We start from the raw sequence: 72,089 nt of genomic DNA on the forward strand, positions 1-72,089 counted from the left end.
TATAATAAAAAATTGTTATGCCACATACTGTCAGTGTGTTATTTTTTATCTAATTTTTAGAAATTAAAACATGAAAGACCAAAGTCAAAAATAAAAGAAAATTTAAAGATCAAAGTGAGAAAATAGTCAAATATAAAAAAGAAAAAATATAATTTACCCACATAAAACACATGTCGTATAAAGTATCAAATGTAATTTTATAAATTAAGTTATTGTAATTGATTTTTTAACTTTTTACGAAAAAGATATAGGGTTTGTTTGGGATGTGGGTTGGCTTTTTAATTTTTTGAACATTTTAGCTTGGGACTAAAAGCCTCATTTGGAATGAGCTTTTTGACTTTTTTTACTTTTGTGAGAGAAAAATTATAATGATTATGGGTTGGATGTGATATTTTGTCTTATTGAGTTAAAAAATTTATTTTATTTTTTGTGGCTATTTTAGCCAAAAAGCGTGGGGCTTTTTCTTCCCAAACGAGCTCATAAGAAAAAGTAAAAGTAAAAGAAAAAAAAAATTTATAATAATTTTTTGACTTTTTAACTAAAATAAGTTGTTCCCAAACTTGCCTTAAATATGCTCAGGTGGTATAACAAAACACATATATTAGGGGTGTAAATTTGGCCCGGGCCAGCCCATGTTGGGCGTTACAAGCTCTCGTCAAAATTCGGGTCACGGGTCAGAAAATTTGGCCCAGACCTAGGGGTATTCGGGCCTTGGGCAGACCGATGGGTCGGGCCTCGTTCTGGGCTGGTGGGCCAGGGCCAAGGCTTGGGCTTGAACAAATTTTTTTATTTTTTTATTTTTCTACCAAAATTTTATTATTTTCCACTAAAAAAAATACTAGGCCTTGGCCTGGGCCTTGAGTGGGTCTTAAACGGGCCGATAGGTTGGGTCCACAAGCTAGGCCGGGCTTCAAAATGATAGTGAATGCCTTGGCCCATGGTCTCAGGTTAGGCTCGGGCCCAGGTCCAAACAAGCCTAAATGGGTCAAGCTCACCTCAGGCCGTAGGCTATTTTTACACTCCTACACATAATAGTCAACTCTTTTTTTTTTAATGGAAAATGTTAAGGCCCCTAAAAGTTTTACTAGAATTTTTAGGAAAATGAGTGAGAGCACTAATTAGTGTTGCCACTAATGATGTAGCAGTGGACTCCACCATGAATGATTTGATGTTTTGACCTTGGTGTTGTATTTTTTTTCTTTTTTTATTGAGTGTCATGTCATTAGTGATATTTTAAAGCTCCAAAATTAGTGGTCTCTATCATTGTTGAAATTTTTATCAAATATCTCATATCTATCTATCGATATCTATATATTATATAAGGAAAATGAGATTTTTAGTGTGGAGCTTTGTGAAAGTTTCAATATCTCATACTAATTTTCTTGATTTTCCTAATTTTAAACAATTAAGAAAATCTCCATTGGCTAACTTTTATTTAACCATATAAAAATAAAATTTTAATTAGTCCATGATTTATTTGATAATCCCACATTGATAGAAGAAGAAAAAAATGAGTTGTTTTACTTATATCAAGTAAATCTTATACTCTCATTTAATATTGTAGTGTTGTGCATCATTCAATATAGTTTAAATTTTTAGCGAGGAGCATTGTGAGAGTTTTAATATCTTATACTAATTTTCTTGATTTTTTTTTTAATTTTAAACAATTAAAAAAATCTCCATTGACAAACTTCCATTTAACCATATAAAAATAAAATTTTAATTAGTTCATGATTTATTTGATAATCCCACATCGATAGAAAAAGAAAAAAGTAAGTTGTTTTACTCATATAAAGTGAATCTCATACTCCCCATTTAATGTTGTAGTGTTGTGCATCATTCAATATAGTTTAAATTTTAAAACAATATTCAAAAGTTTTGATTAATTAATTTTTGTATAAGTTGGTGGTCTTTTGACCTAGCCGAATAGGCTGAATCATTTTTTATTTGACTGATTCGTCAGTTTAACTGCAATTTTAGTAGTTTTATCAAAATATATTGATTAGATTTATTTAATTCGAAATAAACCAAAGATTGATTTAATTGAAGATTGAACAATTGAGATTGTTTGATTAGAAATAAACTTCTTGCCCCAAATAATTGTTAATTTTTATTTTATAATGTCACATCAAAAAAAGAAGAAAAAAATTGAGTTGTTTCACTTATATAAAATGAACTTTAATATTATAGTGTGGTGCATGATTCAATTCAATACAGTTTAAATTTTAAAATTAAAATAACATTTAAAAGTTTTAATTAATAAATTTTTGTATAAGTTAGTTGGTCATTTGACCTAATCGATTAGGTTGAACCATTTTCGGTTTAACTGATTCTCTAGTTTAACTGTGATTTCTCATATTGATTTTATTAATTTTAAACAATTAAAAAAATTCCATTCATTAACTTTCATTTAACCATATAAAAATAAAATTCTAATTAGTTTATGATTTATTTTATAATCATACATCAGGAGAAGAAAGAAAAAAATAAGTTTTTTCACTTATATAAAGTAAATCTTATATTCCCATTTAATATTGTAGTGTTGTGCATAATTTAAATTTAAAAATAAAAACTCTAATTTATCTATGATATGATTTATTTTATAATCCCACATCGGGAGAAGAAGGAAAAAGTGAGTTGTTTCACTTATACAAAGTGAATCTTATACTCCCATTTAATATTGTAGTGTTGTGCGTGTTTCAGTTTAAAACAATTTAAATTTTAAAATAAAATTTGAAAGTTTTAATTAATTAATTTTTTTGTAAGTTAGTTGGCCTTTTGACTTAGCTGATTAGGCTGAATCATTTTTGGTTTGATTGATTTGCTGGTTTAATTGCAATTTTAACAGTTTTATCAAAATATATTGGTTAGATTTGTTTGATTATAAATAAACTAAAAATTGACCTGATTGAAGATCGAACTACTGATTGCTTGATTAGAAATAAATTTCTCGCCCAAACAATTTTTAATTTTTATTTTACAATCTCACATCGAGAAAAGAAGGAAAAAATGAGTTGTTTTACTTATATAAAATGAACATTATGCTCATATTTGATATTGTAGTATTGTGCATATTTCAGTTAAAAACAATTTAAATTTTAAAATTAAAATAACATTTTAAAATGTTAATTAATTAATTTTTGTATAAGTTGGTTGGTCTTTTGACCTAATCGATTAGACTAAACCATTTTCGGTTTGACTGATTCGCTGGTTTAATTACGATCTTAGTGATTTTATCAAAATATATTGGTTTGATTTATTTGATTCAAAATAAACTAAAGATTGATAGAATTAAAGGTTAAATGACTGATACTGTATTCGAAATAAACTTTCCCCGAATAATTTTTAATTTTTATTTTACACATTGGAAAAAGAAGGAAAAATGAGTTGTTTCAATTATATAAAGTAAACATATGCTCTTATTTAATATTGTAGTGTTGTGCATGTTTTAGTAAAAACAGTTTAAATTTTAAAATAAATTAATTAATTTTTGTGTAAGCTAGTTAGTCTTTTGACCGATTTTATCAATATATATTTTTTTATTTCTAAAAGGTATGTTTAAGTTTTATGAGCAACTTTAATATAGAATAAACTAAAACTAAAAAATTTATAAAATGAAATTTATTTTTATTTTATCATAAATATAATTTTTTTTATCTTTACCAATTAAATTATGACATCTATTTCTTATTATGAACTTAAAATATACAATTAATAATATAACAACTGCAATATATATTCTAACAAAATGGTTAAAATTTGATTCATTCTAAATTATTTTTCTATAATTTTTAAATAAATTTTAGGGAAAATTATCAAGAAATCTCATTTGGGAGAGTTTTGGATTGAGAGATCCTTTTTTTGTTTAATACTCTAAGCAGTCCTATTTTTATGGTAATGTTTACAGCCAAATCCAGTTCATTGTTCGGGGTGTGGATTTTGTTACTTTTTTACCCCTGAGTTGTATGTAACGTGTTTGGTAAGGATGTGGGTGAATCCCGTTGATTACGTGACTATTTGAATTAATCTTAGGGTGTGGTTTCAGTATGTGACGCTGTGGAGATAGGCTTCGATTGCTTGTGTACAGGAAACGTGTTCGTCTTTTTTTTTGTTATGTGGTTGTGTTGTTTTTGTAGTGTGGAGTTGTGGCGTGTGGGTGCATTTTTTTATAGGGGGAATACATTAACTAATGGCAGCCTTGATCGATTATTTTAGAGTATATTGTCATCTCACTAATTTGATTTCACAGTCGGTCATATTCACGAGGTTAATGGTTTGTTTGTTTCAATTGCAGCAATGGGGAGACAACCTGATGTTGTTGTGTGTGTATGGTGGTAATAACATTGTCGTGATGCTTGATGCGGCGTTCACATTCAGTCATTTGGCTAGTCACGTGTGCGACTGATTCAGGGATTTGTCTCCAGAATCCATTTCCATGTTCTTCAAGATAGTCGGGTACAATAAATTCAACATGAAAAATGAGATGGACTTCCAAAATATATGTTATGTCTTGCCAGGTCTTTTGGGGTCGACCATGTTGATGTTGTGCTGGAGTTGCGGGGGGAATCATCGGGGGGCATACGTCGGAAAGGTGTTGCTAAGAATTCATATGGCGAACGCATAAATGGGCGGGGAAGTGGTTTTACGAATGATGTTGACAAAGATGAAGACTTGTTACCCAATTTTTGTCTGCACGTCCAGAAGGTGTTGTTGTCGGAATTATGGGCCTCTGGCATTAGTAATATGGGGCAATGTTTCGAAGGTGGGGTGAGTGAATTTCGTAAGGTTCTCAGCAAGTACGCTATTGAATGCGAGTTCCAATTCAAGTTAAAAAAAATAACTCGGTTAGAATTACGGCGGTATGTATGTTTAACGAGTCTAGAGGGTGTTCTTGGTCTGTCCATGCTAGGGTGATGAATGTAAATGGGTTCTTTTATTTGAAGAAATGGAACAGCGAACAGATATGTGGGATTGTTGTGCAAACTGCAAAAAACCCGAGGATGGGATCTGAATTGGTTGCTGATGTCATGGCGGAACGCGTATGTGATAAGCCATTGACTGGCCTAACGGATGTCAAATATCATTTTCACAAGGATTATGGACTGCAAGTTAGTTATCGTGTAGCTTGGTTAGGAGTTGAGAAGGCTAAAGGGGACCTATTCGGTGATCGTTCCGCCTCGTTCGACCAGTTGCGATGGTATAGTAACGCCATTATGGAATACAATCCCGAAAGTTATGTTAATCTTGAGTTCGATGAAAATAACACACGTCATTTCAATAGGCTGTTCGTATCATTCAAAGCTTGCATTGATGAGTTCAGTCATTGTCGCCAATTATTATTTTTGGATGGTGATTCTTGAAAGGGAGATACAAGGGTAATTTGCTTGTAGCCACGACACAAGATGGGAACAAAGGTTATGTTACTTCACCATTTAAATTATATTTTGTAGTGTTTTCATTTTGTTATCCTTGGTATAATTTGTTATAGGGGTGTGTGTGTTTGAGTTGCTTGTGGTGAGAACATTGGGTTGATGATGTGGTCATGTTGTTTCTGCAGGTTTATTTTCGGTGGCTTTCGTAATTGTCGACGCTGAGAATGCAACCAACTGGAATAGTTCTTACAAAATCTTGCTAACATCGTTGATGGGGGCCAATCGATTACATTTATTTCAGATCGTCATGCAGGCCTTTTGGAATCCATATCGTCCATTTTCCCCACATCACACCATGCATTTTGTATGCAGCATTTGCAAAGAAATTTGAAAGGAAGGATGAAGTACGTCAACCATCCATATCGTATTGGCCTCGTTACCAAATTCTACGAATGCGCTTATGCACCAACGGTGGCCGACTTTAACCAAAAATTAAAACAATTTATACAATCTAGTCGTCATTTTGTGGTAAATTTCTTGAAGGATTCAGACCCACGCCATTGGGCGAATGCACATTTCAGGTATTCATTTGTCATTCCTTAATCATATTGGCTAGCTGGGTTTGTATGTAAAACTTATACATCTAACCACGTTCCAATTCTAACATCTTGACACATTTCTTCAGGGGAAAATGATATGGCGAAATGTCTTCCAACACCACAGAGTCATTCAGTGATTGGATACAGGAAGCTCGCCATCTACCGATCACCAGGTTGGTTGACGCAATCAGGATACAGATTATGAATCAGATGTCTGACCACAGGGTGGTGTCTAGCACATGGTCTGGTGTAATTTGTCCAAAAATGGAATATAAATTGGATAAAGCATATAAGAAGGAAAGACCATGGACTGTTAGCCAGGCAAACCATGATGTTTACAAGGTTCACTTGCATCCATCCGTTTTAGTAAACGTTGGGAGGCGTACGTGTTTATATTTCTAATGGCAGATAAATGGTCCCCCTTGTGAACACGCAATAGTCGCTATCCGCAACAGCGGCTATCCGCAACAGCGGCTATCCGCAACAGCGACACGGACTTGAACAAGTACCAGTCAGCATACTCGTCCACAATATACCTAATCCCAACAGTTGAAAAACTAGAAATCAAACCCGACAATCATATCATACTTCTTCTATCCGTTCGGCGTCCACCTGGTAGGCCAAAGAAGAAAATGATACCATCAAAATGGGAAGAAGTGTGGCAAATACAATGTGTTTGGGAAATCATAGCAGGAAGACTTGTATAGAACCACTTTAGTTCCACACTCTTCTTCTTTTTGGGGTTATCTCGTGCTCCCAACCAACATCACATTACCCACGTTACCATATGCAAACATTCGAATTTATTGTTATTTTTTATGGACGTCGTATTGCTTACCTCGTTTCATATTCTAATAACAATGTGGGCGGTTGTGACCGTTTTGGAAATCATAGCAAGAATACTTGCATAAAACCAATCCAGTGCGGAACTATTCTTTTTTGTAGTTGTCTCGTTACTCCCAACCAAGTTCACATTGCCCCCATAACAACTTAGACACATTTGGTTTTACGATCATTTTTCCCAAACATCATATTGCTTCGCTCGGTTTATTTTTTCATAACGGTGCCTTGTGCTAGATTCCATCCTAAATGGATCCTAGTTTCAGTTCACACCTTATAACTCTGTTTTTCCTTATGAATAGTGCTAATGTTTGATGTATCCTAGCATAATAATTTATTGCATCATTCGACAATAACAATAGTTGATCGTCACAGAGTCTTAACCCGGATGCACCACATGTCCCATTTAAAAATATGTACCCACCGTCCACATTGCTCAAATTATTCGCGTAATAACTTCGCAAGTTGTAAAGGACCTTTCTTTGTAACATGTGTAAGTTTCTGAATAATTTTGTATATTCAATTGTGTTTCTTTACAAGGAGGTCACTAGTTTATATAACCCTAAACCTATGACTGAAAAAGAAAAATATAACCAAATAGTTACACCACAATCTTTCCTAATTCTATACACAATACAATCTTTCCTAATTCTATACACAATATATTCTCACACCCCCGTTCAAACTCAAGGTGTTTTAGTAGAAAACACTGAGAGTTTGCTAAGAAGAAACTGAAACTAAAACCGAGCGGTAGTGTGAGTCTTGGTGAAGAAGTTTGCAAATTGCAAAGCCGAAGAGACAAAATGAAGCGAGATAAAGTCAGACTGCAGATGTTGTCGAACAAAGTGACAATCAATCTCAATGTGTTTCGTCCATTCAGGGAAGACAGTATTGTTGGCAATCTGAATAGCACTGCGGTTGTCACAATAGAGGGAGGTCGGAGAAAACTGAGGGACACCTAAATCAGATAAAAGACAACGAAGCCAAACAATCTTAGCAGTAGAATGAGCCATAGCACGGTACTCAGCTTCGGCAGTAGAGTAAGCAACAACAATTTGTTTCTTGGCTTTCCAAAAGATTAAGGAATCGCCAAAAAACATACTGAAACCAGATGTGGACTTGCGATAAGTAACATCACTAGCCCAATCAGAATCAGCATAGGCCACCAAATCCAGAGAGGAAGTAGAGGACAATAGTAAACCTTAAAAGATAGTACTGTGCGAAGAATCCGAACCAATGTAGCCCAATGTGGGGAGCGAGGAGCAGAAACAAACTGGCTAACCACATGAACAACATAGACAAGATCAGGACGAGTAACCGTCAGATAAACTAAGCAATCCACAAGCTCGCAATATAAAGTGGGATCATCCAGAGGGACACCATCAGTAGAGTTGAGCTTCACATTAAGCTCAGTAGGTATATTAGACACCTTAGTATCAGTAAGACTAGCATGGTGAATGACCTCATTAACATACTTGGCCTGAGATAAAAAATAGTCCTTTGAAGAAGAGGCAACCTCAATACCAAGAAAATACTGCAATGGCCCCAGATCTTTCATTTCAAAGGTGCGGAAGAGATGTTGCTTGACCTCAGAGATAGCAGAAGAGTCAGAGCCAGTAATGATCATATCATCTACATAGAGTAGGAGAGCAACAAAACCAGCCGAGGTATATCTCAAAAACAAAGTAGAGTCTGAAGCAAATGAAACCCAAGCTCGGTAACGGCAGTCTAAAAGCGATCATACCAAGCACGAGGAGACTGCTTCAAACGATACAAAGCACGTCGAATATGACAAACCTGCCCAGAGGAGTGGAGAAGACTAGGGGGAGGACGCATGTAGACCTCCTCAGTGAGATGACTGTTAAGAAAAACATTTTTAACGTCCATCTGATAGAGTGGCCAATGTCAAACAATAGCAACATAAATCAAGGTGCGGACAGTAGTCATCTTGGCAACAGAGGCAAATGTCTCCTCATAATCAATACCATACTCTTGTGAAAAACCCTTGGCAACCAAGCGAGCTTTGTAGAGCTCGAGAGAACCATCAGAATGAGTCTTGACTTTATAGACCCATTTGCAACCAACCAGATTCTTGCCAGTTTGCAAAGGAACCAACTCCCAAGGGTTAGTCTTCTGTAAGGCAAACAACTTATCCTATATAGCTTGAACCTAATTAGGATACTGACAGGCCTCTGTGTAGTAAGACTGTGGTTCTAAAAAAGAATGAATAACAGACAAAAAGGTACAATAAGAAACAGAAAAACATGTATTAGACCAACTCAACTTGTTTGGAGGATGACACTCAAGAGTAGGATATCGGTGTACAGTAGGATCATAGTCGTCAGAAATAGAAGGAGTAACAACAGAAGTAGAGACAACTAGTGGTGGAGGAGCCTGGCGACGAGAATAGACCAACAACAGAGGAGAGGAAGAAGCCGAAGGAGGAGAAGGAGCCATAGGTGACGCAAACGGAGAAGTAGGAATAGACTCAAGAGGAACAGTGGAGATGTACTCATCAGACGGGACCTCAGAAGGAAAATGGGTCAATGTGAACCAAATCTTCTTTGGAAATTGGAGCAGTGAGAGGGGGAAGCTGAAAGTAAGACAGACGTTCGAGAAAGGCAACATGACGGGAGACATAAAGGCGATGAGAGACAGGATCGTAACAGCGGTAGCCTTTCTAAGTAAGACTGTAACCCAAAAAGACATAGAGGATAGATCGGGCACCAAGTTTGGTCCTATTTTTGCGGAGAATAAGGACAAAACAGGCAGACCCAAACACAAGAAGAAAATAGTAGTTAGGAATTTGGGAGAACAAAGCCTCATAAGAAGACCGACCAGAAAGAAGAGGAATATGGATGCGGTTGAGAAGAAAAGCAGCAGTAAGAACTGCCCTTTCCCCAAGAATGGAGCTAGAATTGAGGCAGAGAGAAAAAAAGACCTAGCTTTCTCAAGGAGATAACGGTGTTTACGTTCGGCTCGACCATTTTGGACAGGTGTATCTGTACATGAAGTTTGGTGAATGGTACCCAAATCGGCCAAATACTCACAGAACTCATTTTTAAAATATTCCCCACCCAAGTCAGACCGTAAAACTTTAATTGTAGACCCAAACTGAGTAGTAATCATTGACTGAAAGGTACGGTATATCTGATAGAAATCGGACTTATGAGTCATAAGATAAACCCAAGTGTAACGGGTGCAATCCTCAACAAATGACACCTAGTATGTAGAACCCCCTTTGTGAGAATAAGAGAAGGGCTCCATACATCAGTATGAACTAAAAAAAATGGTGTAGCAGATATAGAAGTATTGTTACGAAAAGGTAAGGCTGTCATTTTGACAAGTTTACACCCCCAACACTCGGTAAGTTGACTAGAAGAAACTTTACCCAATATACCTGATTGAGCTAAAGACCGTAAGCGGTCAGCAGGCAGATGCCCTAATCTGGAATGCCACAAATACAAAGGACTTGACAAAGAATCTAACTGAAAAGAAGAAAAGGCAGTCAGAGAGGTAGTCATAGGCAGATGCAAGCTCTCCACCACATAGAAGTCTCCAACTCTATGGCCAGTCCCAATCTACTACTTGGACATCCGATCCTGCACAGAATAAATAGAAGAAGAAAAGATAACATCAAAACCAGAGGCATCAAGTTGACTAATAAATAATAAACTGACAGATAACTAAGGAACATATAAGACAGATGGAATAGAGACTGCAGACATAGCAGATGGTAGGACAAACCCAACAGATATAACTAACATGCTAGGAGAGGGAGGGAGAGTACAATTCTGAAGTACAGAGAGATGAGGAGTCATATGATGAGAGGCACCAGAGTCAAAAAGCCAGACAGACAAAGAGATACCTGAAGAAGACCCAAGCAAACCTGAATGAAAAGAGGAAACAATGGAGGCAGATGGAGATGGTTGGAAGGTAAATAGTATATACTGAAGCTGGCTAATCTGAGCACTCAAGGAAGCCAAGTCAGGATCAGGAGCCGGAACAGATGTAGTAAAATCGGTGGAAGGCTGAATAGACAGACATCAATTCTTGGGACAATGGTACTTCCAATGACCCATTTGAGTAGACACATTCATCCGAAGCTAGAGACATTATAATAACTAGAAAATTGAGGGGTTCAAATGTACCCAAAATTTTGTAGGATTTTTTTTTTTTTTTTGAATTAATGGGTTAAACTTATAATATTCAGAAGGTGTTGGGGTCAAACAGTAATAAACCTAAAATAAGTTTTTAAGTTTACTCACCCAAACCAAACATTAATCCAAACCAAACAAACCACGAGTAGAGAGAGAAGAGTCAGAGAAGATCACCAACCGGAGAACCACGAGCAGAGAGAACAAGAGTCGAAGAAGACTAAAGAAGCTTCAAAGCTCACGGTGTCATGACTCCAGAACCAGAGAGAGACAATCAGAGCACGATTGCGACGCCGGAGAGTGAGAAGGGTCGCGACCACGGCTGTGAGTTCAGAAGGAGGGTCGATTGATGGCCATGAACCAGAGACTGAATTGACCACGATTGCAATGTCAGAGGAAGGTACGATCGATGGCCACGAACCGGAGACTAAACCAAAATGGTTGATTCGAACTCGGATAAGGACTAGGGTTTTGAATGTGGCTCTGATACCATATAAGTTTCTGAATAATTCGGTATATTCAATTGTGTTTCTTTACAAGGAGGTCACCAGTTTATATAACCCTAAACCTATGACTGAAAAAGGAAAAAACGAAAAAGGAAAGACAGCCAAATAGTTACACCACAATCTTTCCTAATTCTATACACAATACAATCTTCCCTAATTCTAGGCATAATATATTCTCACAACATGATGTGCATCATTGGACACCTCAGTCGGCCCTCATCCAAAGCACACACACAAAAACTTTGATACACACATTACAGGGAAAAAAACAGCACACTAAAACAATGTGTGTCCTCAGGGTATCGAAATATGTACAAGTTTTTTACGTGGATCATGTCTCGATTGGCCCATGGCACCCACAACGAGCCATTACGGGTCAAAGGAATCTTTGTAACACAAAAACCCGTCGACACTCATACATACACGCTTAATTAGTCTGGTTTACGTAAAGAGATAACACACCCACATTAAGCAAGGAACCAACCACACACCACCCTCTATCGATAAAACTCTTCCCATCATACCAACAAATGACTCACACATGCACACCTGTCAGCTTTATCTACATTTAATGACGATCCAACGTTTTACATTTAGCCAAAAAATAAAACACGATTATAACAACAAGTGACCAAACACACATCACAACTACACGTTACGCATGTGCAGCCAACCATAGATTAAGAATGCACGTGCATCGATCGACCATGAAAATACGGATGTAACATTGTTCGTACACCACTGCTTCCCATACAGCACTAACCACGCCACTAGCTGCATGTGCAAACACACAAACATGTAAACAACTACAACACTACCAACACAAACATGGTTTCATTTATACGCTCAACATTGTCAAGACATGCTAACAAAATAAGCTGCAAACATCTTTTGCCAGACAACCACACCATCCACCGTCATAGAAGTATTAATAGAGTCAGATTAAGGGCAACAAATTCACCGTACACGACAAAATAATTAACGTCCCACATTGCATCCAAATTATTACTTACCCAAAATCTAAACCCGGGGGGGGGGGGGGAACTTGTCCACATACAAATCTAAATAATCCAACATCAACCACTGCTGTCGCTGCACCTCACTTTACCCCTCGTATTGGGTCATCTATGAACGCGCTAACCATTGCAACAAGTGCACTGATGTAGTTTGTGTCTTTCATTGTCCGTTCGATGTCAATGTGGTGGACATATTGGCGTATTACGTAACACAATGATTGTGCAGTCGAGACTGCAAGTAATAACCATGAGAGGACAGATGATTAACAAAGCAACAAAGCATGCCAATTAATAATTTACAAGCAAGAGGATAACAATTAGTAAATAACCCACAATACGTTTATTAAAGGGGGAACAAAAAAAAACCTTTCTGGGCGCTGTTGTGGGCAATCCATGACTGACTCTATAATACCAACTACGTCTTGCGTACTAACCACGTCGTCATGCGTAGTCGCCTCGATGGTCCGCATCACGTAGCTCAACACTTGCTCTTTCTGCCATATGCACAAAACACAGAACAATAAACTAAACCCGTATTCAAACCGGCAGCGCCATTAATCGACTACATCAACACAATAACCAAAAATATCGCAACGACCCACCAAGCAACACAACAAACCCAACTCTCCCGACACCCACCCATCCAGCAGCACACTAACCAAACGTATCACAACCATTATACCCTACCAACAAAATTAAAAACCATCAACCTGAGCAACCACCTTATACCCACATTCAAATTAACAACACCTACCTAGACAGAAGCCAAAAAAAGAAACCACCACATCCCCACATATGACCTACACAACAACAACCCCACACACAACACCATAGTAACCCACAGACATCACCAACCATAAAGGTTTGTCACAAACCATTGCCAAAAAGTACGAATACACATACCATATTACTTTATTCATTTACAAAAAAAACAAAACATACCAAAAACATCGCCTCCTTGAAATGCGCATCTTCGTTGCTATTTCAGGGCCTCATTGAATTGTAATGTTTCCAAACCCCACTTTCGGTATCGTACACAAGAAGTGTCTAGTGTGACTTAGACCACATTAGGAAATGAATGTATCGCACAACACTAGTTGCGCGCATATGCGTCTCGATGTACTTATCTCTCGACGTATTCCTTGTGTGTTTCATCATGTCCTGCAAAAAATAAGAATAAAAATAAAAAATAATTAAACAAATCCTATATTGAACAACTAATATGTCTGGACACCAACTCACGCCCACACTAACCAAACAAATGCTGTTGAAGAAGTACGATTTTTCAGGAGATTCTAAACCTGCAGACAACACATCTTGTTCACTCAATAATAGCTCCGCACATGCGTCAATAACCTGTTGTAGACACCCCAATTTTGACCGGCCTTAAGACTTGGGCGCTTTCTTTTGATTACCCGATGATGACAATTAGAATGTGTTTTTCACAGAATCCTCAGTAAGAGAGATAGAATTTGAACTTTAATCCCAACTTTCACTATTATGGCCAAATTATTTTAAAATACTGAATATTTCATTAGTTTAGTATTTTTGTAATTTTGCATAATTTTATGTGTTTGTTTATATTTTTGGTATTTTTATATAAATTGGTATAAATTATATATTTTATATATATAAAAGAAAATAATAAAAAAATTTATATTATTATATTATATGTTTAGTATTTTGGTACAAATTATATATTTTATATATATTATAAAATAAAATAAATAATAAAAAATCGTTTGATGTCGGTCAGCCCTCGGCTGCCGACATCAAACATCAGGCATATATATATATATATATATATTATATTATATGCATATAGATGAGGCATATATTACTATATTAGTATTATATTATATTTTGCTTATATAAGAGGGAGAGGCTCAGCACAAGGAAAAAAAATTTGATTCAAGAGAGAGTTAGAAAGAGTTAGAGAGAAAAGAGAGAAAACATTAAACATTTCCATCTTGAGTCAAAATACTTCCAAGCTTACATAACTACTGAAATTTCTCATTTTCATGCACCAAAAACACTCCAAAAATTCTGATATAGCCAAAGATCAATTGCCTTGATCATAAGGAAGAATGTTTAGTGATTGAAAGTGAGAAAAACAAGAGAGTTAGCCACTTCCCATACCATAAACTCTATAATTTCGAATTGAGGATTTGAGAACACACTTCCTACACTTGAGGATGATCAAGAGGGAGTTTGTGAACTAAGGAGTTCATCATTTCCTTGGAAAGGTGAATTTCACAAACCTTTCATTTTCTTGCATTTCTTACTTATTTTGCTCTTTGCTTTGATTTATTGTTATATACTGTTGTAATATAATTGAAAGTGGTGAATTGATGTCCCATATATGTTATTTTTAGCATGAGAAAGGGACCTTTCATGCTAAATGGTTTAATCTCTTCAGAGGTTCATTACCAGGGCATTACATCTCTCTTATGCAAAGAACAACTCCTTGTTTGATGCTTCTTTCCATTTAGAGGACTTAAACTCTCCATTGGGCTTAATGAATTAAAAAACGGATTGCAATTTAAAATTGAGGCTAAAATGGTACAAGATAATAATTTGGTTGTGTTTAATCGGACGTTAATTGAACACAGTGAAACTTGAGGCAGTTTATACTCATTAGTGATGAAATTATTCAAGTTTCCAAGGTCCCTCCATTTCCAAGTTTCCAAGGTCCCGAACTCGCATCGACATCATATGCATTACGTCCCTCCATTTCTGCGTTGTCATGACGTCTAGCAAGCTCATCCTCAAGACCGGATATGGTACTCTTCAACTCATCAACAACCTTTGACAATCGTGCTATCTCTTCCTCTTTTACTTTAATGCACCCATTGAATCCAACAAACAAGTTCGAGGCTTACACCTCAAGTGCCTTCGTCAACTTCCCAACTTGCTCCTCCCACTTGGCGATCACAAAGTCTTTGTTTTTGCTCTCGACTTCCAGCCTGGCGATTAATTTGTACACATTCTCAATGCTGAGGGGGGGCCTGCTAGATTACAATCTTCCTTACTTGCATGGCACGCATCTATGTTCCCGTTATCAACAGCCAACTCCAAATCAAGCACATTGTAATCCCCAAACAGTTGTGCTCTTTCAAACGACGACACTTGCAACTTGTCGCCCCGTACCTGCGTAAACATCTGCATCACGATCAAACAAACCACTACCATATAATCAAGGTTTCCAACACATACCACCCACATTACTGCACTCAACTTAAATAAAACAATCAACCACAAATTACTACAAAACCAATCCAGTACAACTTACCTCAAATTTATCCACGTCTGCCAAGGAAACGTTTTACATTCTACCCAAAAGGCTACTCACATTTCACTTCATAAATCTAGGGAAAACACTGTTACGTTCTAGTTTGACAACCGTTGTGTGTTCACACAGCCAGTATTATACAGATTATAGCCACACATGGTCATTTAAAATACAAAACAACTGTTCATTAATAAAACTGCCCCAAATGTAAATAAACGATTATAACAAGGCACTTACCAAAAACACGACCACACAACCAGTCACCTTGTCAGGGGCACGATAAAACTCTTTAATTGATCCCATCAAAGCATCTGTATCGCAAAAGTCCAATTGTACGACTTCATGGTATCCAATTTGTCTATTACTTGAATGAAATTCCAACTCACAGATTCTCCCGATGTTGAGAAAAATAACTTCACACAGACGTATAACGTAATTTCGCAGCATCCTCCGCGTCTTGCTCACCGTTACCGCGGACCGCATCCACAAATAGTGACTTCACTAGGGTTGAACTAATACAAGTAACATTTCCACACCTACATTGCACAAAGTCAGAAGCTGGTCGAGGCCCTGACGATAACACCAATGGTTGCCCACCACATTACAACCCAAAAACAAGTCTTACATCACTATCCCTCAACTTCAATTCCCCATCCCCAATGTTGAACACATCATTATTCGGGGTCGTACGTCTGGAAAATCTTATAGACCAACGCATCGGACTTCCGGAACTCATGTTCGTTTAGGTTATTGCCAAGAATTGCTTCAAACAACAACCAAAATGGCATTTTCATTAAGTGGGTCTCGTGAGTTGATGTCAAACCAGATATGGATACAATCTTCACAATTCCCGCAATGTTTGACCGATAATTCAACCTCATCTTCATATCCTTGATGGGTGTGGGAACATTTCGCAATGGTTTCACTTGCTTGAACAAGATACGCCCTTGCATCCTTGTGCCAAGTTTTCCAAATGGCGAACTAGCAAACCACCAACCCTCATCTTCCCTATAGATTGGGTCCTCGGGCTCGACGTCCTAACAACATCTGCATTGAAATCACACACAAACAATTACAAAAACCTTACGTTACAGACTAGTAATTCAATAGATATAACACACGAGGCCTTGACATCACCATATTACCACACATTTCGCGCGTTTAACAAACCACACCCAAACATTTACATAACCACGCGATACACCACACTCCCACAAGTCACAAACACCAACACCCACCCAGCAACACAACAACCAAACGTATGACAGCAATGCTACCAAACCATCAAAATTAACAAACGCCGAAATAACAGCCCACCGCATACAACAAACCCCAACACCCCATCACCCACACTCACCAACCACATTACACCCCTCCACACACGTGCCTCCCACACAGAACCACGTACAACATTATCCCAAACCACTTACCAAACTCCTAAACTCCCCTAATCCCCCACATTACTCACCCCACAAAACTCCCACACCATCTCAACACCACATACCACAAAAAAGCATAGACAAAACCCCCACAAACATGTACCCATTTCAGGTGTAACAACACCTACCCAGTAAGAAGGGAAAAAAAAAATCAACACTACATCCGCACATTTGCCCTTAAAAACAACAACCCCACCAACGAAGACCACAATCATATGCATACAACATGTACCACCAACCCCCAACCCCCAACCCCTCTACACCTACCCACAGCATCACACCACCCCCGAAATACACATCGTAACAGCAAACTATGCACACACTAGCAGAAAACAAACAACATACCCAAAAATAACAACACCATATTTAACACATTACGATAAAGGATGTGGTTACTCATTGTGCGGCATCATCATCGAAAAATTGGTGGGTCTCGTACTTGCGCAGCAATAATACCACCAGCCTTTCGATTAATCAGTCCACCAAGTCGGTTGGTGTAAATCCCACCACACCCTAACTGATATAGCACATACGCATTACATTGTTTATTTTTTACAAAACGGTTGCTAATTTGGTGGGATTTGGATATGGTTTCCTTTAACAACGGGATATCGGATCCCGTTCACATTGCGATCGACACCAGCCTAGCACCCCTTACATATTCGCCAACAATATTGGCTCGTTTATCAGCCCCAACACAATGTGGTCTAGCGCCGACCACCCTAACCCAAAAAATAACGGATTCTCCAGGCAATTTTCCTAAATTACCTGATTGTCGCAAATTGTTTGGCGTGAGGACACCAAGCTCGACGACCGTGGGGGTCAATGATTGCCGTACAATGGAATGTGGACAATTTCTTATCAACGTCAACGACTGATGTTTTCATGAAACTCCTACCACATCACTAGGTTACCCGAACGATGTGGATTGAGTACACCGTATCATCAGCGTCCGATATGTAGTGGGTTGATCAGACATAATCACCACCAGAATAATTTTTTGGGCCGGAAACTGGGCTTCATCGTGGTGATGTAGGTGGACCCACCCAACGTACCAAACCAACAAAGTCTATACGAAGCTTTTCAGTAACATGGCAGGCCCACCATTTACGCAATCTAAACAACTCAACATTAAACTCATTAAATATGGGCAAAAACGTAATACAACCAAAAATGGGACTTCTAAGATCTTCATAAAACAATTAGGACTAAATGGTTTACAATTCATCTATATGGGATTTATAGGTCAATTCCCCTAAATTTTATATTATTATTTAATTTTAAAATTATTTTTAATTATTTATTTAGCCTGTTCATCGCGCGAGTTCATATGCTAGTGTGAACCAGAAATGTCTAGCATTATTTATTTTTTTTATTGATTTTTATTTTTAAGAAACTTGTGTGTAGAGTTCAATTTTTGAATAAACGAAGGGATCACTCCCTCATTAATAATGACGTTCTTTTTTTTGGGGGGGTAAAGTTTTGGATAAATTATAAATATATTTTTTGAGATTTGTTTAAAATACATATTATTCTCAGTGATTTTAAAAATTATAAATGTTCTTTTATTAGAATTTTTTATTTAACATAAAAAATAAAATCTTTAATTACTCTTCAAATTACATGAATTGTTAATTGAAATATATTTTTACTATTGTTAAAAATTGTTAATTAATTTAATAATTTATTAGTAAAAAAAATCATTTATTATACAATTATAAATTTGAATGAACCGAACATAATTTTATAAACTCCTGACTTTTCCCTCTATAAATAAAATGTAATCTAATAAATTATGAAAAAATTTAGTTTATTGTCCAAAATTTAGATCTTGATATTCACAATCGAAGACAAAAGGTCAAATCCAGCGTCGTGGGGGTTTGCTTTTTGGAGAACTTACGTGTAGGTCCTAATAAGTGAATTTATTATCGAATAGATTCTATAATAATTAGTGACATCTTTCATTAAACATTATTAAAAAAATGTTACTAATTGTTAATTTTCAGCGACAATATGAAAATTTTTGTCACAAAAAATGTAATTAATTATAAGTTTTAGCGACAGTTTAAAAAAATCGTCACAAAAAGTGTCACTAATTCACAACTTTTAGCGACAATTTAAAAAATTTGTCATAGAAAAAGTCACTAATTGTAAGTTTTAGCGACAATTTATAAAAATCATGACAAAAAAAGTCATAAATTGTTAATTTTTAGCGACATATGTAAAAAAATCGTCAAAAAAAAATTATTTTTAGCGACGATTTTATCAAGACTTATTTTCAATATGACTTGATAGGAATTAAGTCCAATTATCAGGATCTATTAGTAGTTTACCCTTATTTTTTCAGGAAAATAACAATTTTGTGGATAATTAAAAAGTTAATTACAAATTAGTGATAAAATATATAAATATTAATATTTAGAAACTTATTTTTTTATGAGTTTGTGATAATTTTGTAAAATCACCACTGCGCGGAAATTTTTTATGACTTTTTTGTTGGCATATTTTTATTTTTAGTAAATTTTTAAAAAAATTATAAAAATTTGAATTTTTAAATTATACTCGATAAGACAAATTGAAAAATTAAAAAAAGACAAAAATAATTAACTTTTTGACTTTTTGATTATGATTTTTTTTTGAAAAAAAAATTTACTTCCTAGATTCATCTACGCAAAACTGACTGAAAAAGTAAAAATTTTCACATAATTTAAAAAGAAAAAAAAGTCACTAAAAATAAAAATAAAAAATTTTAGAAAAAAATATATGACTTAGTGGTGTTTGGAAAAGATAGTAAAAAGTTGACTTTTTGACTTTTGTAACTTTTTTTTGTAAAAAAACAAGGAGGTGATGTGACTAAAAAAAACCCAAAATTTAAAAAAAAGCTAAAAAAAACCAATCTTCTCAATTTGCCCCTTATTTAACATTTCCCAAGTAGAAAGTCCGCTTAAAGGTGTCAGCATGGGATAAAATCAATGAGTTTTACCCAAATACATAAAAAATTAAATAAATAAAAAAATATGTAACAACATGACGAGCTGTTGAAAATCTCTGATAAATTATAAATATATTTCTTGAAATTTACTTAAAATATTAATTTTTGTAATTTTGCATATTACATATCACTCCTTCAAAATTTTGAATTGCATAAAAAATAGAATAATTATGAATTTTATTTTGACTATCAACTTTGTTAAATGACAAATTGTAACAAAGGATATTTATAAGTTCTAAAATTATTGGAGACCATTTATATTTTAACTAAACATCAAGGTGTATTTGTAATTGTGAGAGGCTTCTCTCAAGTTGGATATCACAAATGGAGGGTACTATTGGACCTCTATGGGCTCACTACAGAGCCCGCATCGATGATCCGAATCGTTCAATAGAACTCGTCAAGTACTTTATTTTCGTAAAAAATCAAGTTGATCGGAATCGATAGACACTTAATCAAATCAAATTTGCATAAATAATTTATTTTAAAAATTATACTTACCGTTAACACAAATGTGATCAGATCAAGTAATTATTGATATCCGATCAATGTGATTTTTTGTAAAGATAAAATAGTTGACGAGTTATACACGTTTAACGGTTTGGATCATTGATATAGGCTCCATGATAAGCTCACGGAAGCCTAACAATATTTTCCAATCCGATTTAGGCCGGAGAGAAGCCTTCCCCGTTGTAATTTATCCAACGGAGCTGCTGCAGAGCTCTAATTAGAGCTTCTGCAGTACAGCTCTAATGAGCTATCCAGTAATAAAAATAAAATAAAAAAAACAGTGAAGTAAAAGACAAAAAAGGGAAAAGAAAAAGACAAATTAGAGCTCCATTAGAGGTCTTTTTTTAAAGGTATAAATCATTTTTCTTTATCCAAAATCTCTAACAAGATGCATGAAACCACTAAAATGCCGCTCTGCAGAAGGATGATGTTCCTACAAAGTGGGAAATAGGGAGGTAACAGTCTCTCCCAAAAGATGGTGGGTTTGGGCCAAAAAATAAGTCACAGATTATTTTTTTTAGTGATTTTAAAAAAAAAAAATTATATCAAAATATTTTAGAAAAATTATAAAAAAATATTTAAGATTTGACAATTGCAATAAAATAAACCTTAAATTTTTAATTTTGTCAATTAAAACCTTAATTTTTTTTATTTGTTTTCAATCTAAACTATTTGCCAATTTTTGTAAGTAAAATTGATGAAAAAAATAAATATTTTAGTCATTAAATTCAACGAGAAATGATATTTTAGGCATTTATGTATGGATAAATTACAGTTACCTCTCCTGTGATTTCTAATAATTACGGGAACTTCCTCTATGATTTTGAAATTGCATTGACCTTATTTTTTTCTGACATTTTCAAAATTCCTCCTCCCGTTAATTTAGCCCAAACAGTGTTAACTTGGTAGTGCAAATGACCATAATACCCTTTAAATACTATTCATAACCTCAAGGGAACTAAGTGTAATTTACCTATATATTAAATTGTCATTTTATTTCTCACAATTTTTTTTTGTAATTCCTTGACTTTGTATTTTTTTGGGGGCGATAAGTTTTTGAACTTTTATAAGTTTAAAAAAAAAAAAAAAAACAACATTAATGAAAGAAAGAAAGAATATCCATGTTTTTTGTTTGAATTAATTTTAAGATTTAATTTAATAAAATAATTTAAATGAGAGAAACAAAGATGGAGATATAAATTTTAGGCAACAAATTATTTGAATATTTTATTATTTTCAAAAAAATTCTTTCTTCAAGTAAAAGTCCATTTTAATTAGATGTAAGAAATGACAAATTGTTTAAATAGTTCATTATTCTCAAATAATTTCTTTATATTTCATTCTCTATCAACTAATTTTAATTTATTATAACGTGATTAAACATTTTTTCACTTTTATATTTATTTTTAAAAAAATTGTTAATAAGGTGAGAAATATTGACCCATTTTTTTTAAAGAAAAAATTAGTGAAACTTCCCTATTCAACTTTGTGTAGTAGGAGAGATCCAATATATATATATTTTTAATTTAACTAGTCTCTCAATGAAATTTTTCTGTGAAATTAGAGAAGTTTCTCTGTGAAAGTTGATTCTCTTTGTCAGGGTCGAAATTTCTCTATGTTGGGCCAAAATTTCTCTAAGTCGATTTTCTTTGTGAAAATATTAAGGGACCTCAACTACTATGAAATATTATATGTTATTTATCTTATAAAATCTTAATATTAGGACCTTAAAAAAATTATTTTTTTAATAGTCATCGACTGAAAATTGGAAGATTCAAAGATAAAAACTAAGATTTAAAAATAATATAGGATTGTGAAAAGATAACAATGAGAATTTTTTATATATATTTACGAGGTAGCATTTGGAAAATTTTATAAGTCAATTTTTTTTTTTTAATTATACATATGAAATGCTATTATGTTTATTTTTCTTTAAAAAATGTAATACACTAATATTTTTACAAAATAAAAGAAAATTTTCATGTTTCGTAAGTTGCTGTGGTATTGGATGATGCTAGTTAGCATTGACGAAAGAGGAAAAAATGGAGGAAAGAGAATGAGGGAAGAAAACAAATAATAACAATAATAATAAATTATGTGTGTTGCTATTGATTGCAATGATACTATGTAAAAATGAATGAGAGAATAAATAGAAAGAATAATGAAAGAAATAAAATAAAGAAAATGAAAAGAGAGGGATAATTTCTCCAAATAGGTATTTTTCATACCCTAAAAAAAAAAAAAAAATCAAATACCTATATGTATTTTTAAATTTTTATTCAAACTCTAATTTCTCAAAATAAGTACTCATAAAATTGGTGGTCTTTTTAAGCAACAAAAATTGACATCTTTTATATTTTATTTTGTAATTTTCAAATAAAGGACTGTATTTAAATTAATATAAGGTTTGATGGTGATCAATTTGCTGGCACTTTTTTTTTTTTTAATAAGGTAATGTGTGGTTATTCTACTATATATATGCTTGTCATTATAAAAGTTTCGGTTCTATGTAATGAAATGAACAATGATTTCCTTTTACAATAAATTGAATTTATATTTATTGTTTAAACACATTTATTGATCTAAGTTAGGGTTTAATAACACATATAAAATATAAAAAAAAATTAGTCTAAGGTCCCTCTCCCATAGTTGGTAATGAAAGAGATCCACAATATTATTTTATGATATCTAAGGTTCGTTAACCCCCACACTCATATATCACAGAGAAATTTCTCAAATCAAATCTCATTTTTTGTTCTCTCTCGCTCTAAACTCTTTTCCTCTGCTAAATTCAACTCTTTTCCTCTCTCTCTCTCTCTCTCTCTCTCTGCGTCTCTTTCTCTCTCTAAAATGTTCTCTATCTAAAGCAATAGTCTTGATCTTCCAGATCGTCCCCATTCCCACCACCACTGCCGCCATCCCCATGCTCGTCTCCGATCTCTGTTCTTCTCACCGGAAACTTCCATCTCCAGCGGTTCTCTTCCTGTAATGCTGCCCGGGTGAAAGAGGGAAAGGACGCATGGTGAAGAAGTCGATGGAGAAGCTCCGAAATATTGTCCAACTTATCATTAAGTGATCGAACATCGCTACAGTCCTCAGATCAGCCAAACCCTAGCTCTGAGTAGTCTTTTCTAGAAAGTAACCTTTCCTTGCTCCTCTATGTGAACCTGTGCTTCAGTGATCCGAAATTGGCTACCATTTCTTCGTCCTTATCTACTTTTTTAAAGCATAAAAAACAGGAACAATATTGAAGAATACTTACTGTACTTAGAAATGGTATCAGGTATGGTTTTTTGATTGTTTGGTTACTGAGATTATGTTGAAATTTTTAGAAATATGAAAAGTAATATTTTTTAGCCTTTGGGTTGTTTTTGCCAGAGAGTATAACCAGAGAAATTTGAATACTCTATATGAAAATTTTGTGCTAAAATTTCTCTGGTTTGGTTAATTTTCTCTGCCTTGTTTAATTTTCTTTGTGATGTTAAATTTTCTCTGAATTTTTCTAGTTTGAACTTAAAGAAATTTCAATTTTCTCCGGTTTGAACCCAGAGAAATTCTTTTTTCTGGTTTGGAGAGAATTTCTCTAATTTGGATTGAATTTTCTCTGGTTGGACCAGAGAATTTCTCTAGAATGAATTTTCTCTAGTTTGGACCCGAGAATTTCTCCGGTTTGAATTTTTTCTGGTTTGATTTGAGGGACCTTAAACATTATGAAAATATTGGATGTCCTTTGTACTATAAAATCTTAATACGAGGGACCTTAAAAAAAAATTCCCTCAAATATAATACGCTAATCTCTAATTTTTTTAATTATTATTATAGGTTTATATATATATTGATGAATTGAATATGAAAGGTGTAAGATTTTCTCACGTTATGGAGTAAATCATAGAGCATTAAGAACATATTTAAATTATAGAGTAAAACACGACACAATTACAAATTTATGGAATATTCAAGGATTAGTGTCCATGGATCCAAAGAGTTCATTTTATTTAAAAAATAAAAAATAAAGAAGTTAATTTATTTTAACTTTATTTAAAAAAAAAAGTTCAAATAATAAATACGTTGGTTCAAATGATAAACTTTAGTTGTTTAAGTAGTGTGAAATAAATTTTATGTGAAATTATTAAGGTATTATCTATAATAACATTAATTTTAGAAATATGGTTTCTTTTTAAGTATTTTATCAATGAAAATTATAGTTTTTTGATTAAATATTTTTGTAATATCTTAACGATTTAGACTTTTTTAATATTATATAGAATTTAATAATTTTATTCAAATTTACTAAAATGATGTAGGGCTTTTTATTAATTTTTTTTTTTGTAAAACCTCAAGAGAGGTGAGAGAAATTTACTATTTGAATATATAAGGTGAAACTTGAGATTTTTGACTTATAATACATGATATCAGTATAATATTAGTATATTCTGTTAAATAAATTAATAGAAGATTAACGGTAGAAAATTCTTAATAATAGTTTCAAAAGTAATAGAGGTTTCTATAATTATTGAAACTACATGAGAGATTTCTGTAATTGTTAGAAATCTTAGGGAGGCAAGTGTAATTTACCTTTTATATATATCTATATTGAGTTTAATAACCAAAAAAATTTTTTTTTGGTCAATTTTACTTAACAAAAATAGGCAAATAGTTCAAATTGAAAACAAATCAAAAAAATTAGAATTCAAATTGACAAAAATTAAAATTTCATGATTTATTTTATTAAAATGATTAAACTCTGTTTCTTTTTTCTTTTTTCTTATTTTTTTTTTTTGGTAATTGTCCCAAATTTTTTTAAAAATTTGAAAATAAAAAAAAATCTACGATTTTTGTATTTTCTAAATTTTTTGATTGTAAAATTAAAAAAAATTTAAACTTTTTTTAAAAAATTTACAAAATAAGGCAACAAAAAAAAAAAAAAAAAAAACAAAACAAAAAAACAAACTTGAAACACCTACCATTATCTTCATAGCAACTCGTCACCCAAGGCTGAAGGCCTGTGAAACCTAGATCCTCGTATTCTTGATCGTAGTTAATTTATTCAAAAGTGATTGAGACCCCTCCAATCACCACTCCCACCACCCCTCACACACACACGTGAGGGCTGGTGATTGGAGGAGAAGGAAAAAAAAAAAATTGACCAATCAGAGAGAGAGGGGGTCGCGGGGGTGCTCCCTTATAGGGTCCAAGTCATTTTCCTAATTCATTTGTTGTAATCTTTGTCCACTTTTGTAGATCAAATTACACGCGTGTAGTGATATTAATTGTGGTTGAAGGCTTGATTTGTGGATTCTTCACCTATAAAGCTTGATTTGTGGTTCCTCCAGTTAAACCCCTCTTCTTTTTGGGTGCTCCTAAACCCCTTTCTCTTGCACCTCTTTTGGATTGAAAAAATAGTGATTTGAAAAGAAAAGAAAAGAAAAGAAAAGAAAATTAATTCCTTTTATTCTTAATTCTTACTTGTTTGAATTACTAAACATGAGAGAAATGAGCAGAAATTGAGAGAAATTGATTTCTCACTTAATTTTGTATATTGACAAAATTGCCCATCTACCTATAAAAGAAATAAAAACATAAAAATGTTATTTTAGTAATATAACTTGTTTTCAATCTATCCATTAAAGCAAAATCACTATTTTTTCTTTGAAGAGAAAGTTTGAAAATAAAAAACTTTCAATTTCATCTTGTGTATATTAATAACTTTTTTAATTCAACATCAAACAATTTTTTAATTTAAAAATTTAGCATTCAATTTCTAGTTTTATCACGTATCACCTTAAACTCATCCCTAAATAAAATATTCCTTTGATTTCTCCAATATATATTTTTTTAATTTCAAATTTTAAATAGCATTATCGTGTGTAATATTTAGATTTATACCATAAGTTACTTTTAATATCTATCCCATTTAAATTTTAAAAATACATTTCCAATCCAAAAGTACACCTTTCATGTATCCCATTTGTACATGTGTAAATTTATATTTTATATAATATTTATAAATAAATTACAAAACACTGTAGGGTCATTGAACTCTAAACTTCTACTTATTTGAGAAGTGTTAGATTAATATACTTTTTAATTTTTTATGAAAAAACGTGAAATATGAGTTGGGTTTGAAGTGATGTGGTAGAGATGTGATATGACTCAAATAAGATGATATGCTAAAATAGCACATGCCAGACAAGCATAATATTTTATTTCTTTACTTCTTTTTTTTTTTTCTTCAGTAACTAATTGGCGTTCTCCATTTTATTTAACAACATAACTTCAATTTTTTTTGACAATTTAAATATATTTCTTAAGGACTAAATGTGTTAAAACTCTTTCCTAAATGAAATATTCATTTGATTTATTAAAAAATTATATATTTTTTGGGTAATTTAAAATTATATTTTTGTGTTTTTAATTTTCCATTTTTAAATAGTAGTAGTGCGTGTAGTTTTAGAATTACTTTAATATTTATCTATTTAAAAGTTTAAAATATATTTCTAATCCAAAACTCCTTTCTCATATCCCTTTTGTACATGTGTAGTTTTTTTTACTATATTTCTAATCTAAATATTCTCAATTCTCATATCTCATTTGTACATGTAAAGTGACTAATAAATTGATAAAGTTGTAATACTTACAATTATTTTCACTAAATTCTTGAACACTTCTAACAAATATATATATATATATATATATTTTAATTATTCCTCAAGGTGTACCATTTGAATTCATTTAGTGGCCATTTGGGAACCCTAGTAAAAAGCTGCGTTTCATAGCTTCACAAAAGCGCCATGCCACAGCAGCTACAAAAGTAACAAAAACCATTTGGGAAGTGCGCAAAACGCAGGGTGTGAAATTACATAACTACCCTCCATGTTTACATCTTGAGGGCTAGGGCAAAATGTAAATTTCTTAAGTTGGATGGAATGATTTGATATCATAAACAAATATTAACTCAAAAAGCAAAAAAGTAACTTTTTATCAACTTTTCAAATCACTTTTCAAAAAAGCCAAAAAACTTGTTTAAAAGTCAAAAGCCAACTTTTAACCATCTTCCCAAAATATCCCTAACATATTTGAGCAACACAACATATTTCCCAGTCTACCTTTTTACTTAAAATATTATATTTATTAATTGAAACTAACATACGGAAACTCAAGTGATAAAAAATAGCGAAACATGCTTGCAATGTTTAGGAGATATTTATTTTGTAAATTCAAATTTAGTAAGACTTCTTAAAGTAATAAGAAAATGTACTTAATTGCAAGTCAATATGAGACTTTGTTATTAGTGTTCATAATTTTTGAGAATTTAGTAAGATAATATTGAATTTTAAGTCTATCATTTGCATAATATTTTTTTATTACAATATGAAAGTGTTATTCTCTTATAATTAAAAAAAAAAGAGAGATGCCTATTTGGATGAAATGACACGATGATTATCGATCACACACTGTAAAGGAGGTAAAAATAAGACATATTTTAATTTTGTTAACACAAATACAGAATTTGAAAACTTATTTAGAAAGAGTAATGTTATACCAACTATCAAATCTTACTTATTGACGTGACACTTCTTATATCATCAAAATGGGTCATATTTAAGAAATGGGCAATATTTAAGTTTTTTCAAACTTTGATTATTGCATGATGCATCGATTAGTAAGAAAAATTCATTAAATTTTCAAGTTTGTATGACACTTTCTTTTCTCATTATGCCATTTCTTTGCTCCAATTGGTCTCAATACACCTCACCTTGAAATAATGACTCTCTTGTTATGTCACTTCTTTGCTCCAATTGTTCTTTCACCTCACCTTGAAATAATGAAAATTTACCGATTTTGTAGAAAAATGCTATGCAAATCAATAAATTTTACAAATTTTTCTAACTAACTGATGTGTCATGCGATAATCACAGATAGGAAACTAAAACAGGACCCATTTCAATGATATCATAGGTAACACATTAGTAAATAAGAAAAGTTTTTAAGATTTCATAGTTTGTACAACATTACTCATGGAGAAAGATGAATTTAATAAAGGCAATTACTAAATCAAGGCTCATTATAATGTCACTTTTCTTAAGAAGTAATTCACACCAATCAACTCATTAGATTGGATTCAAAATAGTTTCTAATTAATTCCCACCGACACGCAGAAAAGTCCAACATTGCCATTTCAATAACAAAGAAGTGGCTCAACTATAAAATTAACAAAATATTTTCTGCTGCGAATTGGATGCCTATTAAAAAATCTGTAAGTTTTAATAGAATGCCTATTCTGATGTGTCATGTAATAATCAAAGTTTGAAAACTGAAACAGAATCTACTTTAATGATGTGATATGTGCAACATCAGTTTGTAAGATTTGGTAGTTTGTATTGCATTTTTTTTTTTTTTTTTGCTCATTGAATTTTTGTGGACTGCACCACTCCTTGGAATAAGATGTAGGCCTTCTTGGCAACATATACACAAGAGAGAGAGAGAGAGAGAGAGAGAGAGAGATTCAATTGTTCTCTTTCTCCAATGCTTTATGGCCATTTGTGGGTTAAACGGCTTAACATAGTTTAACATTTTAAAATTTCAGTTTTGGATTAGATAAATATAACTAAATAATTCTATTAGTGTTTTATATTTGGTCACAATATCAGATCGGCAGGAAAATTAGCAAAATAGTAATTACTTTTGCTGTATGTTACATAGTGAATTTCATTTTTTGTGTTTTGAGTAATCTTATTTTGTCTGAAAACGCTGAGAAGGATTGTGATAATGTTCTTTAGTAGACTACAAGAAGTTCCTATAAGCCCTTTTTGGCAAATCTTAAGTCACATCCCCCGTCTCCGACATGCCTTTCCATAAGGAATTAACTGTATGAAAAGAAAATGAGATTTTTATCACAATTAGTTCAAGAAAATTTGGTCTTGTTAGTGTTCGCTATTATTTTTGCACTGTTTATAGCACATTGATTTGCTATTCTTCTATTACCGGCAACTTAAATATGTCTTTGATAGATGAATTGAGGTGATATTTGACATTAGCGTGGATTAAAGATTGTAACTTGTATGGTTTGGCTCTTAATCCATCCTTGCTTTTATTTTATCTTACAGGTTCTGAGCTTCTTGATGGCTGAAACAATTGCTGTAATAGGAGCAGCAGCAGGAGTAATGCAGGCTGTGTCCCAAGCTAAGCCAATATTTTGGGATCCACTCATGACCAAAGTCAACCTTTTAGAAAATGTAGAGATTCATTATTATTTAAATGATGCAGTCAACAATCTAGTTTCTGTAAACATGAATTTCAAGAATGAAGTCGAGAGAAATAAGATGAAGAAGCCATCTGAAGCTTACTTGGAATGGAACCACAGGGTGATGAAGATTGAAGAAGAAGTGAAAGAATTGGTAGCCAATTATAAAAAACCCAGCAAACGTTTTGGCTTTCCCTCTCGTTCAGGTTTCAAAGAAAAGATGAAAAAGATGTACAAAAGAGTAATCAATCTTCGAGATGAGGGCGATCAAATTAGAGGGAAAATTTTGGTTAATCGACCACCAGAAACTGTTGTGAATATGAGGCCACCAGATATCAAAAAATTTGAAACACTTCAAAAGTCACTAGAACAAATATTGAATCTGCTGAAAGGCAACAAGGTTAAAGGGATCAGAATCCACGGGCCACTAGGGATTGGGAAAACAACCATAATGCTCAACTTGAATAACCACGAACAAGTTGCCAAAATGTTTGACATAGTCATCTGGCTCAAACTATCAAAAGAGGGGAGCAAGGAAAATTTGAGCAGGAAGTGTCTACAACTGGATATTGTGCAAAGACTACAACTCAAGGTGGGAGACACTAGTAATGCTGATGAAGTTTCCCAAAGAATATTAATGGAGTTGAAGGACAAGAACTACTTGTTACTTTTGGATGATGTCAAGGATGATATCAATTTATATGAAATAGGGATTCCTTATAGCAACAATCGTAGCAAAATAGTATTGACGACTAGGCTGCATCATGTTTGTTCCTCAATGGTGAAGAAGGAAATTAAGGTGACATATTTATCTACAGATGAGGCATGGAAGATGTTTCAAGATGTTTTAGGAAGCCGAAAACTTTTTGAAAATCCAGAAATTGGGCCACTTGCATGGTGAGTGTGTAGAGAGTGTGGTGGACTTCCACTCTTGATTGAAAAAGCAGCAAATACTTTCGAATTGAAAAATGACATGTACCTTTGGGGTGAGGGATTGAATAGTTGGAGGATGTGGCCTGAAAAAGAATGCCAAGGCATTCGAGAAATGTATAAACTGTTGAAATTTTGTTATGATGACTTGGATGAGGACCGACAAAAGAAATGCTTTCTTTATGGTGCATTATATCCAGAAGACATTGACATAAACACAAATTCTTTGTTGGAGTGTTGAGCAGCTGAAGATCTCCTTGGCAATGATCATGGCAAAACAAAGACTAGTGTCATGATTGCACGCTGCATATTGAATCGCCTTATGAATGTGTCATTACTTGAGGAAGGTAAGAGTGAGAATTACGTTACAATGCACAAATTCATGCAACAGGTGGCCTTGTATATAGCAGAAGATGATCCTGAATGCAAATGTCTTGTACAAACAAATAGATCATTAAGAGAGGCCCGAGATGTGAAATCTTGGAGTGACAAAAATAGGATCTCCTTGGGTGACAATGAGTTGGTTTGGTTACCAGATTCCCCTTGTTGTACCATGCTTTCCACACTCTTCTTGCAAAAAAAAATTGGATCTGACCAAAATCCCTGAGTTATTCTTCAAACATATGAAAAATCTTCGAGTTTTGGATTTATCTCATACTGGAATAATTTTGTTACCATCATCAATATCAATGTTGATTAGTCTCAAAAATCTATATTTAAATGATTGCAAAGATTTAATGGAGCTCCCTTCTTACATTGGTGAACTTGCTCAACTTGAAGCACTTGATATTCGGGGGAGTGGAGTCAATAATATACCACCTCATATTGAAAAATTGATCCATCTAAGACGTTTGCTAGTATCCTTCACCAAGTTGAGAAATGGAAATGCCACTCAAGAGGTAGCTTTTGGTTACAATATGATATCAAAACTATCTAGATTAGAAGAATTGGTCATTGATATGAAATCACCTGTGCAGTGGTCCAATGAGGTGGTAGAAAATATCATAAAAGAAATGGCTTCATTGAAAGAATTGAAGATTTTGAAGTTTTGCATTTCCAACAAGGTTGTAGATTTCATGAAGCTAGTGAATATGAATCTCCGTATATGCCTTTCTGAAGCAACAAGTCTTCATAGTTTTATGGAAAGAAGTTCAAGGAGAAATATCCAAAGAATCATGTTCTTTCAAATTTTCATTGGTTGCCAAAACTTAGAACATCCTGAAATTCCTGACTTCGTCAAGTATGAAAGGAATATCAAATATTGCAATGGTGCAGGAAGCAATTTTCCGACTCTTGATGTTCTTGCTCGAGCTAATGCATTTGAATTGGTCAACCACAAGGGTATCAAGCATCTATCAGACTTTGGAATTGCAAGCTTGAAAAAGGTCTTAGGTTGTCTGGTTGAAAGTTGTGATGCAATTGACGCAATAGTGGGTACAGTGGACAGTGCAGATCCAGTACTACCGAACTTAGAGGACTTGTACATAAAGAATTTACCGAGGTTGGAAAGCATTTGTAAAGGCCCAATGCAACTTGGAAGCCGAACCAAATTAACAACTCTACATCTGACAAGCTGTCAAATGACGGTCAAGATTTTTCCTCTAGGCATAATGCAACAACTTCATGAACTCCAGTATTTGAGAATTGAAAAGCGCCAAGAAATTGAAGAAATAATTGCAGAATCTGACACGGTTGGAAATTTGAATTTACTGCCAAAGCTAAAGGAACTGATTCTCCTTGAAATGCAAAAATTACGAAGTGTTTGGGCAATTGAGTCACTGGAGTGGAGATCCTTAGAGAAGATTGGGATTTTGAACTGTTCTGTTTTGTTTAAAGTACCTTTCAACAAAAAGAATGCAGCAAAGCTGCAAACTATTGAACCAGAGCAGCAATGATAGGAAGCATTGCAGTGGCAGAATGATGAGGTCAAAGAACGATTTCAAAAATTATTTACCTTCAGGTGATGTTTCAATCTTTAAAATCTTTCATCTGCATATTTTGTACAGGTCCTTGCCAAACTTTAATTTCTCCAAAGTCCATAGATCTCGCAATGAGGCTACTCTCTGAAGATGGTCGTATGAGCTTTCTGGCACGACCCAATCTCGGCAAGGCAACTCCCGCCAAGAGGGCGCACTTCTACGCTATAACACCTACACACAATAATCACCTGTATAATTCTTATATCCCATCACCAATAGTGCATAAGACCCTCCGACTGGCCAACATATATGAGATGATCCATTCAAAGACAAAAATATCATCATGCTACTAAGATAATTTCCATGCACCACTACTCCCAAAAATAAATCATACTATTCGTGAATTTATCAACACATCCAACTTCACAAAGCAAATATTTACAATCAACCAACTCCATGAAACAAAGGATAAAACTGCATCTTAGAGTGACTCTAAGCAACACCTCAACTACCAAATGTTTACATTTGATCCTCCAGAAACTCGAATCTTCCAAGTTGAGGCGAGCCACACAAAAGTCTAGGAATCTGAAAAAAATTTAATTAAAAAAAAATGAGCTAGAACCCAATGAGTATACCAATCACATGGAGTTATAAAGCTTGCTCCTTCCAATTGGGTTCAAAAGAAGATAATAAACACGAGCTTGATTGGACTGAAATTTATAAAAATTGAGAAAATTTTGCACAAACCGTTATTAAGATTTTTCCAAAGAATCCCATAATGCAGGAAAAATACATTTGAATAAGGAAAGTAAACAAAAATACAACTTTTCAATACATTAAGATTTCATGTCCATCATACGAACCACTACATAGCCTTAGGGTCGCGTTACCTCGCGACTTAGGTGGTGACGGTATCGTTACCCAAAACATAACCATAGCAACATAACTCATGTCATCGTAGCACTTCAATTCTCATTTCAATATTTCGGTCCCCAGGACCCCTTATGTACAACGACCCTTATGGTCCTTGAAACATTTCGGTCCCCAGGACCCCTTATGCATTTCAGCCCTTGTGGCCTCAAAGGCTATATTCGGTTATATGACCAATAAAAAATAATCACTCTCGCATGACGTTTCATTGTCATTTAATCATCATCATGATAAACTTTGAAGGAATCAACTTGAATAAATTCTCATAAAAAATTAGTGCTTCATTATACAAATAAAATCATATATTTATTTAAACTCAACATTTGACCTCAATAAATTTATCGATTTTCTTCTTATACATATATTATGATGAAATGTGTTACTTCCTTTGATTCAAAAATATTTTCAAACTTTGTATTAAAGATAGAGATAAGGTAAATTTCCATGGTAAGTATACTTACCTCAAAAAAAAAAAAAAAAAAAAAAAAAAAAAAAAAAAAGCAAAAGCGTAGATTTGAAACTCTACGAATTAATTCCCAAGAGGTGTAGAGACGCCTTCCTCCATTCCTCACAATTAGTAAATGGGATCTAAAATTAAGGAAAAGCTTTCAATGAAAATTACATCTACAAAATTGATCCTAAATAAGACATACTATGGAATGACAAGCTAAAGAACTCCTCCAACTTCAAGTCACCCAAACAAACAACTTACCCAATCTCCACAACACCCATCCTTTGTACATTTTTGAGTTATTAACCTTTTTAAATATCCAACCAATTTATATGCACAATACCACCATCAATTAAACCACAAAAGTCAAAAATCAACATTTTCATAAACTCAACAACTTAGGTAAAACCACTTTAATCATTAATAAAATTCCTCCAAAATCATTTATAGAACATAGAGATATTAAATCCACCATTTATCAAATCAATTTCAACATATAAATTTCCTAACACCAAAATTCCCAATTTTTACAACACACTCAAATCTAGATTAACCCAAATCTCAATCTCCAAAATGACCATCAAATTGATCATTAAACGAATAATTTCATGAATATAATAATTCCAACACTCTTCTTTCTTTGTTTTATAAAACATAAATTTAAGCTATAAAGCCCTTTCAAATATTTACATGAAAGAAATTTAAATCGAGATCAAACTAATTTTTGATTCTCAAATATAAATTATAATTTATATTCAAATTTGTCCAAATTTAGATTTAATTTGTTTTCTCCATATTAGACCAAAATTCAAATCCATAAGCCTTTTAAACATGAATTAATTAAAGTATTAATCTTGTAGAGTTTGCCCATGCATGTAACAAAGAGGCTTAATTTTATGCAAGATTACATCATCAAACCCAAAATAATTATTTTCCATAATCATTAACCTAATTCATTTGCATGTGCCAAATCTTTAATAAACCCTTGTTGCATGTAATTTATAGAACTTAATCCAAGAATAATTCTCTAAATTGAACCCAAATCTAACAAATGAAAAGAATCATAACTCATGTTTTTCAACCTAACTTGATTCAACATTCAAAACCCAATTTCCTATCAAATTACTTCTTAATTTCAACTTTTAGCTAAATTATTTATAAAGTCTAAGCTTCAATTTCTTACCTAAACTATTCAATGGTTGGATTTCTTGAGTCCCCATATAATTTCCAGCAAAAAGTAATTCTCTTCTTCAAAGAAATTGAGCCATCTCTCCCTCTCTGTTTTTCTCTCTCTCGGTGCTCTCTCTCTGCCTTTCTCTTTCCCACGGTTTCCTTAGCAGAACTTTTGAAGTCAAGAGCTAAGCACACTTGCCCTCCTTTTTTATTCCATGCCCTATTATTATTATTATTCTTATTCCTCCAGCCAAAGAATGGCTCCAGAACTCTCCCTAACTTCATTTCATCTCCATTTTTATTTTGTTTTGTTTTTTTAATCTTATTTAATTGATTAGGACAGGTTTGGCACATCATTACACATTAACTTAATTAAACCACAATTAACCATATTTAATCATGATCGATAAATTTCTACATAGCTCAATTAGTCTAATTGACTTCAATTAAGGCCCAATTAATTATATTTAATTTTTATCATTCTGAATCAGATTTTTTTAATCAAACTTCCAAAGGCTCCAATTATTAAATTGAACTTATTATCATCATCAATTTTGATTTATAAAACCATTTAGCCCTTCAATTTCTAATCAGACTCCTAATTTCCGTCAATAAATTAAATATTCAAATTGGACACCCCATAAATAAATTTAATTCGTAATAATCACAATTCTCAATCCTCATAATTTAATTAACTTAATTAACTCAAATTCGAACCTAGTTAATTGAATCTCAATTTTACTAAACTGAATCAAATATTTAATTAAATTCCCAAATTGGTTCGTAATTAAAAATTAATTTGATTCAACTTCTTAATTCCACGTCCTTAAGCCATTTGGACCCTTAATTTCTAATTGCAAAATAAATTTTTAATAGAATCATATACGAATCAGATTCCACAATTCTCATAAATCCCAAATTAAATTAGGATAACGACTAATTAAAATCTCAAATCTCCTCAATTAACCAAATATAAAATATTATACGTGGCGGGGTTGTCGCACTTTCAAAATCCAGCAGCACTAGATCCTTTTCGCCTTCGCTCTTTTGCGAAAAATACTTGAGAGATCTCTGTGTCATGAAGTTTCCGAGTTAGTTTGAATGCGATAGTGTTTTTGTTGAGTGCTTCTTCATATGTTTGTTTCTTCCTAATTGTGTTCTTCTGTGTTCCTTCTACGCTGGAGCAACTTTACATCAGGTATTCATATATGAAAATAGCTGAGCTACTATTTTCTGTTTTGTTTGATGTTCTACAAAACAAGACTGTTACGAACTGACCATGTATTATTTGATCTTTTATCTAGTTCACTTCTTTGTGTTCTCTAGTCTTAATCTTAGCCGCTAATTGGTATTCTAGATTATCTTCCTTAGTATCTATGTGACTCTAGGTATGCACTGAAGTAGGATGAGCATGGATCCTCTCATTTGCTCCCTACTTGGTAGGCCATTGGGCCCACTTTTGAGCCCAATTTTGATGATCCAAACCGTTCACATTTCAGGATTTGTCGAGTATATCATACTTGTAAAAAATCAAGTTAATCGACTTAAAAATCGTTTATTAAAAAAAATTTAATAAACAGTCTTATTTTGGGTAAATTACATTTACCTCCCCTGAGATTTCTGACAAATACAGGGACCTCCCCTTTGGTTTTAATAATTACAGAAACCTCCCTTACTTTATCTGACAATATCAAGATTCCCCCAATCCGTCAATTTTACACAAACGACGTTGCTTACCTATACAAAATGACTATATAACCCTTTTATTTGAGGGCAAAAAGACGAAAATACCCATTAATCTTGTCAGTTTGTTAACCCCACCATATACAAAATGATTTTTTTTTTTGTTCTCTCTTTGTTCTTGTATGCTTTATGTGCAGATACTGGTCCAAGTTACATCTTCTAGGTTACTATGTTAATCTACATAGAAGTGTATGTCTTGCATCAATATCTGTATTCTTAACTCCCTTTTCAATCCCACCACCACCATCATCCTCCTCCACTACTATCATCTCCCCCTCCACTGTCCACCACCGGCAAGAGTGGTGGCGACGAGTGGAACAAAGCTTGAGAGTCTACCTGGCTCCCCGAAGACCTCTCCAGCAACAACTGACCCCTATGGAAGACTGACATCAACTTTTCCGACAACGGCAACCCTTCCGCCGCCACTTCTCTCTTCCGACATCGACGCCGAAACGAAGGTCTTCGTTGAGGACACACCACTGCCTCTCTCTATTTCTCCATCTATCCAAAAGTCTTTCTCCACTCCCTCTCCTCCACCGACCGCCGCTTACTTTTCCTCTCCTCCTCCTCTTTCTCTTCTGAAACCCTAACCCTAGATCTATAGTTTTTAGAGTGATGGTAAGCAGTGATGGCAGCAACGTTGGGTTGCAATCTAGGTTGTGGCGGTTGGTTGCGATCTAGGTCGCAATCGAGAGAAAAAGAAGAAGAGGAGGAGGAGAAGAAAGATGAGGAGAAAAGAGGGACGTATGGCTAGAGAAAGAAAGGGGGAGAATGAGAGGAGGAGGCTGGAAATGGTGGTGGATTCAGAGAGACCCAATTTTGCACTAATCCAGTACCTTATTTTCTTTGGGAGATAATGGCTATGGTTTGATTTTGATTTCTATTGGGTTTGATTTTGCACTGATTTTTTTGGAGAGGTGGTATTGATGGTGGCTATCCAACTTCTCAATTGAGTAATTGTGGATTAAGGCTTCAGTTGAGTATGAATATTTACATCTTCACCTATTCAGTTTTTTGTTTTTGGAGGTTGTAGAGCTTTGCAGTGTTGGTGTTTTTTTTTTAAAAAAAAATTGGGAGGTGTTTCAGTGGTGAGTGTGTGCAGTGTTTGGGGGTTGCAGAGCTAGTAGAGCTTGGGGTTTGACTGGTGGCGTAGTTAAGCTAATAACAATGATGGCCATGTTATGGGTGTTGTGTTGCTACTTCTACAGCAGTGTTAATTATGAATTTTATTTTTTATTTATTTATTTATTTATTTATTTTATTTTATTTTGTGCAGAGAAAGCAAAGGGAAGAGATAACACTTAAGGAGATTGGATTAAGTGTTGCATTTGAGGGCATTATGGACATTTTGGCATTTATCTTTGATGACATCAGCCGCTTCCGTTAGTTGTGTAAACGGAAGTCAAAAATGGGGATATCTTGATATTGTCAGATAAAGTATGAGAGGTTTCTGTAATTATTAAAACCACAGGGGCGGTCCCTGTATTTGTCAGAAACCTCAAGGGAGGTAAATGTAATTTGCCCTTTATTTTTTAATAAAACTTTTAGTTTGATGACCCGAACGCGTGGTTTCCAATATTCGATCGACTTGATTTTTTACAAGTATGATATACTCGACAAATCCTAAAATGTGAACGGTTCGAATCATCGAAATTAGGCTCAAAGTGGGCCCAAAGGCCTACCAAGTAGGAAGCCAAGGAGAGGATCCAAGGAAAGGATCCTTGCTCGAAGTAGGATCTCCTGCAAGCAACATGAAGTGATAAAGCCATGGGATTTTCAGTAAGATTTTTTTTATTTCTAATCATATGCAAAAGTATTGTGTAATTTAAATGGGCAGACAATATTTTTTTAACATGAATTAGTTCAATTTTGAGGTTTTAAGCCTTTCCCCATCAAACATGACGTATAACTCAACAATGCGAGTCATTTTGTTTGGCTAACTTTTCTAAGTCTCTTTGTTATGTTTGGATTTTAGATTTTGAATTTCTGCTAATAAAATTAATATATAAGAGAAAGAAGATGAAGTGAAAATAACTTCATTTTTTTTCCTCTGTATTTCAGTTTGGTTAGGAAAACAAGAAGAAATGAATAAATTAGACTTAATTTTGTTGTCTTTTTTATTTTTATCTTTTTATTTTATCATAGTTTTCTATTTTGTGGAGAGAAGATTAGAGTTTCAACGATATTTTTGTTCTTATACGCATATTTATAGTATGGTGTTTTTTTTAACAGAGAGGGTATGTTACAACATTGTTAGACAGGTTGAGGTGAAAAAAATTGAACTTTATTAGAAAGACAATGTGCGAGAAATCCTAAATGGTAAATCTATTTGATATGCCAACTTCAACTTTATTAGAAAGACAATGTGCGAGAAATCTAATCATACATAAATGATTGAATCTTCCTACGTTGCAGAATGAAGAACTTCAACTTTATCAGTTGTTCAAATTTAATTTTCCCTAAGCATTGCTCCTAATGTAGGCTATAAAAGACTTCCTTTGATCTGTAAATAATTGCCCACTTTACAATTATGTTGTAGCATAGACTCATCTGGGTATTTAAATGATTTCTAACTTTTTGGATATGCCTTTGTTTCGTTTAGGTTACCAACAATTTAGGCAGCTATTATATTTTTAAATGAATAAATAGAATGAAATCACATGCAACGGGAGTTTTTAAACTTCAATATTAGTGTGGATGGAGATTAAAAAATTTCCTTGCAATTGTTTAAAAAAAAAACAAAGAGTCGGCAAAATCTATATATGAATTTGGGCTTCCAGGAAGACTGAAACCCTGGGTGTCAACATGTATTACTTGCCAAAACAAATTAAACAAAATTATTGATAGATTTCAAATAACAAGAAAAACAAGAACATCAGATACAACACTTACAATAACTACTATTACTGTCACATCCACACAAGGAGATAAAAAACAGATAAAGCATCGCATCCCATCCCAATATTGTATATAAAAACATTAAGGCAAGCAACAATATTACAAAGAAACTAGCCTACAAGCTTTGGAGTTTTAATCTGATCAGTTTTCTTCGTAGATTTATTGGTAATTACATCACTACAACAAATTTGGGATTTAAAGACGAAACAAATTTGTCCCAAAATATATATATTTCGTCACCCAAACTAATTACGACGAAAATTTTTCGTCACCCGTTTTGTCGCCAAAGCCTCGTCGCTAAAGGGTCGTAGAGACGAAAAAACAATTTCGTCATTGAAAATGATAAATTTGTGACGAATTTTTTTGTCTCCAATACGCTCTGTTGGGAACATTCTTGTAAGTAATTAGCGACAAAATATTTTGTCATTAAAGGAAGAAATTAGAGACAAAAGTATTTCGTCATAAATATAAGAAATAGAGACGAAATAATTTTGTCACGCTTAATATAAACGATGACGAAATTTTTTTGTCAAAGAAACTACCAATAGAGATAAAAACAAATTCATCATTAAAAATGATAAATTTGTGACCAATTTTTTTGTCACTAATACACTCTGTTGGAAACATACTTGTAAGTAATTAGCGACAAAATATTTTGTCATTAAAAGAAGAAATTAGAGACAAAAATATTTTGTCATAAATATAAGAAATAGAGACGAAATAATTTTGTCACGTTTAATATAAACGAAGACAAAAAAAATTTGTCAAAGAAGCTACCAATAGAGACAAAAACAAATTCATCATTAAAAATGATAAATTTGTGACGAATTTTTTTGTCTCAAATACACTCTGTTGGGAACATACTTGTAAGTAATTAGCGACAAAATATTTTGTCATTAAAGTTGAAATTAGAGACACAATTATTTTGTCATAAATATAAGAAATGGAGACAAAATAATTTTGTCACGTTTAATATAAACGAAGACAAAAAATTTTTGTCAAAGAAGCTACCAATAGAGACAAAAACAAATTCATCATTAAAAATGATAAAATAATGTCAAAAAAAATTCGTCACACATTGAGGATAATAGTGACAAAATGTGACAATATTTTTTGTCACGACAAATGCATTTAGTGACGAAATAAAAAATTCATGACAAAATTAATCATCCACCTAAGCGAAATAAGAGACAAAAGAACCTTCTTTAGGGATGGAAAATTTTGTCAATAATTTCATAATATTTTTTTCCATATTATATACCTATTTTATCAAAATCTAAATTTTAGTTCAACAAATATAACCCTGTTCATGTTGAAACCTGTTGAATATAACAATTCCATCACAACTTAACCTAACCTGTTATCAACACATTTACGAATTAACAAAATGAAAATATCCATTCATCATCACAAATAATTTCATCCTAATACAATAAAATAGTGAAATATCCACAAAATATCCAAAAGTTATAACTTGTTCAATTTTACCAAAAATCCAACAATAACTAGTGCAACTCCACAAAGTATGTGTATCCTTATCAAACAAAAATGAACATTCAAGCAAATTAGATCATTGTTGCACGTCAAAAATGCCAGCCCAATCCAATCCGCAAAAAAATAAATTAAAAGCTTTAGTAATTAATTAATTATACAAAAGATTAAAAACATTAGTAACTCATCAATTTACAATTAGATCAATTATACAATTTACCCCTCTAACAGACTTTTTTTTCGAGATTATGAGAACAAAAAATTAAATTTAAGGCTAATTCACAAATGGTGCATCCCATTAATGTGCCGTAAGTTCATATAACTTATATTGGTCCATTTAATTCTTAAAGTGCAAGGATACGTACCAGTTTTTCTACTCTAATAGGGATTGACTTAGAACCACACCTGTGTTTTGTATACATCCTTTCTCTGTTCGCGATGCTACCCTTTGATTGCTCCTATAAGAACGAATGACCAATATAATAATGAAATGTATCATTAGTAAGACAAATATGTTAGCTTTTGATTGTTCCTGTAAGGAAGAATGAACCAATATAACAATGAAATGTATCACTAGTAAAACAAATTTAATGCCTGATAATAAAGAATTGCATTGTTCATATCTATCCTTTTCCTATATATCATTTCAACTTAAAAGATGTTTCAAATTATTCACTAGTTTCATTCAATTCTTTGAAATATAGATTAGAGGACTTGTTGAGATTTCATTATAAGATGATTTTTTTGGATGAAAAAAGAAAAACGAGTAATTTACACCGTTCACAATTAGGGGGCATATAAGCATGGGCAAGATAGATTGTGAAAAAATCCATTTACATTTCACAAGATATGGAACAATTACTGATACCAAACTCATATCCCTTTCTTTCTTCCACAACTATATCAAATCTAAAGTTCTGTCTTAATACCCTGTATTAGTTACTCAGCTAGTTGCTTACCATTATCATGAAACTTCAGACCAAACTCAAGAACAAACAGAAAATACAATTATAGAAACTGAAATCTTAGTTCTTTATTCTATGATGTGAAAGATGCATTTTAAGGAATCATAAATTAATCTCCTATTATGTGAGCCTTCCAATCCATGTTTAATAGTTTCCCTTTCTCATTTTGCCACTTATTTGGTTTTTATTATGTTTCACTTACATGCTTAGAGGATAAGGAAAAAAGAACACATGGAATTTCACAGTAAATTGATTGTGTTCTTTCTAGTTTTTTTGAAATCTCTCCCTATTCTAATCAAATTTTATCTAAGTTACAAGCAAAAGAATATGAAGTTGCTACAATTCATCCAAATTAATAGCTCTCTGTTGATCTTCTACCTCAATGCTTTCTGAGAGGCCTCATCACAAAATATACACAAAAGTAAAATGACACTACTACAAAAACATATAAAAATCACACTTTTTTTGTGTGATGTATGTTATTTAATCACACCTTTTAGTTTTGTTAAAGTGTGATCTTTGGGAGTGTGATTAAAAGGGGTCATTTTTAATCACATATTTTAAGTGTGATTAATAACATTTAGATCACACCTTTTAAGTATGATTAAAAATATTTAGATCACATATTTTAAGTGTGATTAAAAATATTTAGATCATAGCTTTTAAGTGTGATTAAAAATATTTGGATCACACATTTTAAGTGTGATTAATAACATTTAGATCACACCTTTTAAGTGTGATTAAAAATATTTAGATCACACATTTTAAGTGTGATTAATAACATTTAGATCACACCTTTTAAGTGTGATTAAAAATATTTAGATCGCATCTTTTAAGTGTGATTAATAATATTTAGATCACACATTTTAAGTGAGATTAATAACATTTAGATCACACATTTTAAGTGTGATTAAAAATATTTAGATCACATCTTTTACAGATTTTAAGTGTGATTAATATCTAATAAAACATGTGATTAATAATCAGATAAGATCACACGTTATATGTATTTGAAGAATGTAATGCGCACTATATACTATATTTTGAATCACAACCATATATTGAATGGAATAACGTCATATATTTCATAAATGAAAGTTAAATGTTTAAAAGTATATACAAAGGAATTAATAAAAAGTTTTTAACTGTGCTTACATATATTAAAAAATAAAAAAACTTGAAAAAATGAAATTGTTGAATTCTTTGACCATATTTTGCATTTCTCCAAGAAATTTCTGACTTGAAAAATAAAAAACACAAATTAATTCAGAAACCACTAGAAGCATATGAATAAACTTAATATTTTTTGTAGAGATTGTTCTTGTCTTACAAAAGAAAAAGACAAAATCGAACATTTTCTCATCACACTGACTCGTCATCTACTGCATCAATAGAAAATGAATAACAACTTTGATTATTATTAGTATAAAATGCTTGGATTACCATATATAAATATGACATATACATAGAATCAATAAATCCAAAATGAAAATCTTCAATGTACGAGCAGATATTTTAAAGTCATAAAACCAAATATACATAGAATCAACAAATCTAAAATGAAATCTTGAAGTGATTATATATTCCTTACCAACTAAAGAAATTGTTGATTAGCAATTTAAATAACGGAAGTTATATCATACTTACATTGGATTTCAACTCATATTCTTTAGTACGAAATTAATCCATTCAACTCGCACTTCATCAAGTTCGGTTTCCGTGTAAGTCTTTTTTCCATTGAATTGCAAGAGGTTATTTACAAAAAATTAGATAATATGAAGAAGATGTACAAGTATCATGAATATAATAGTAATAAACGTATAGAATTTATCTCACATTTTGTTTTCCAGCTGTTTTATTGTCACTCTGATCAGAGTAGGGGACATACTGCCGAGTTTGGTGATCATAAGAATACCAAACCCCATTGTTACCATCATAATATAATCCTGCCCATTTATAAAAAAAATAAAAATAATAATAATAATAATATAATCCTGCAAAACACAAGAATAAATAAATAAATAAAACATTGATTTTCATCAGAAACTAGACCAAATTCTATTTGGTCTACTCCACTAGCACTAGTACGCGTCCAGTTCATTAGCAGCAAAATAAAGCATGCTTGCATAAAAATAGAATACATATTATCATAGATATGCTTCACCTGATCATGGCATTAAAAATAAAAAAAATATATTAATACTTTATGTTACATATTTGTTTACCACTAACCCAATTTTAACTAACAAACCATGCCTTCATTGATTAGTATTGTTTTGAATTTTCAGAGTATAAAACAGAATATGAAGATATACGAATATTTCACAAGTTTTCTCACAATTATAAAACAACAAGAAGATGTTGAAATCAAAACAATAATGACATTTTCTATTTGAGAAGTTGCGAATGTCAATATAAAATATCATCATTTCACTCTGTTTATGGCAATATCATGGAGTTGGGGGGTTTAAGGCTTCTTGTGGCCATGACTCCATATGTTCATGAGAAATGACATCTGTGAATGAACCGACAATAAATACACAAGAAGAAATTGGTAGGAGTAAATATTTTTTATAAAACAAAAATATTAATTATTTTCAAGAAATATTCCTCATGAAAACTTTTGTATATCTCCACAAATTAACCCTCTGTAAACCTCAAAATTTGGAAGAAAGATCCCCCATCAGTATATTGGATAGGTTTGTTAGCAGCACCCAACAAATACTGCTCTCAAAGTTGTACAATTCTATTGAGTGATGTCTCTCCTCTCATCTCTCTGAATAGTGTAGAAATATCGGGGCTCTACTCAAAATTTCAAATATAAAAAACCTTGTAACAATTACTAAAATTATATTTTCTTAAAATAATCCATACTGAAAACCATCAACAAATGCAGAGCAATCCAAGCCAACCATAAACTCCAAAATAGAAATGCTGTCAATGTAAATTTCAGATTGGCTGAATAATTCATTAGATGAAACTTCTTTTACATTGACTGATCCCCCAGTTCTTGACGTGTCCTCTGCTAATCCATACTGCAAATATAGGATAATAGCATAGATTATTCAATTTGTTTGTAGAATGGATGGGACAAAAAAATTATAACTTATTTATGTACATCTATCGAAGCAAACCCGATGCTACTAAATAGCTATCGTACCTTATTGATTGCGGTTTTCACAATTGCTTGCTTTTCTCGTACAGGAACAATTGCACTGAGTTCCTGAAAATGCCCATTTATAACATGAAACTAAATAAAGCTCCAGCATAACCACATAAATTGCAAAACAAAACCCTTGTGTAACTGCTCTCAAACTAGAGAATACTACTTGAATGAAAAACAAAGTTGATTCCAGGCAACTTTGTTTAACTAAAAGTACCTGCAGAGCTAGTCCCCAGTTGTTGAATGCTTGGAAAAAAAAAATATTTATCATGAAGTTGCCACCAATATTTTAAACATAAACGTATTCACAAATTCTCAAGCAAATCATCCAAGAGCTAATGATAGAAAAATGGCAGTAGAAGATAACACTAGAATAGAAGAAAAGGATGAAACTGTGATGAGTAAGATTTTAGGGTTCCAATTTTAAATGGAATAAAAATATTTAATTTCACAGTTCTAAAAATACTTGCTTAGGGACTTTTCCAATTGAGTTGGACAGCTTTTTCATAGTTTTTCGTTGCCTGCAAATTGGAAGAATAATATTACACTTTACCCACTCTTGTGCCATTCTTTTTCAATGATGAATAACTGTTAGTTTTAATTCAAAAGAGGATTGCATCCATTGCAGACTAGAACAGCATAAGACAAACAATTTTACAGAAGGTGCCATTAGATCTTTTCAAAGTCACAACGGCACCTAGTGAACTTTATAATAATACTTAATATTATGAAGCAATATATTGTCTCATAAACACAACATTTAGTAGTTCCAAATGCTAAATTTTATATCAATCAACATATAATATGTTGATATGACAAAAGCAGAGCAAAACTAGTTAAATACATAGAAATCAAATAAATGAATTTGATCTTTTTTATGTTATCCACATATGCCACGTTTTGTGTGCTACTAATTTATCATTATTATGCAGATTGCAGAAAGTAGAACTCAACCAATATTAATATTTTTGAAATTTAAAACCTAGAAAATTAAAAATGATGAAATCTCTTTTTTTTGTTTATTGTATTTCTTCTTCTACAAATCTTAAAGTGTCATTTTTCTTCAATTATAATCTCCTTAAGCATTTCCAGTAATCTATTGCGATAAGAAGCTCTATTATATAGGCCATCTCCAAACCCGTCAAAAACAAGAAAAGTGAATAAAAACAACCAAATCTTGAAAGTGCAAGCAAATCATATGGTTAGAAAATTAGGTTTGGGGATGAAAAACCCTAAGATGTGAATCGTTTACCTGTGATAGAAGAGGGGCCAATCCACCTGATTGTGCCATCGCAACCTAAAAAAAGTTAATCAAAATCACACCAAACCCATAACATACAGCAGCTAAATCAAAAAAGGGAAAAAACATAGGAGAGTGAGAGGGCAGCGACCTAGCTAGAGAAGAGGAGAAAAACAGAAGAGGGAAAGAAGAAAGAAAAAAAAAAGGACAGCGCCACTGCCAGTGCAGTTGGCGCTGTGAGAGAGGGAGAGCGAGATGAAGGGAGAGAAAAGAAGAGAAGAGAAGAAGAACAGAGGAGAGGGAGACAAAGGAGCAGTGCCAATGCTAGTGCAGTCGGCGCTGCGAGAGAGTGAGAGCGAGAGGGAGAAGAAGAAGAAGAAGAAGAAGAGGAGGAGGAGAAGAGAGGACATACCTGTGCCGTTCGAGGCCATGAGAGTGAGGGAATGAGAATGGAGTTTCAAGTGTTTAACTAATTCTGAGCAAAAAAAAAAGAAAATAGGGCACATACAACATTCAAAACGGCGTGAAAAATTAGGGCAGATCAAGAGTGAAATCGTGAGGGAGAGAGAACTATGAATTGTGAGAGAAGGGTGTGCAAGAGTGAAATTGTGGAGATTGATGAGGGGGAAAAAAAGAGAGGGAATTTTGAGAGGAAAATTGCCACCGCCTCACCAGAGGCAAATCATCCAAAAAAAAAAAAACAAAAAGAAAAACAAAAAACAATCCAAAACAATCCAAAACAATTTTTAGATTTGTTTTTTTTAAAAAAATAAAATTAATTTGAGAGTAATAAAAATCAAAAACATATTTTTAAAATTTTAAAAAATTACTTATAACCTAAAAGATAAAATTATACAAAAATAATAAGTATTTTTTTATTTTTTCACCCAATTTTTTTTCAGTTTTTTTGAAAAATAAAATAAAATTGAAACTAGTTTCTAAAAATAAAACCAAACATATTGAAATTGATAATCTAACCACATTTTTTGAAAAAGTTCAAATTATCTCAAATTAGCCATCTCAACTTAAGAGCGTGTTTGGGTTTGATGGGTTCATTTTGTGATCTAATTCAATGATCACTTTAATTTTACAATTCAATAACTATAATATTTAAAACTATTTCAAAAGTTATAATAAAAACACAAATCACTAAATTGCCTTGTTTTACTAGCAAAACTTTTACCGACGAATAGTGTTATCGTCGCTAAATATTTAACTCTTTGCCCACGCCAACTTGTCGTCGCCAAAAGTAAGCACACTAATAGCAACGCTCATTGTGTTGCTAAAAAATAAGCCTTGTGAAATGGCGTTTGCAGTAGTGGTGAAGGTGGTAGAGGAGACGAGTGGTGAGAGAAAGAGATGAGTGAGAGACACAGAAAGAGAGAGAGAGAGAGAGAAAAGAGACAGAGAGAAGAGAGATAGATGAGAGACACAGAGAAAAAGAGAGAGACAGACAGACAGACAGAGAAGAGTGATGAGTGAGAGAGAGAAAGAGAAGAGTAACAGAGACACAGAGAGAAAGAAAGAGACGGACAGACAGAGAAGAGTGATGAGTGAACCACAACCTCTGATTTTTTTTAATATATAAATTATGTTTTTTAAGATTTTTTTATAAAAATAATTTAACAATCTTATCACTAACCATAGCGCATGAGAGAAGTTGAAAAGGGTATTGCAGTAACTATGCACAGATTATATCTATAATTATTTGTATGAGGGGATTTTAAATACTGATAGGGGATTTTGACCAAATCAATAAATGCAAGCATGTGGAAAGACATGTGGATTAAAAAAAATTAATAAATGCTGATCAAGGGATTTTGACCAAATTAATAAATGTTGATTTTTTTTTAAATAAAAAATTTAGAAAATTCAGATTTGGATATTGAAGCTCCCACAGGCCTTGGGGTTAAAAACCTCCTTTTGCTTAATATATAGTATAGATATATATATATATATATATAAAATAAGAATTTATATTTGTTTTAGATATTTTTTTAATATACTAATTATTTTTTAAATTTTTTTTATAAAAATAATTTAACAATCCCATCACTAGCCATAGTATATGCGAGAAGTTGAAAAGGGTGTATGAGTAGGTATGAGAAAAGTCAAAAAGTGGGTTGCGAGAAGTCAATAAATGCTGAGTTCTTTTTTTTTTTAAATCAAAAATTTTTAAAATTAAGATTGGGATATTAGAGCTCCCATAAGGTTTGTAAATTTAAAACCCCATTTTCCTTATATAATAACTAGCCTATCACTCGTGCTATGCACGAGATAATTATTAATATATAAATTATGTTTTTTAAGATTTTTTATAAAAATAATTTAACAATCTTATCACTAACCATAGTGTACAGGAGAAATTAAAAAGGCTACTCCAGTAACTATGCACGGACTGTATTTATAATTATTTGTATGAGGGGATTTTAAATGCTAATCAGGGATTTTGACCAAATCAATAAATGCAGGCATATGGATTGGAAAAAGTTAATAAATACCGATCAGGGGATTTTAACCAAATCAATAAATGCTGAAGTTTTTTTTTTAAATCTAAAATTTAGAAAATTAAGATTGAGAGATTGGAGCTCGCTTGGGGTTTAGAAACCCCCTTTTCCTTAATATATTTACAATTATCAATATATGTGAATTGTGATTTTTATATGTCTTTTTTTTTCTAATTTTTAAATGTCTTCTTTTTTTCTTTTTTTATATTATATTAAAGTGTAATATTTTGATAATAATAATATGTGTTAGACTTTTCAAGGAATTAAATGTCTTCTTTTTTTATTATATTATATTAAAGTTTAATATTTTGATAATAATCATATGTGTTGGACTTTTCAAGAATTTTTTTTTATGCTTATTCTTAATGCATTAAAGTGTTATTATGAGGGATAATAATAATATGTGTTGGGACTTTTCAAAGAATTCATATGTGTTAGATTTCAAAGAATTTTTTTTAAGCTTGTTCTTAATGCATTAAAGTGTTATTATGAGGGTAAGACTTGGGGGTTGGAAGAAGTTAACAAATGCTAAGTTTTTTTTTTAAAATAAAAAAATCAGGAAATATAGATTGGAAGATTGGAGCTCCTACAATGCTTGGGGTTAAAAACCCCCTTTTGCTTAATATATAGTATAGATGAGCAATACTAGGTATCATGAATTTTTTTTTATGAAAATGATCATGAAAGATTTATGACTCTTGGATTATACTTAAAATAAAACACCACACACTAATCAAGGTAATCCAAGGGTCATAATTCTTTTATGATCATTTTCATGAAAGTTTTTTCATGATCCTTAGCTTTTCTCTATAATATATAGATAGATAGATAGATAGATAGATAGATATAAATATGGCACATAACGTTTATATGACACAAGGACCAAAATATCGGGACAACTGCTGCAATTTGCCCTCATCTAAATTAAAGTGATTTAAAAAGTAAAAAAAAAAAGAAAAAAAAATTATAATATTAAAAAATGTTCACTAAAAAAATATAGATTAAAAATCAAAAATTAATTATTGAAAACTGCATACTAAACAAGGTAATGTTTTTTTATTAATTTTGAAAATTAAAAAAATTATTATTAATTTTTCCTATGTTTTTTTTTCTCACAAAAAAAAAAAGTTACATTAATTATCTTCTTTTTTTTTTTTTTTTTTTTTTTTTTGTGGAAAGGGGTTTTGACCTGCGATTTTTCTAAAATGTGTGTTCTAGATGGAAATGGTAGAATTGGTTTAGACAATGAGAAAAAATGCTTATGCAAGGGGCACCTTCACTATGAGAAAGAATAGTCGGTTTTGCATAGGGTGCCTTCTTGGATAATAGCTTTCAATATTGACATGCATGAAGGGCTTAAGTGTGAGACATATGAGAGGGGCTTTAGTGCGAAAATAAAAGAAATGGTTTACAGAGTGTCTTCTTGCTTCACGACTTCAATACTTGTGAGAGAGGAGTAGGCTTAAGTGCGAGAGAGAAATGAGGGTTTGTAGGAAGTGTCTTCTTGGGTCATGACTTGAGTGTCCGTGCACATGAGAGGGGCTTTAGTGCGAAAATAAAAGAAATGGTTTACAGAGTGTCTTCTTGCTTCACGACTTCAATACTTGTGAGAGAGGAGTAGGCTTAAGTGCGAGAGAGAAATGAGGGTTTGTAGGAAGTGTCTTCTTGGGTCATGACTTGAGTGTCCGTGCACATGAAAATGAGTGATAAGGGTCAGAGTGTGTCTCTTGGGGTGACGATTTCAGTGCTCCGAAACACCAAACCATAGCATTTTAATAAAGAGAAATAATTAGTGATAAAATATTTTTGTCTCCTTAAATACAATAACAGAGAATTTATTATTGGTGACGAAATATTTTTGTCTTCCACAACATAACCTTACGAGACGAAAAATATATTCATCGCGCAATCAATCAGAATTTATTAGTGACGAAATATTTTCATCTCCCACAACTTATTCTTCAAAGATAAAAATATATTTGTCGCCCATTTAATAGAAAGATGAAACGACTTCGTTTGCATGATGGAGTGTTTATTGGTGATGAAATATTTTTGTCTTCCATAACTTATTATTCCCAGACAAAAATATATTTGTTGCCTAATAAATGGAAATATGCAACAACATTGTTTAATAGGTAGGGAATTTATTGGTGACAAATTACGTTCGTCGCAAAAAATATATGTATTTTGTGACAAAAATGTTCATCTCCAATGAGCTAAAATAATTCGAGCCAATGCAAATGAAATTGGCACCTGAATTTTGCAGACGAAATTCTTTTTCGTCTCCTATACGTTTGAGAAAAATTAAAACAAACGACAAAATCAATATTTTGTCATCTTTGGGTTAAATTTTAAGACAAAAAAAAATTCGTCACCAAATTTTGTCACAATAATAGCCTAGATTTCTTGTATTTTGTTTCCTTGTTTAATTATTATTATTATTATTATTATTATTATTATTATTTTTTTTTTTTTCTTTTTGCGGAGAGGGGTTTATTGTGAGAAAGAATAGTAGCTTTGCACAAAATGTCTTCTTGGATAATAATGTTTGCATGCACAAATGGCTTAAATGTGAGAGAGAATAGAGGAACTTCAGTGCAAAATAGAAGAGATGGTTTATAAAGATTGTTTTCTCGAGTCACAGCTTCAATACTTGTAAGAGAGGAGACTCAAGTGTGCGAGAGAAATGAGGATTTGTAGAGGGTGTCTTTTCTAGTCACGACTTTAGTAGTTGTGTGTGTGTGAAAGTAAGTGATTAAGGAAGAGTGCCTCTTAGTTTCTGACGGCATTTTAATAAAGAGAAATAATTAGTGACAAAATATTTTCGTTTCAAACTCATATGTTCATTGCCTAATCAACAAAAATACAAAAACAACGTTGTGTGGGGATGGAGAATTTATTGGTGATGAAATATTTTCGTCTTCTTCAACTTAACGTTATGAGACGAAAATATATTCGTTGCACAATCAATCAAAATGCAACACGACACATGGAGAATTTATTAGTGACGAAATATTTTCGTCTCCCAAAACATATCCTTCCAAGACAAAAATATATTTGTCGCCTAATTAACAGAAAGATAAAACGAGCATGAAGGGTTTATTGGTGACAAAATATTTTCGTCTCCTATAACTTATCCTTCCCAGACAAAAAATATATTTGTCACCAAATAAATAAGAAAATGAAACGACATCGTCTAATAAGTTTGGAATTTATTGGTGACAAATTCCTTTTGTCGCAAAATACTTTAAATTTTGTGACAAAAATGTTCGTCTCCAATGAGTTAAAATAATTGGTGCCAACAAGAAAAAAAATTGGCGCCTCTTTTTTTTCTGACGAATTTATTTTTTCGTCTCCTATAGTTTTGAGAACAATTAAAAGAAACGACAAAAGTAATATTTAGTCAAGTTTGGGTTATGTTCTAAAACGAAAATAAATTTTATCACCAAATTTTAAAAATTAATTATTGAAAACTCCATACTAAACAAGGTAATGTTTTCTATTAATTTTGAAAATTACAAATTTTTTATTATTTGTTTCTCTGTATTTTTTCTCACAAAAAAAATAGCTACATTAATTATCTTTTTCTTTTTTTGTGGAGAGAGGTTTTGACCTTCGATTTTTCTGAAATGAGTGTTCTAGACGGAAAGGATAGAGTTGGTTCCGACAATGAGAAAAAGTGTTTGCGTGCAAGAGGGGCCTTCACTGTGAGAAAGAATAGTGGGTTTGCATAGGGTACCTTCTTGGATAATAGCTTCAATGCTAGCATGCACGAAGGGCTTAAGTGTGAGACAGAAGAGAGGGGCTTTAGCGCGAAATAGAAAAAATGGTTTATAGAGTGTCTTCTTGAGTCACGACTTCAATACTTGTGAGAGAGGAGTAGACTCAAATGCGAGAGAGAAATGAGGGTTTGTAGAAAGTGTTTTCTTGGGTCATGACTTCAAGGTCCGTGTACATGAAAATGAGTGATAAGCGTCAGAGTGTATCTCTTGGGGTCACAGTTTCACAACATTTTAAAAAACAGAAATGATTAGTGATAAAATATTTTTGTATCCTTCAATACCAGAACAAAAAATTTATTATTGGTGATGAAATATTTTTGTCTTCCACGACTTAACCTTATGAGATGAAAAATATATTCGTCACGCAATCAATTAGAATTTATTAGTGACGAAATATTTTCGTCTCCCACAACTTATTCTTCTGAAACAAAAATATATTTGTCGCCTATTTAATAGAAAGATGAAATGACATTGTTTGCATGATGGAGTGTTTATTGGTGACGAAATATTTTCGTCTTCCATAACTTATCATTCCCAGACAAAAATATATTTGTCGCCTAATAAATGGAAATATGTAACGACATCGTTTAATAGGTATGGAATTTATTGGTGATGAATTACGTTCGTCACAAAAAAAAATTATATTTTGTGACAAAAATGTTCGTCTCCAATGAGCTAAAATAATTCGCACCAATGCAAATGAAATTGGCGCCTCATTTTTGCACACGAATTTTTGTTTTCGTCTCCTATACTTCTGAGAAAAATTAAAACAAACGACAAAATTAATATTTTGTCATCTTTCGGTTAAATTTTAAGACAAAAAAAATTTTGTCACTAAATTTTGTCACAATAGCCTAGATTTCTTGTATTTTTTTTTATTGATTTTAAGCATTTGGTGACGAAATTTGGTTTTCCTTTCTAAAAATAATACATTTGGAGACGAAATTATTTCCTCTCTAAAATTTTTTACAATGGTGACGACAAATTTTGTCTCCAAAATGGCGCCAAATCTTCCACCAAATTTTCCAAGGGCGGGAAATTGTTTTGTGACGAAAAATAAAATTTAGAGAGGAATAAAATTTTTGCCACCTATTGTTTTATTTGATTTTAAGCATTTGGTGAAGAAATTTTGTTTTCGTCTCTAAAAATAATACAATTGGAGGCAAAATCTTATTTTCATCACTAAAACATGCATATTTGGAGACGAAATATTTTTTCGTCACGCATTTTCGTCACCATAGACCTTTTTTGTTGTAGTGCATCTACAAGTTCCTAAGCTTGAGCTCCTAAACACCATTGGATCGATTGTCCCAATCTCCTGCCACAGGGGCCTTCATGAGGCTTTCATAACCTGTCACTCACCAGGCAAATGGAAAAAAATGACAAATAATGTCAGAATAACAAAATAGGTTAGTAAGTGTCATGTTTTAGATTTGTAGTGAACCTAATTTATTCAAACTGCTTGTAAAAGTCTAGTGAAAAAAAAAAAAACAAACATGACTGAGTGAATAAAATTGTTTTTCATGGGTAGGGTTCAATTAGGCAGTCATGCACGGGTTGTTTATTTAACTAAGCTCGTGTTGTGGTTGCAATTTGATGGCATGTCTAAATAGAGAACACAGACTACTATTTGTTATTTAGGTCTTTGAGAGAACGGTAAACAAAATCTTATAGTAGATAAGTAAATAATCTCTCTATATCTCATAAATGAGAAATGATATGAGAAATTACCTGACTATTGAAAACCATTTGCTCCAGGATATATCTTTAGCTAATGGGCCCATCGAATCTTCATCAATTTCAAATTCCTTATAAGCTGGACGAGTTTTGTTCCTCCACTCTAATTCATGCCACTTTAATGCATCCCACCACGCTTTCTCTCCTTTGATCTTCAAATTATCACCAGACACTTCCATGGCATGAAGACTTTTAAGCTTTGGACATGTAAGATAAATTGATAGAGAGAGAGAGAGAGCAAGTGAATAAATGAGATGTATTATGATTGATGTTCTATATATTGATTGATATATATTGCATATTACAATTCCTATATATAGAGGAGAAGATGGTAGTAGGTGTAGGTGGTAGTGGAGGTGGTAGGTGGAGTGAGTGGTAGTGGAGGTGGTAGGTGGAGTGAGTGGTAGTGGAGGTGGTAGGTGGGTGGTAGTTTACATTTTACAATTTACATTTTGCATTAACATCCCCCCTCAAACTCAAGGAGGATAGGTACTAGCCAACTTGAGTTTGAAGAGAGTAACAAAACAGAAAAATAGGCTGACAATTAAAAATGGGATAGGAGACACTGTATAGTCGTGTCGGACCGTTGTAGCAGACAGTTTACGGGGTCATGTCGGACCGTTGTAGCAGACATTGTGTGGTCGTGTCAGACCGATGTAGCAGACAGTTTATGGGGTCATGTCGGACCGGTGTAGCAGGACAGTTTACGGGGTCATGTCGGACCGTTGTAGCAGCCAGTTTACGAGGTCATGTCGGACCGATGTAGCAGGACAGTTTACGAGGTCATGCCGGACCGATGTAGCAGACACTGTGTGGTCGTGTCAGACCGATGTAGAATACAGTTTATGGGGTCATGTTGGACCGTTGTAGAAGACAGTTTACGGGGTCATGTCGGACCGTTGTAGCAGACAGTTTACGAGGTCATGTCGGACCGATGTAGCAGCTGACCGGAATCAATGTCAGGACAGTTTATGGGGTCATGTCGGACCGTTGTAGAAGACACTGTGTGGTCGTGTCAGACCAATGTAGAAGACAGTTTACGGGGTCATGTCGGACCGTTGTAGCAAGAGGTTGTGGTGATGCACAGTGCGCCATGAGCGACTTATACATGATACTGTGTATAACCCCCCCTCAAACTCAAATAGGTGTGAAGATAAAAACCTATTTGAGGTTGAAAAGGGATGGATAAAGCTGACCGGTGTAGAAGACACTGTATGAGTGTGTATATAGGCTGCCCAAAAGATATACATGGATGTAGAGATCGAACCCTCAAAAGTCGTGCCCTCAAAAGGCGTGCCCACTTTATCAAAAGATGTGCCATGAAAAGGCGTGCCAGTTTGTCGGGCGTCAAGAGGCGCGCGATGCGCGTGGCTGCCTCGGCTATTTAACCAAGACAGAGCCTGAGGCCGAGGCAGAAGCAAAAAACCTGCGAAATCCGCTGAAAAACTCTGCCATTTCTGAGAGAGAGACTCTGTAATACTCTGTTGCCCAGAAAATGGCTTCGTCGTCCCGTGGGCTGCTCACTCTCTTTCCCGACCTGAACGAGTCCACAGGAGAGAGAACTGGTGCGGTGGCCCATGAACCTCAACCAAACACCACTGGGTTTGCTCCGTTGAACTTTCCGATGCAGTCGGTGGAGCAAAAAATGGCAGTGCAAACGGATGTGGAGGCTAATCAGTATACTTTGAAGGCATGTGTGGAGTCCATGACGGCGGTCACAAACCTGTCGCACCGGCTGCAGAGTAGGACAAATGAGGTGCAGCAGTTAAACTCCCAGCTGGCTCTGCTCCAACGCATGTATAAGGATGCGCGAGCAGAGATAAGTGTGCTAAAGGCAGAAAACAAGGAGCTGAAGCGGAAGGCCACCGTGATGTTCCGATTTGGAGGTCCGTCATATGCTGCAGTGGAGGAGCAGGGAGTAGTGATCGTGCCCAGTGGAGTGGGAAACACAGAGGTAGCACCGTCAAGGGCCTCTCAGGACGGAGGCAAGAAGAAAAGACCGGTGGCAGAGTAGAGAAGAAAATCCTGCCTGTGGATGTGGGTGGTTTGTTGTTGTTGTTGGTGTTGTTGTTGTTTTTTTTTTTTTTTTTTTTTTTTTTTTTTTTTGTTTTTTGCTGTAAAATAGGGATCGGGGTTGAGCCCCTGATATGAATAAAAGGACAAGGTGGTGGAATGTGGTTGGTGTTATGTTGTGGTGTTGTTTTGTGTAATAATAAAAAATAAAATAAAATAAAACAATGGATAAAGAAAATAGATAAAAATATGTGTGGATGGGGAATAAAAAAAAAAACAACGGTGTTTGTTTTTTTTTGTTTTTTTGTTTTTTTGTTTTTTTTTTTTGGTGAAATATATAAAAAAAATAAAAATAAGAATAAGATAAGGGAAAAACGGGTGAGGCTCTCACTAATAATGGTAGGGATAGGGGAAATAGATTATAATAAAAAGATGAGAGAGGGATGTCATGTGTGTATGGGGCAGTGTGTTGAGTGGGTGCCCATGTGCATGGTGTATTAGTGTGTATTTTCTGGTTTTTTTGTTTTGTTTTGTTTTTTTTTTTTTGTTAAATCGTCCGTTGCCTTGGGAAGATATTATAATAAAATACATATATATTAGTATGGAGGGAATGATGAGGATAATGTGGTGTGGTGGGTGTATTGAAAACTCCAGCGGGCAGCGAAGGCAATATTGCCGGCCGGAGTAGCTGGTGATAGAGTAGCCGAAGGTGGAGTGGCCGGTGGTGGAGCTGAAACCGGCGGAGCGGACACCACAGGAGGTGTGACCGGAGATTGACCTCCAACGCCGGCGACGACAATGCAGATAAAGCTACAGCATAGATGGACCTGCGATCCATATCCACGGCCTCACTGGTGTGAAGGTGTTGATTATTCCCTTAGAGAGACAAGAGTTCAGTTCAATTATGGAATTTATGGCAGCGGATGGAAGGTATGTGTAGAGGTTCGGCGGGCGGTCAAAGCGAGACTGCCGCCCGCCGGTGAAACAGAATGACTAAGTTGTTAAGCTTGCTCTGATACCATGTAAGATAAATTGATAGAGAGAGAGAGAGCAAGTGAATAAATGAGATGTATTATGATTGATGTTCTATATATTGATTGATATATATTGCATATTACAATTCCTATATATAGAGGAGAAGATGGTAGTAGGTGTAGGTGGTAGTGGAGGTGGTAGGTGGAGTGAGTGGTAGTGGAGGTGGTAGGTGGGTGGTAGTTTACATTTTACAATTTACATTTTACATTAACAGGACAATTATAAACAATCAGACTTTCTAATACTGGACCAATACTCAGGCCACTAGAAATGGTAACGAATTCAGGTAAGTCCAGAAGTGACATCTTCTTCAAGTTTTGGAGAACATAACCGGAGGATTTGAAGTCCGAAGATTCCTGACTTACTACGCTCTTGACTTTGAAGCAATCTTCAACTGTAAGTTCTTCCAACTTGACAAGATCACCAAAGTAAATTTGGGGTGAAAATAGTAATCAAATTGGGACATGTGTGCAATGCCAAGTACCTCAGATTGGATAGGCAACCCTTATCAATTTGGCCTTTCCAAATTCTTCGTAAATTCTTCATGTAATGAATACCCAAGTACTGTAGCTGTCCAAACACAGGTTTGTTATCAACCCCCCGCCGATATTCACTATCTCGATCAATAATGGTTTGCAATTCATTGCATTCCACTAGCAAGCAAAATTTGAGTTGAACCATAATTTCATTCCTGAATTCAGACAACGTCTTAGCAGAGTATAATGACGATCAAGGAAAAAAACAGAGGCGTGCTGGAGTGCCTCGGTAATCCCACTAGGCTTTCCCTCACCATTTATATATATTTTAGGCATTTCTTTGATTTTTCCCATTTCTTGAATAATTCCCCAACTTCACATGGTAGACAGAATATGATTCGCCATGGATGATGGCCAACAGTGAATCCAAATTGAGACAAATCTGGATACATAACTTGTTTGTTATTCCATCTAAGTTGCTGTAGTGATTCAACTGATGGCAGATACAACCTGAGTATTGTTAACTTTTGTAAGCCACTCAATTCATTCAGTATTCCTTCACATTAGCATCCCACACATCAACATCCCACTGGTCGGCATCTGGATTCACATCAACGCTTAATTCATTCAATTCAGAGAGTCTTGACAACACATTTGTTGGGATGATCGAAGCCATCTGCTTAAATTCTTCATAGCGGTTTGCACATCCACAAAAAGAGACCCTGAAGCACTTCAAACTGATTAATTGTCCAATTTCTTTGGGTAAATACATTAATTCAGTTCCTTCAAGATCAAATTCCTCAAGCATCCCAAGTTCTCCAATTTGGGGCGGCAACTCCATGAGAAGTTCACAACCTTTCAAACGGAATGTATGAAGCAAAACCAACATGGAAATAGAAGGTGCCAAAGATTTTATGCTAGTGGACAAATCTAGAGAATGTAGGAGAGGCATGTCTTCAAAAAATAATCGAGGAATTTCCATCAGATCATAGTTCTTATGTAACCACAACTTTGTAAGGATTGGGCACTTGGGGTTCTCCAGAAGCTTGGATAATTTGTTATCCATCAAGTAAATCTCTCTAGCATTATTCCACTCTTCAATCTTTGGTGTCTCAACCAATCCTAGTCCCCCTTGCTTTAGATAAAGGCTTGGTAGATAGGGTATAAAATACTTTTGCAGTATATTTTTAGTTTCCTTTGGCATCTGGACTTCATTTACCCCAACATTCTCTAGCAAGAAGGAATCGATAAGATCTTCAAAAATAGCTTCTCCTTCTTCACGTTTTCCTACTAAGCTATTTGAGACCCAATTTGATATTGGTGAATCTCGAAATCCCGAGTTCTGTGCACAAAATTTAATGCAATGTTTTGTTATGATGTCCTTCTGATCCTAAACGAGTTTTAACACATGAACCATGACTTCAGAGGACTGTGATGTTAATTGGTGGAGTGCAATTTCCCACACACCAATATCAGTCACATCTTTTAAGGCCCTTGCAAGAAGAACGATCACAAGTAGGTGACCGTGGCATTCTTTCACTAACCGGATGGCCGTTTGTTGGATAGCAGAAGAAGAAAGAACAAATGATGAACCCACGTTCCTACAAAACAGATTCCAGGGTAACAGATGATCATCCATTCTGATCTCTAGATCCACGTCCATTATCTCATAAACTTTTTGAGATCGAGTTGTGAGAACTACAAATCCATGATCAGGGATTTTTAAGTCGTATAGATTATCTATTGGCCCATCCAAACAATCCACAAGCAGCAAGAAGTCCTCAGGTGGGAATTGAAGTAGCTGTTCCTCGAAAATCAAAATGTCATCAATCTGATGAAATCTGGCAATCTGTTTAGCAATGTTCTGCCGAACCTCTTTTTGCGCTGTGATGTCTTGAGACAAAAGTAGAGGATGATACTACATTTGGCTTGTATCATCGATACATCTTGCAGTGCTTTTGCTACTTTCTCCCTTCCGCTCCCTGAAATTCCAATCTTTCCAAATATTCCATCCTGAAAGCATTTCGAGACGTGGTGAATAGCAGAATCGATGGCCAATTCCAACATTTCATCCGGCGCTTCAAATTTACCATGCGTCTGACTCGTTAACCCAACCTCAATTCTGTGTGTCAAACTCTTATCTGACCTTGCAGTAATAACATCAGCTTCTTGAGGTAAATAAGCAACCACATGAAAATCGTATCTATCCAACATTCTTTCGACCTCACAAATAAGAAAAATCATCTTCTCGTCTAATTCATGTTCGTGTTCCTCATATATGTCATCTAATAGCAAAGCTTTAATTTCTCTTTGTAATTGATTCATATCGGAAAATCGCCTCCTAAGAAATACAGGATTAAAAAAATCTTCATGTGGTTCTGGTTTCATAGGGCATGACAAGATAAGGTGTAGGAAGTCCTTCCTTGTCAAAGTTGCTTTCTTCTTCTTCTTCTTCTTCTTCTTCTTCTTCCTCTTCATCACATTGAACAAAATGTCTCTCAGCTTTCTCATCCGCCTACGTATGTATATGAACAAAATGTCTTGTCAACAAAATCCGTACCGTAGCAGCAACCCATGCCGCTATATTCAACATGAAAAAACCCAATACTAATTTTCACACAAAAACAACCGTTTTCTTGAAATCTGCTACCTTGTACAACTTTTGAGTGGGCATCTGCCAATCTGACAAACATGTGCTTACAGTCATACTCGAGTCGACCAAGAATGTTTAGTCTGTATTTGGTAACATAATAATAATAATAATAACAATAATAATAATAGAGGTTTGTTTGAAATACGTTTGTCCCTTATGGTTCTATAAATTACATCTCGTCCTTCTAAATTTTTAATTTCATAACAAATAGTCTATTTTATCAATAAATCCTCAAGTTAACAAATAATTTTTAATGATGTTAGAAATTTATTTCAATTAATAATTCAAGTAACTTAATTATTGTATAGTACAGCAGTTAAAAATTTTATTTTTTCAGTTAATTTTGTTAAATAAAAAATTCTTGTAATGGAGTATTTGTAATTTTTCAAACCACATGAGGACAATCTGTATTTTAAGTAAATCTCAATAAATATATTTATAATTTATCTTAATTAAAAACAGAAAAGATATAAACTCAGAAAGCTTGCCATCAAATTTGTCTAGAAAATGTGTGTATGGTGGCAACAATACTTACATATCTAGAAAAAGTATTCAAAAATTTATTTAGAAAAGTGCATCTATGTTACATCACACTCATTCTAAGTGTGATTCACATTTACCAACTTCAAATCTACACCACTCACCACTCACTTACCACTCACCACTCACTTTCGGCATAGAATTTGGGACACAAATTCATGATCCATAGCATTTTTCATATCTTGGAGATTGAAGTTGATGTGTTGTGAGTCATATCAACAATGAATCTGGTCTAAACAATTCAAATTCTGAATAATTTTTTAGATATTTTTTGTAAGTTTGTATCATTGCTGTATTAAAAAAGCTAATTTTTATTTAAAAAGCCAAAAAGCTACCAAGAGTTCGTTTGGGAAGTAGGTTGATTTTTTGAATTTTTTAGCTATTTTAGCTTGGGGCTAAAAAGCCTGGTTTGAGAAGGGTTTTTGGCTTTTGGCTTTTTCGGCTTTTTTGATTTTTTTTGTGAGAGAAAGAATATAATGATTATAGGTTGGATGTGATATTTTGTCTTATTGAGCTAAAAAACCTATTTTGTTTTTTATGAATATTTTAGCCAAAAAATAATCTCAAAACCAAACTTCCCAAACGGAGGCCAAGTCATTTTTCATTGGTGAAAAAGCTAAATATACCATTAACATTTTTCACTCACAAAAAAATAACATTTTTAGCAACTTTCCAAATACATTAATAATAAAAACAACTAAAATATTAAAAAGTAAAAAGCCACTAAAAATATCACTCCAAACTTACCCTTAGATGAGTGGCCTTCTCTACCATCCACCTTCCATCTAAGCTTACCTTTAGACAAGCGGCCTTCTACACCATCGAGCTCCATCCGGCCAAATTATCGTTAAAACTGTAAATTCATAAATTTTATATCAATAATGATAAGGATGTCAATCAATAAATAAATAATGAGTTAATTACATTTTTAAGGGATTTTTGGCCAATACCCCCTCATTAGTTCCCTTTAGAGTGAAAAGAACAATCCCAACTTTTTTTATTTATAAAACCCTTGGAGAAAAGGGGTTTTCATCGAGGACAAATAAATTTATTTTCATTTTTTTAGACAATCTTACCCTTGGTAGCTACTTTTATATTTCAAACTTTAAAATAATATAAATTTTGATCTATATATTGGTTTTTAACAAAATTAGTAATTTTAGAACCCTCACGTCAAGATCTATTAAACAAAATTCATGTTGGTTATGAAATTCTTTCTTTTCTTTTTTTTGTCGAAACTAACATCGACGTCAAATTTTACTTACTGCGAATAGAGTTAAAATTTACTATTTACGTCAATTTCTATAGTAAATTTTTTTTTTTAAAAAAAAATTCATAGTCAACCAAAAAATCTCATTGATGGAATAGCAAGTCCATGGATATCTTCTTTGTTATGGAAGGTGAAGCTTTTGCTATTCGTCAAGCTTATTTAATGGCTTAAGCAAAAAACCTTTCGAACATTGAGATTAAAGGTGATAATCAGTTTGTTATCCATCTCTGTGTTTCATAAATAGTCCCTCCTTGGGAGTGCAAGGCCATTGTTCATGACATCAAATGTTTCGCTCAGCAAAGGAGGTTTTCCTTCCCTTGGGGTCCTCGATCGACAAACAGGACAGCTCACTAAACAACCCAATCATATCTTCGAGGGGTTTTTCCTCTCCCCCTGGCTTAGTGTTGGTGCTTGCTTTGTAATTGCTTGGTTTCTTGTGTAATGTTTTTCTCAAAAAAAATAAAAATAAAATCAATCTATATGTTGTTTGATAGATCTTGATAAGAATACTAATTTTATTTAAAAAATGAACATTTAGATCAAAAGTTATATATTATTTTAAAGTTTAAAAAATTAAATTAGTCCCTAAAGATATTTTATAATAATCATGTATACTAGATTTTCCAAGGAAAATATTTGGGGATTTTTTTTTAGGGTCCCTGGTATTAAGGTTTTATAACATAAAGGATATTCAATATTTTCATTATGTCTAAGGTCCTTCAACATCGATCCAGAGAATTTCTTTGGATTTCTAGAGATTTTCTCTAGTTTTCGCAAGAATTTCTCTAGGTTCAAACTAGAAAATTTCTCTACATTTCCAATCATGATATGCAATACACGAATCGATCACCCAAATAAGTAACAACAACAACCAATATATATATATATATATCCAGAGAATTTCTTTGGACTTATTTTCTCTGGCTTTCCAGAGAATTTCTTTGAATTTTCTCTGAATTTAAAAAAATAGTAATGAAGAGTTCAAGGAATAGAGTGTCTGGCTTCACTATGATTTGCATTTGTCCATGGGAAGGCCAGAGAAATTCTCTAGGTTTCAATTTAGAGATTTTCTCTGGATTTCAAGAAACAGTAATGAAGAGTTCAAGAAACACCAAAAAATTTCTCTGCCTTCCCAATCATGATGTGCAATACACAAATTGATTACCCAAATAAGCAACAACAACAACAACCAATATACATATATCTAGAGAAATTCTGGGAAGGCCAGAAAAATTCTCTGGATCCCAGTCTAGAAATTTTCTCTTGATTTTCTCTAGATTTCAAGAAATAGTAATGAAGAGTTCCAGGAACAAAGTATCTGGCTTTACTATGATTTGCATTTGCCGATGGGAAGGCAGAGAAATTCTTTGGATTTCAATCTAGAGATTTTCTCTGGATTTCCAATTTTTTTTTTTTTGGATTTTCTATGGATTTTCTCTAGATTTTAAGAAACAGTAATGAAGAGTTCAAGAAACATCATAAAATTTCACTGTCTTCCCAATCACGATGTGCAATTCACAAATTGATCACCCCAAATAAACAACAACAACAACCAATATACATATATCCAAAGAATTTCTCTGGACTTCCTAAAGAATTTCTCTCCAAGGCCAGAGAAATTCTCTAGATTCCAGTCTAGAGAATTTCTCTAGATTTTCTCTAGATTTCAAGAAATAGTAATGAAGAGTTCAAGGAATAAAGCATCTGGCTTTATTGTGATTTGCATTTGTCCATATACATAATACATATACAACTCCTCAAACACTAAAACTTTAAATCCAAAATTCAAGAACTCAACATCCCCAAATCCTTTAAGACCTATCCCATACAAAATTGTCAAACAAACAGTAATCACATTGTTCATGAGATAGATTTTCAAGAAACACATATTTGCATCAACTATATTGCAGAAAATAAGGAAAGCAAAACAGGGAAAAGACAGAGAGAAAGAGAGAAAGACAGAATATATACAACCACGAGAGAAGATGGCAGCGGCGAGAGAAGATGCAGCGGTAGGAAAGAGCTGCCAATGGCGGTAATGGAGGAGGTGTTCATTGGGGAATGAAGAGCAGAGAGAAAGAAAGAGAGGGAGAGATCGGTTTGATTTGAGAGAATCAAATTTCTCTGTGATATATGAGTGTCAAGGTTGAGGGACTTTAGACATCACAAAATAATATTATGGATTTCTTCTATTACTAAAAATAGGATAGGGACCTTAGACTAATTTTCTCAAAATATTTTGCATTTGTCCTTAATGTATTAAAGTTTTATGTGTAAAATTCATTTAACCCTTGTGGTTTGACCAAAGAACACTTTACCCTCCTTTATTTTAAAAATAGCCAATTATCCTCTTATGATTTTGGTCGTTTTGTAAATTACCTCTGTATTGTCAATATTTCCGTCTAAATTGATAGAGTTTGTACCTCACGCTCCATAAATTTGAGTTGACAAGAAATTAAATCAATTTAAAAGGCCAAATATGATAGAAAAACACAGTTTTGCCCTTAACCTCATCTTTTTCCCCAAAAAACCCTTATCGTCTTCAACCCTAATCATAAAAGCACCCCAATCATGCCCTAACATCTAGCCACCCTACTATCACCATTAGGTTGTAAAGTCGTCGTCTCCCATCGCTGATATGGTGACAAGAAAGATGACATCTTGTGCTGTAATCATCGTCGACATCTACACTTCTTGTTATTGTGACCCTACTTCAATCTCTACTTTTTGATTGTCGACGTGTCTGAGGTAGATGTTCGACGGTGAGAATCATGGAGGGATGTACAATTTTGATCTTGTTTTTCTTGATTAGGGGGTTTTTGGCAAGAAAGTTTTTAGCCTTTTTTAGGCTAAAATTCACAAAAAGATAAAATATGTTACAATAGCTAATAAGACAAAATGTCATATCAAACCCATAATCATTTCACTTTTTCTCTCACAAATATCACATCCAAAACATAGAAAAAAGAAAACAGCGAGACAAAGAAGAAATCCATCACCGGCTACACTCGCCAACAGCCCCTCTCCAGCGCTGTTCACCATCCCAGCACCACCACCTTGTCTGTGTAAAAATCCATCGTTGCTCCGGCGGCCACCCCAACTACCCCCCCACCTTCTACTCCATCATCATCTTGTTTTTCTTCTTCATATTCTTCTACTCGATCTCTCTCTACCTCGTGATCACTAAAGCTATCAATTTTACACAGACGACAGTGGCGACGATAAGGTGAAGGGAAGGGTGTTGGTTAGGTCGCTGGAGAGGCTCGCGCCGGTGGATTTGGCGGTTTTTAGAGAGAGAAATGAGGAAAAGGAGGAAGAAGAAGAAGAAGAATGAATTAGGATAGGGGGACGTTGGTTGCAACGATAATGGCGAAGAGGTGGTGGTGTCGGCTGGTAGAGGGACTAAAGCAGTGGAAAACGGTTTGGGATTGGAGAGGGGTTGCTGGCGAGGTCGCCGGTGATGAAATGTTTTTCTTCGTCTCTCTGTTTGTTTTTTTTTTTTTTTTTCTTTGAAGTTTTGTCGTTGTTTTGGAACACTACATGGATGCACTACAGAATAACCCTACAGAGAATCTAGACTCATGCTAGCGTTGGGTGTAATATTGACACTGTATTCAAGAATAATGATAGAGTTCATGAAAAAAAATATAATAAAATGTATCATGAAAATTTTTTATTCATTGATTAATATATAATGTTTTGTTGTATGTATGATTTAAAGAAAAAGAATATTTCATGATCAACTTCCTAACATTTTTTCCCTGTATTCAAACCATTCTATAGAAACAAGACATATGGTTACCCACGATGACTAATGCGTGAGGGATGGATGGAAATACAGGTGGTAGTAGAATATGGGAGATAACATGGAGAAGTTATTGGTTGATATTGAGGTACCGCCACGTGGTGCCGCAATGGTGCTCTAATTGGTAGAAGGGGTGGTGCTCGCAAATTTATTTTGAGTAATTAAAAAACATGAGAGAATATGAAAATTTGTGATCGATGAATGATACTGACGCCCCAAGAGTACCAAATAATTTTTCAACAACATGGTAATTGTAGCAATATCACTGCTGGGAAAATGACTTTTAGAAACGCCGCTATATGTCTGAAAAACGCCGTTAATTCCTTTAGTGACGCTTACTACCAAACGTCGAGGACGCGGCCGTCGCTGTAAGTTTATGACGCTTTAAAAGCGTCGTAAAATTAGTATAGGCGGCGTTTATAAAAACGCCGCTAAATGTGGCAGTCAACGGTAACATGACGTCACATAAGCATTAGCGACGCTTCAAAAACGTCGTAATAAATTTTTTGTTATTTTAAAAATATAACTATAGTGGCGTTTTGAAAAACGCCGCAAAAGATTTTTTTTTTTTTTTTTTTTTGAACTACTAATTTTGTGAGATTTAACTTCAAAAATATACCTGTAAAATAGCAATAATGAATAAAACTTTGTATAGACATATATTTATGTGAGATTAATATTCCCTCACATCTATAATAGTACCCCATACAACATCCTTCAAGAAAAAAATCCAATAAGTTCAATCCCAAAAAATAAAATGAGAATAATTTAAAGATAAAAGTGAAATTAACAGTTGAATAATAAAAAGTAATAGTGCCTAAGGCAAATAGGGTTGGGAAGAAGTTATAATGATTTCCACTACTCAAATCAATACCATAAATTAGGACAGATAACATTTGTCATTGGGTCAGATTACGACCTCAAAAGTTGTGTTTAGCCAAGAAATAATTATGCATTCATATTCATTGGGTTAGACACAAAGCATCAAGCATTCATGTCCAGATTTTCTAATCAATGTCTACAAATTTCCAGAGTTGAACAGAGTATTAATAATACACACCAAATATTACCCTTCCTACATAAAGCAAGAACCACCATACTGCTAGAAATTTATTTTTTCACCCCAAGTCATGCACCTATACCACCGCTTCTGAAGCATTTGGAATCTCTGCCAAAATCATGTGCACATTTGAAAGACCAGCATCATCACCTTTTGTACAGCCAACCTGCTCACAGAGAGAGAGAGAGAGAGAGAGGGAGAGAGAGAGAGAGAGGATGAACTTATACTAATGGTAAAACTGGGAGGTTCAATCATGGTAAATCAACAATAAAATTCTACTCTCAAAGAGTTTATCTTGCAAAGCATTTTAAGCAAAAAATAATAATTTAATTCTGAAACTAGTTTACTCAAATTGCATTCAATATGCCAGTATCACTTGTGTTCAACTTAAAATCTCAACAACCTGTAGCAGTATTACATTTCATCGTACTAGAAGGTGAGGCACACACTGTGTGCCAAATTAACAAAATATAATATATATATATATATAAAGTAGAAGATTGCCAATTGATGCAGAAAATTATTAGTTTTCATGTCATCAAAAGAGTTAATGAAAAGCACTCCATCCTTTATAGAGATGCTAATATCTCATGTTTGTGGTTTATGGAATTGTGTTTCCTTTCAGGTGGGATTCTTCCATTTCAAAGTTTAGAACGACTAATGGTGAAAGAGAAGAGTCCAAGATGAACAATGAAAGGAAGGGTATACCAAAAACCCTATAGCCTGTCTGATATGCTTGAGCTCATCCCAAGCTGAACCTGCATACTGCAATATGTTTTTGCTTACTAAAATAGAAATTATACAACACAAAGTGAAGTGGTAATAAATCAATGCTGATGCTACCTCATCTGTTGCATTATAACACCAATGTTCGAGTTCAGCGAGTCCTGCTTTAACATATTCACCGTTACTGAATGAACAACATTCTCTCCTTAATAGAAGGCTGTGGTCCCAAAAAGCGTGCACAAGGCCATAAGAAAAAACTTACTTGCAGTATAAAAACTTCAAAAAGCATCTAAAGACAACATGCAGACTACCTGTTGAATAGTTGAACATTGATGAATGAAAATATTTGTGTGAACACCTTGCGAACTAAAAATGGAGGTACCTGAAAATAGTAAAATGAAAAAGAAAACAGGTAAGCAAAAGGGTGCTTCAGGAGAAAATCTATGCACAGTAAATAGAAACAGAAGCATTCCCCCAAAATCCAAGCCAGTCAACTATGTAAATGGCACATTTAAGTGCCATGTTTGGAGAGCTGAAGTGGATTGGAAGCAGACAAATAAAAACAATGTCAAGAAGCCAGACAAAAGGCACCAAATTTATCGAAACGGGTAATGGGGAAGAAAAAATGGCATAACAAGGAATGAAAGCAGTGACAAATTTTATCAACTATACACTTCACTACAAATTTTTTGGTTTTCAATAGGCAGGTCAGACAACTGAAATGATTGGATATTTCAAATAGTGCAGATAAAATAATTCCACATTTTAGTGCATTGTTGGATGTTCAAGGCAAAAATATTATTCAAGCTTCTAATACACCCATACAATTTATGTGTGAATTATGAAAGAGCATTGTACATCTAACCAATCAAAAGCTATGACCTGACCTTAGAAACTAAAGACTCCAGACATCACTAACATAACTCATTTGAATGTTCCGCTTATACACTGGAACAACACCTCCTTGGGAAAATAACATTTAAATGAACTTTAGAGATCGATGTGAAAACCAGGACATCCTAGCTAGATAGAGCATAAAACAATACAACAAAATAAGATTGAGGAACAACAAATCTGTATTGATGCAACATGTGCTTCACATGTGCTTCTTAGCTTATGATAAAATTTCTGGGTGCTAGCAGAAGAACAGCACAACTATCAAATGACATATTAAGAATAAAGCCATTAGATCAATTGAGGGACTATAGGGAATAGAACATGCATTTAGAAGTATGGGATGTAACATACGATAACAGCTGGTACATAGAGCTAGGCTGGGGACTAAATGCAATGGCAGTAACAGCTCCTATATGTCCACGCAAAACTGAAATAGGAAATCCATCTGGCAAGCGCCACTGTAATACACAAGAAAAAACTATTAGGTCACCAAGGGATAAATAGTATGGCGGATTTATATTTTAAGTGTAAACTGGAAAGAACCCTTACAACTTGAATGCTGTAGTCATTTGAAGCAGATGCCACCAAAGCATTGTTTGAACTTACAGCCAAGTCAGTAATGTCACCCTTTCAGTAAAATTAAGAAGAGTAGACAAGTAACACAAGGAATGAAAATGGAGTTCCATCCAAACAAACTGAATATGGCAATATATAAACTATTAATGTTGTGCTCTAAAAGCCAATATCTGAGATGTGGTTGAGACAATTTCGTAAAACAGTCCTGTTTAACTAATTAAAAAAGAGCAAATTTTATTAACATGTCTACTTTGTGTGTGTGCATGTGTTTTTATTTTTTTTTTTGATCGGTAAAAGTCAAAAGGTATGGTGGGATAGATAGATAAACATTAATTTGTTTCTCAGTACACATACTGATTAGCAGAAGAATAGGGAGCAACAAACAGCAAAAATTTTAAATAATAATAATACTAAAATTGTTATCCAAAAAAATAATTAGAAGCTAATATATATGATTTTTTTACAACTACTGCCACCAAAGAACCACCTAAGAATAACTCTACCATTTGAATGAATGGAATTCCCAAAACCACACCAGTTAAATATAGTTAAGGATAAGAAGATTACCACAATAAACAGCATCCCTATGTCCCCTTAGTCTCTTTATGTTTTGCACCATTGTTAAGGGTTTAGCAATGAAGAGATGGAGCACGATGGTGTTTTGGAAAACCACCTCCAATTTCTCTCAAACTTAGTCCACGCACCTGATCAGCCTGCATGTGAGGCTGCTAAGATACATACATACCCAGCTGCAGCAACCACAGATTCACAGCTAGAGGCAGAGCCATCACTGCAGAAGAAGTCAGCATTGATATCTTGTTCATCACAGTTTTGTTTTCCTAAATGCTCTTCAAAAAATATCTGTAATAAACATAGCTACAGTTGTAATGTTTGTTGGATGGTTAGAGTGTTTGTTAGCTAAGTTAGTTACTGCATTAGTTACTGAGTTGGTTAGTTAGTTACTGAGTTAGTTAGATATTTTCCTATATAATATCTTGTATAGTGTATATGTGATTCATTGAACAAAAAGAAAAGTTAGAAAAGTCTTTCATTCTTTTCAGAGGCCAACGCAAGTATGCAACTTGCTTGTTTTCTTCATTCCTGTCAGCTGCATCATATAATAACAATACTAATAAGAAAAGAGCAAACAAAGCTTATCCAAAGCTATACATTTGCATGAGATTGGGGAATTTGATCCTTGCTAGAGGCAAGATTGGGCAACACTAACACCAACCCAATGCAGCTGCCTTACTCCCTTAAGTCTAAGCTAGATATATAAACTATATTTAAAAAAAAAAAAAAAAATATCTATAATCTTCAAACAAAATAGCAGAAAATATCAAGATGTAGTGATAATAAGCAATGATACATCCATTATTGTCAAAAGAACGTGAGGGAACGTTTTAGTACAGAGGAACCCCATCGGATTGCTTCCCCTGGGTTCCCAACATGAACATCAAGGCTTACATAAACTACATGACCAATCAAAAAAGGAGTAAAGAGACTTCAAAATGGACATCACAAGGTACAAATTCACCCACAACAAAAACAAAGTTATCAGAGGGATGTGATATCTCATTTCTTAGCAAGCAGCTTTTTTGGAAGCTTCTCCAAAGGTGTGGTTTTGAGAAGGAAGAGCCTGGCAGCACGCTCTTGCAATGTACCCCCGCATTTCAACCCACGTGATTGCAGCTCCGATTTTAACCTTTCCATACCAAGAACCTAAAAGATCATACCAGAAAAATTCGAAATGTTAGTTGCTGTCAACGCTGCAAAAGTAGACGGCCTGTGTCAGCTTTATAATGGACTACAATAAGACATCATAAATATAAAACTGGCAAGATAATTTTACAAGTGCAATGTGAAATTTTGCAAATTATAACTTTATGCTGTTTCTTTCCCTCTCTATAGGACATTATGAAATCAGAGAGACACATTATTCAATAAACACGGTTCAAGAACAGACACAGTTTCAACTAACAGGCTATTATCTTCTTCTTTTGCAGAATGCATTGCAGTTGACAACTTCATGGAAGAGACCATCAGTCCCTTGATTGTTTTAAGAAAAAATTTCCCAGTTTAATCCGAAAGCAAGGCAATCAAAACCAATTTACTTCACACATATAAACAGAAAGAAAAGTT

The 72,089-nt window shown here is 33.6% G+C and overlaps 1 protein-coding gene and 3 long non-coding RNA genes across 6 annotated transcripts in view; 1 reads left to right on the top strand and 3 right to left on the bottom strand.

Moving 5' to 3' along the window:
- The first annotated feature begins 29,568 nt into the window (after window positions 1-29,568).
- LOC145819171 (disease resistance protein RPS2-like) lies at window positions 29,569-32,792 on the top strand. The gene is made up of 5 exons (XM_082913130.1): window positions 29,569-29,592; window positions 29,831-30,864; window positions 30,970-31,082; window positions 31,143-31,244; window positions 31,630-32,792. The coding sequence occupies exons 1-5, from the start codon at window positions 29,569-29,571 to the stop codon at window positions 32,790-32,792; spliced, it is 2,436 nt and encodes an 811-aa protein (XP_082769256.1).
- Window positions 32,793-33,160: 368 nt separating this feature from the next.
- On the bottom strand, window positions 33,161-35,595 carry LOC145819711 (uncharacterized). Its single transcript, XR_014360478.1, has 2 exons — window positions 35,381-35,595; window positions 33,161-33,401 (listed from the first exon to the last, which is right to left on the bottom strand). It is a non-coding gene; the product is annotated as an uncharacterized LOC145819711 (long non-coding RNA).
- Window positions 35,596-67,131: 31,536 nt separating this feature from the next.
- On the bottom strand, window positions 67,132-70,959 carry LOC145819712 (uncharacterized). Of its 2 annotated transcripts, XR_014360479.1 has the most exons (6): window positions 70,515-70,959; window positions 69,723-69,829; window positions 68,786-68,856; window positions 68,592-68,691; window positions 68,457-68,513; window positions 67,132-67,914 (listed from the first exon to the last, which is right to left on the bottom strand). It is a non-coding gene; the product is annotated as an uncharacterized LOC145819712 (long non-coding RNA). The 2 variants fall into 2 exon arrangements; XR_014360480.1 differs by lacking the exons at window positions 68,457-68,513; window positions 68,592-68,691 and having other exon boundaries at window positions 67,138-67,914; window positions 70,515-70,939.
- A 334-nt stretch (window positions 70,960-71,293) lies between these two features.
- Window positions 71,294-72,089, bottom strand: part of LOC114274437 (uncharacterized) — a 3,805-nt gene continuing 3,009 nt past the window's right edge. For both annotated transcript variants that reach the window (XR_014361849.1, XR_014361848.1), the window contains exon 4: window positions 71,294-71,669. This is a non-coding gene — a long non-coding RNA (uncharacterized LOC114274437). The remainder of the gene's footprint in view (window positions 71,670-72,089) is intronic.

Source organism: Camellia sinensis, chromosome 2 (genome assembly GCF_055761805.1).
Source record: "Camellia sinensis isolate YWXY chromosome 2, ASM5576180v1, whole genome shotgun sequence".
NCBI lineage: Eukaryota > Viridiplantae > Streptophyta > Magnoliopsida > Ericales > Theaceae > Camellia > Camellia sinensis.

Excerpts from the sequence above, each read along its gene's own strand:
- LOC145819171 (XM_082913130.1), top strand. The coding sequence starts at position 29,569 with ATGCCTTTCCATAAGGAATTAACT. Across the intron at positions 29,593-29,830 it reads CTTTCCATAAGGAATTAACT|GTTCTGAGCTTCTTGATGGC; the intron begins GTATGAAAAGAA and ends TTTATCTTACAG. Across the intron at positions 31,083-31,142 it reads AAAGAAATGCTTTCTTTATG|CTGAAGATCTCCTTGGCAAT; the intron begins GTGCATTATATC and ends AGTGTTGAGCAG.